The sequence below is a fragment of the Perognathus longimembris genome, chromosome 11 (assembly GCF_023159225.1).
Source record: "Perognathus longimembris pacificus isolate PPM17 chromosome 11, ASM2315922v1, whole genome shotgun sequence".
NCBI lineage: Eukaryota > Metazoa > Chordata > Mammalia > Rodentia > Heteromyidae > Perognathus > Perognathus longimembris.
This window is the reverse complement of record NC_063171.1, coordinates 36,462,686-36,519,855: the sequence shown is the minus strand read 5'-3', so window position 1 is coordinate 36,519,855 and position 57,170 is coordinate 36,462,686. Positions and strand designations below refer to the sequence as shown.

Below are 57,170 nucleotides of genomic sequence, written 5' to 3'. Positions count from 1 at the left end.
TACACACAAGAGTTTGTGACCACCTTGTGGTGTGTTTGAGGACTACTTAAAAGTAGGGAGCCCTTCTTTTTCCTTTTCATTGCTTTCTCAGGACAGCAATCAAGACAATCTAATGGGAATTAATTTCCTGCTACTATGAGATTATTAAAGAACAAGCTTATATTTTGGAGTTCAATTTCCAGTACTTCAAAAAGAAAACAAACAAGCAAAAACTCTTCAGACCCACCAAAAAAGATAGGAACTACTTCCCAGAAAAAGAAGGAATTAAAAAATCAAGCCAAGTCAAGAAATGATGTAGTGGAAGGACAAGCAGTACCTTTTTCTTTTCCTATTATGCTGAAAGTTTATGAGATTCTGTGAGTTCTGAGGAATGAAATTTAATAAGAACAATAGCATAAATAACAACATCAATGATGAGGATTGACATCGGTGATATCCAGGTGTTGTGATAAGGGCTAGTATAGTCATCCCTTGGAATCCCTTGGAGATTGATTCTAGGACACTCCCAATCTTTCACATGAGTTGTTTATGATGGCAATGTACCTTTGTATAACCTGAGTATAGCCTTATGTCTACTGTAAATATATATTATTCACAACTCTTAACACAGTGTAAACAGTTGCCATATTATGTTTGTTTAGGGAATAATGACAAGAAAAAAGAGAACATAGTATTGATATAATTTCCCCCCAAATATTTTCAGTCCAAGGTTGGTTGAAATACATGGGAGTATGCAGTTAGAGGGCCAAATCAAATATCTTATTTAATTCTCATACAAGCCAACAGGATATTCAGTTATTCAATAAGAACACTTGCAATGTAGATGTTAAGATTTCTGTCAAAATAGTTATCATCTGTACTTCTGAAGAGCTTATGATATAATCATCCAGAAGTGAGGAATATCTGGCCAGTGGGCAGTGTAAGGCCCTCAAAAATCACCTGGTACATGGCAAGACAGACAAGGATGCTTCTCATATGCCAAAGGCATATAAGATTTTATAAATATCCAAGTGGCCATTGGCAGAAGAAAAAAATCCTCACCTCTGGATGGGAGAAATATACCTAACCAAATAAAAATAAATATTTATGATGAATGATAAATGACATGAAAGTTGTAACAACAAAAGGGAATCTACTGAGAAGTTCTCTCATGGAACTGACATTTAAAGTGAGACCTAAAGTAGAGAAGGAACCCAGCAGACAGAAGAAGGACCTTGAGAAAGATGTAAAGAACTTTAACAGAGAGGACCTTTTCTTCTGTTCATGAAGCTGAAAGATCAGGAAGGGTAAATAGAGGGAACAGGGGAAGAGTGATGCTAGCTGAGTCTAAGCCAGACCATCCAGGACCATGGAGACTGGATTTCTTTTCAAGTGCAATGGGAAGCCTGTGAGGTTGTAAGCAGGCAAAGTAAAGATCTGATTTATGTTAAAAAAACCAAAAACAAACAGTATGCTAGCTGTCTTGTAGAGAATGGATAGGAAGGGACAAGAGCAAAATTAAGAGAGTTGTTCAGAGGTTATTGAAGTATTCCAGGTAGAGGTGGTGAAAGTTGATTATAGGATGGTCACTTGAGAAAAGTGAATGGGTTCAAGGGACATTTTGGAAGTAGATTTCTGTATTAGTGGAAATGGGTTTGTCCTGGATTGGATTGAAAAGCATTATTTGGATTATAAGCTGGAGATACTGTCATTCCTTAGGTGTATGACCTAGGTAAGCAGGATCAAGTCTGAAAGACTGGACACAAGAATCCCAGGTATTCAGATTCTATTTTCAGGCAGAAAACCAAAATCAAACTTTCCTTCTTTGGATCAGGACATGGGTCATTCCTGAAATTTGTTGAGGTCTTTTAGCAACTTACTTGATCATTAAGGCCAGTTGCCCTGGGAGAAATGGGCTTCCTCTATAGGAAAAAAGAGGAGAATGATACAGGTTAATAGACACCAGAACAGCAGCCCACCAGGCCAGACTTGACAGATAGATAGTAGGGAGACTGATGGCATGAACCAGGATTAAATGAACAAAAACAAAAACAGCCCCAAATTATTGAAAACTCAGTTATGTGTATTGAACTTAAATGCAAAATAACTTCACTTTGGTGATGTTCCAAGGATTTTGACAGACTGTGAGTATCTTTACATTTATAAAATGGCTCTTTTACATTTATTTTATTGTGAAAAATCAGAGGACTGATGAGAAGGGTAAGGATATGAAAAATAGGGATTGATTATGACTTTACCTCCCTGGAATGATTAATGATGGAGTAAATGGTTAATGAATCATCATTTTTCATAAGTGTTGGAATTTCCATTTCCTGTAAAAAGAAACATATTTACTTGGATCACACAGCAACAAAGAGATTCATGCATTTCGCACTCTTGAGAAAGTCAGTGTGACAAAAATATATCCAAGTGTCCTTGCAAGGAGGACCAAGAAGTGTTTTAGTAGTAGGACTAGCCAAGGGCTTGGGTCTGACTTAAATCACAGAGAGCCTGCCTAGCAAAAATGAGGCCCTGAGCTGGGTGCTGGTGGCTCACGCCTGTAATTCTAGCTGCTCAGGAGGCTGAGATTTGAGGATCGCAATTCAAAGCCAGGCTCAGTTGGAAAGTCCATACGACTTTTATCTTCAATTAACCACCAGAACACCAGAAATGGAGCTGTGGCTCAAAGTGATAGGGTGCTAGCCTTGAGCAGCAAAGCTCGGGGACTGTGCCTAGGCCATGAGTTCAAGAGAAGTAGAAGACCAATCATCAGCAGCTCAAACCTCTAAGGTTTTAGGGATATATTATGGGTCTCAAACAGAACAGCAGCACTCCAGCAAGGCTGTGTGAAAGGGGGAAGCATTCTTATCCTGCATCCAACATCCTTTCTTCCATTTTTAGGAACTCAATTGTGTACTGGATAATTATTGCATTATATCTTTTTTCTGGGGTTTTTGTTATCAATGACTGGCTCTGCATGCTTTGCCTTCCCTATTCCTGTCTTTCAGATGGCCTGGGCACCACAATGTCATGGTCTCCTAAGATATCAGGCAGACCAACAACACCTTGGTCTTGAGAATGGTTCTGTCTGGAATACATGTTGTAGTAGTAACAGCCCATGTCTCTTGTAGACTTCTTCACAATTTTGACATTTTGGAGGGCTTAGACAATTATTGAGACCTCCGGAACTCTCCAGAATACTTTTTTTCCTCCCCCTAAGGAGGCAGCTAATAAGTTGGCTGGAGATTAGCGTTTTGGGTTTGATGGAAACTGTTCTTTAGCTTGCCTTCAACAGGAATGACAACTGGGAAAGTACAAGTGGCCCTTCTCATCCCCTCTATTCAAGGATCTAACTTTACAAATACCTGAGATTTGCTTAGGAAATCCAAGACTTCTAACTTGACAATTGCTTTCATCAACTTCAGAATGCCAAGTTTATTTTTTTGGCCTATTTTTCAGAAGACATAGGACTGGCCCTCCGGAATGTACAGTGTTATTTAGAAACATGCCACCACAGATGCTTTGTGTGTGGTGGGGATAGAAAAGAGACAAGAATTTTTGATGCTTGGCCACAGCTATCCTATTATGGTGCTAGAGGAGAGGGGAAGAACAAGGGCTGCTCATCTAATTAAGATCTCTTACTGTGGAGGAATTGCAAATTCTTGCCTCTCCTCTCTTTGGGGATCACTTATGAACTCCCCTAATGTATCTACATCCAGGGCAAGGAACTTGTAATAGTTTGCTTTAGAAACCCTAGCTTAGTGAAATCCTGATCTCCTTAACAAGTTTATATATATGTGTGGATGGATATATGTATGTATGTATGTATGTATGTATTGTATTGGTATGGTACTGGGGCTTGAAGTCCTGAGCCTGGACACTGTCCTCTAGCTTTTGTGCTCAAGGTTGGTACTTTACCACTTGAACCACAGCTCTACTTCTAGCCTTTTACTGGATGATCAGTGACAAGAGTATAAGTGACTTTCCTGCCCAGGCTGGTTTCAAACTGTGACCCACAGATTTCAGTCTCCTGAGTAGCTAGGATTACAGTTATTAGCCACCAGCACAGGGTCAGCAAGCATTCACTGAATTTTCTAGGCTATAAGAGGAAGATCTAATTTGTACTTCACTTGTAATTACACCTAAGGAACAAGATCTACTAATGCACCAAACTGTTAGAAAGCAGTGGAAAACAAGGTAGGAAGTAACGTTCTTTTAGGGGAAAGTCTGGCAGACTCTGGAGTGGTTTTCATATAACTTTCTGTCCCTGCTGCTCTCTTCTTTTCCCCTCATTGGTAAATGCCATTTGGGTCAGTTATATAATTGGGGCGACAGTTTGTAGATGATCATTGTTAAATACAAACAAATGAAAAAAACAAAAAAATAAACCAACAACAAACAACCCCAAACCAGCCACAATGATGAAATACCAGTCTGAATGGACTCACCTGGCTTGGATGAGTGATCTGTGCATATACAGTACTCCCTGGAGAAACTGGGGTGTATGATGGATTCTGCAAGGACTGTACTGTCAAATACAAAAATGTCAACATCAGTGGTAGAAGGACTTGGCAGTTGGTCCCCCAGGACCTTGCTTTTCCCAGAGTATTTTCTATCTCCAAAGATAGTAGTTGTTCTAGGCCTTGTCCTTAGGGTTCATTCTTTTTTTTTTTTTTTTGGCCAGTCCTGGGCCGTGAACTCAGGGCCTGAGCACTGTTCCTGGCTTCTTTTTTGCTCAAGGCTAGCACTCTGCCACTTGAGCCACAGGGCCACTTCTGGCCATTTTCTGTATATGTGGTGCTGGGGAATCGAACCCAGGGCCTCATGTATACGAGGCAAGCACTCTTGCCACTAGGCCATATTCCCAGTCCCATGGGTTCATTCATTTTTTTACAGTCTGGATTTCTGGGGCAGAATCTTTTCAGTCATATGGTTTGTGTCTGTCTCATCTCTTGGGTGAGAGGTGGTCTTGTATCTTTGTGCTTCAGTGTCTCACTCAGATGCATAAAGGACTGAGTGACACTGCTGAGGGAAGAGCTGGAAATGCTGCCTTTCCAGGGTTTGCACTTGGATTTGATTGTTGTGGAGATGAAGAACTGTAAACTGACTTGTATAAAGTCACATAGATACTGGTTGATGAAACAAGAACTCAAATGTAGATCTTCTGACTCAGACCTTGTATTCCCTCCTCCTCAACAATATGTCTCCTATCTCTCTCTTAGGGGATGAGATTCAAAGCAAACCTGAGTCCAGAGTCTGCATTTGCATCTGTAAATCACATTTTCTTTTTCATCTGTGTCTGTCTACTATTCATGCTTTGGCTGAATAGAAATGAAACAATCATAGGCAGTCTGGTTTTTGTCATTTGAACCTCAAGCTCTGTCTCTGTGTTAGATTTCTTGAGGGACAATGGACAAGCCACAAATCATTTCACTGGCACTTATTTATCCTGGTGACCCTTACAGTGACCCTGCTCTTGCTCTAAGAAACCATGAAATCTTTTGCTTGCTTGTGAAGGACACTAGGGGTGTCTCATGTCTAATCATCTCTCCTTATACCATAGGTCTGTCTAAATAGTGATGTCCCGATTTCCTCCTCTTTCATTATTCAGCCTGCTGACTAGCTCTCTTCATGCATCACTTCCTGTCGATTTTATGATTAGCAGCTAACAGTCTGATTCTTACCAGGATGCTGAGTTTGCTCAGTAGAAAAATGAAAGGAATCTGAAAGACAAAATCAGGAAATTGAAACTAGTAACAGCAGTGAGAAAAGCTTTCTTACCCTCCTCCCAATTGGAGTCAGTAGATGTGTCCAAAAGATAGAGCAAGTGGGCAGATGGACTCTTGCTTTTCCCAATAGCACACCTCCTTCAGGATATTAGCAGGTGTGTAGTCATCTTAGTAGACTAGCTGAGCAAGGGTTCGCATCCCCTCTACACCCTATTCACCCATCCACCACAAGAGATCTTTGGAGAGAAAATGTGGAAGAAAACCTGCCTCTTTTTTTCTTCCAAACAAGTATGCACACAAGGATGATTATAAGTGTGGTAACAACAGATATAATTGGAATCAATTTACTGCTCTGGTGTAGATTTTCCTTAGATAAAACACCTGCAAAGAGAACAAAAAACACCATTCAAGTCTTGAGACACATTTAGTGGGGCCCAGAGTGTTGGTGTCAGTACCTCCCCTGCCTCTCTTCTAGGCTCTCTACAGGGGCTGGGTAGGTTCATCCACATGTAGAGCTCTGAAACTCTGGCAGGCCTCTGGGGAATGGGAGTCCATGTGACAGCAGGGAAGGAGGGGGCCTGGTGGAGAAGGAGGAGAAAGCAATCCTGCTTTTCTGAGACCTTTGTTCTTGGATGAGTGCTTGGGGAGGGATAGGAAGGAGCATGGGGTGAGAGGCATGTCCCCTTCCAGCGGCAGTTTGGCTGCTTCCCACTGCTACTGTCACGGAGATCATGCATTGTCTGAGGACATGCTACATGCTACAGCTGCTCAAGGCTCTCAGAGTGACCCCAGATAGACTGTTACCTTCGCAGAGACTCTGGGCAGAGACAGATTTTGATAATTTGGTGACAGGGTTCCTAGCTATGCAGGTATAGTTGTGTTCACTGGAATTCTTGGGGTCCCAGGAGGTAGTGAAGTTTGTTCCATTGAAGCAGATGTTTCGTGAGTCCTGCCACCTGAACCAGACAGTATCATCCTCATTTTCCACAGCACAGATCAGGTGGATGTCACAGGTCTTACTCTCTGACAGTTGAACATGGTTGGTAACTGTTAAGTTTCTCAATTGTCCTGTGAGCAGAGAAAAGACACAGGTTAAGGACAAATGGTGTAACTCAGTTCCCTGTGAAAGAGTCTTTACCTTTCTTTTTTTGTTGTTGTTGTTGGTTGTGGGGCTTGAACTCTGGGCCTGGGTGCTGTCCCTGAGCTCTTCAGCTCAAGGCTGGTGCACTACCACTTGAGTCACAGCATCACGTCTGGTTTTCTGTGGTTAATTGGAGATAAGAGTCTCACAGACATTCCTCCCTGAGCTGGCTTAGAATCTCGATCCTTAGATATCAGCCTCCTGAGTATCTAGGATTACAGATGTGAGCCACTGGCACCCAGCTACCTTGCTATTTTTATATCCCGTCTCTTCTGTATGCTATGGTTTGTTAAGTCTGTAAAAGATTCTCTTTGTGTTACCTAATTGATAATAGCAAGGTCTAGGATGATCAAATGAAAGGGACTAAATGACCAAAAGGAAGAATGGAAGGGAGACTAAGGTTGCTATCAACTAGCTGGGTAATTTGGGGCTGGTCATTTGAGTTGACTCCAGGTTATCTCTTGTGTTCTTCTAGGCCTTAGACTCTACCTTTTGTAAAGAATTTGGAGACTAAGTTCAGGGTCCTGAGGCAAGAGCAAGCAGGCAATTCCAGGGAGCACAGAATGCAATATTTTCAGTCATTTGAGGGGGTAGGAGATGCAGAAATTTCTGAGAACAAGGACTGGAAAATATTGTCTAGAAGAATGTCAGTAGCTATGAACCAATGGGGACAAGCCATGCCATGTCACAACAGAAAGACAAGGAAAGCTCTTGAAATAAAGGTGATTCAACAAAGAATGGAATGGTTTCATCTCTCTGACTAAAAGAAACTGAACAACCTTCATTCACTGAGTAGGAGTTGTGAGGATTCTATATGTGTGTTTATGGCTCTTCTTAGGATTGAGCTTTATGTATAGGAGGATTACTGGCTTTGGAATCAGGAAAATTTAGGGTAGTATCATGGCTTTATCATTTTTATCACTTACTGACTATACAACCATAGATACATTATATTTAATTAATAACTATAAGCCTTGTTTTTGTCATCTGGAAAATCAGGCAACAATACATATTTTTCAAGTAATTATGAGGATGAAATGGATCAGTGCCCAGCACAAGGATGGAAAATATTTGGCATGAATGTCACATCCCATCCCATGTCCGTAGATGATATCACAAATCCTTTTTATTATTACTTTTTTTTTTTGCTAGTGCCAGGGCTCAGGTTCTCAGAACCTGAGAACTGTCCCTGAGTCTCTTTGTGCTCAAGGCTGGCACTCTACCACTTGAACCAAAACAGCACTTTTGCCCTTTTCTGAGTAGTTTATTGGAAAGAGTTTCCTGGACTTTTCTGCCTCAGTTGGCTTTGAACCACGATCCTTACGTCTCAGCCTCCTGAGTAGTTAGGATTACAGGCATGAGCCACCAGTGCCCAGTTTATGTTATTACTTTTTACCCAAGCTTCTAGATTCTACTTCCAACATTGCTGGAAAAAAAATGATTCCTGCTCTCTGCTTCCTGGTACTTCTGTTATTCACTAGTTATCCAATCTTGTTCTTTTTTTGTTCTTAACACTCATAGCTTCCTTAGACAACACATTATTTGGTTATAGACAATGTGTATTATTACCGGCTTCCACTCTGGTTGGAACCAGAATGCCAGCTCCATGACATATTCTAGAAGAACACCTCATATTTTACCCCTGGCCAACAAATATTGTTGATGCAAGAAGTACGTATAACATTAATGTCTTCAAATTCTTCAAAGGTTTTCCTTAACACTGTGGTTTAGTCAGTTATTCCTAATGAATGGATAATTGGCTGATAAGATCAACCTTTGTCCATCTGTATCTTGGCACATACAGAATAATTGGCCAATGTTTGAAAACAAATCACATACATCCTTTGAAATTTCTTTGTACGGCTATGAAGCAAATTGGTAGATGTTATACATTATTTCTTTGCATGTTTACCTTTGAACGAGAGATGCTCCAAAATTCCTGAGCATAAATTGACTTTGAGCTCTAGGAACATGGTTGTTCTTGAAGCCATGGTTTGTTTTTTTAAATAGTGTCTGCAAAATATTGTCTCAGCAAATGTGATAAAGCCTGGTATGGCCTCTGTTTTCAGGCTTTCTGCTGCCTATGCTTCCCTTCTTCCTATGGGTCTAGCATTGTCTTGATGATCACTGATCACACAGGGTGATCCTGCTGGTATTGGTTTGAACAATGATCTCCCAAAGAAACATCAGTGTCCTACTTCCAAGAATCTGTGAATAATACATTATTGTGGATGAATGGTCTTTGCAAAAGGAATTAAATTAGATGAGAAGGTCATCCTGGATTATCTGTGTGGGCCCTAAAATTAAAGACCAATGTCCTTATAAAAGAAAAGAAGAGGAGAAAAAGCATAGAGAAGAGAATTGTGACCACAGAGGCAGGGATTGGAATTATGCAGCCCTAAGTCAAGGAACACTAAGGAATGCAGATAACAAGCAAAAACGGGGAGACATAAAGAATAGCTGGTCTTTCTGGGCCCTCCCAGAAGGAAGCTAGGAGATAGAAGAGGCAAGAATAGATGGTCTTCTGGGGCCGCCAAAAATAGCACACCCTTGTACATACCCTGATTTTGGACTTCCAGTCTCCAGAGCTTTGAAAGGATACATTCCTGTTGTTTCGACCATGAGCCTGTGGTATTTTGTTTGGTTTTGACAGCCCCAGGAAATGTCGCTGCTGCCTTGGGGCTGTTTCACCCCTTTATTTTGAATCTCCTGCTCAGAATTTCCCCAAATATTTTCTTTTCCTGTGATATTTGCCTAACTGTGTCACATTACTTCTTTCAAGGACATGATTTTGACTAATCTACAGTGGCACACTCATCAAATATTCAGGAGATACTAAAGATTATCAAGTAATTTACTTGTGCCTTAAAAAAAAATCTCTTGAAGGACTTCAAATGAATTCTAGGCCTGACGATCTCTAGTAGATAAGAATTTCAGGATCTCTGTGGTCTTTAAAATGGTCTAGCAGGAAAGTCTGTGACTCTTAGCTCTACCAGAAAGCTATCAAAAAGCCTGAAGTGGAGCTGTGGCTCAAGAAGTAGAGCATTAGCCATGAACACAGAAGCACCCAGGTCCAGAGTTCAAGCCAGAGGACCAGCATGAAAACAAGAGGTAAAGTTGTCTAGTCTGCTGACTAAGTTAATGCTTGAATATCCTATGAAACATTCCTGCCAGGTAATTATCATAAAGCCTTTTATGGCATCTCTGAGTTTTTAATGATATAGTTTCATAAATTCTCTCAGTATAGTTTTCGTAATTGTATACTGAGGAAATTTTCACCATTTTCATTCTTTAATCTTGGGAAGATAGTTCTTTTTTGTTTTTAGACCCAAGCTGGCCTTCCAAGTACCATCTTTCTGCCTCAATCCTCTAAGGGCTACCACATTTGGCTAGCTAGAGTAGGCAGACTTTTGAGTGATGACCAACACGAACCATCTGGGGAAATGATTGTTAGATATCAACATTGACAGAAGAATTTTCTCTCTATTGCCTCACCAGCACAGAACACTTTGCTATGTGCCCTGTGCTATACACAAGTTACACGGGAAGTGTAACCACTTGACAACTTTATGACTGTGATGGAGGCTGGGGCTAGGCATAAGACTGTACTTATCTCATGGAGCCTTGTGAGGATTGCATGACAGACACGTGTGATACACATGTTAACAGTCATTAATATTTCACTTCCACTAATTCTATTAGATTGTTGGTTGTAAGGGACTATTTTACTGGATGAGGTAGAGTGATTTAGGATTCTGTCTTCTGATTCTAGTAAGGTGACTACTGGATTCTAGATTGAGAACCACAAGACTTGGGTTCTATTCTCATCCCTGTCACCATTGGGCTGTGTCATATCATTGAATTGCTTTACTGTGGAACCTCATGGCAACTTTCAATGCCATCCACCTTATACTAGGTGCCAGTGTACACTTGTAATCATGTAGGATTAAAATATGCAATTAGTTTTCTTTCCCCTACGTAATAAAATCTCACATTTAGACTCACTGAAAATCCTCAGAGTGTAGCTAGACGTCTGTATAGCGTCTGTTGTCGTGGTGACCTGGATGCTGTAATGGCCTGTGTCTGCCATTGTCAGGTTGCTGAGATGCAAGGAGTACGTCTGGGTGAGGTTTAGCCGCTCTCCCCACCTTGGATTTAACACCAGATGTTTCGGGTTTGCAAGTTTATTTAGCTGTATGGTGACAACAGCTTTTCCATTGTAATGCCAGGTGATGGCCGTCATGTCCTTTTTCGCAGGAAGCTTCAGGTGGAAGGTTACTGACTCCCCTAGAATCCCATTTACCACCAGAGAGGTCGAGTTGCTTTGTGACACTGCGTTCCCTGGAAACACAGAAGGAAAAGGCTGTAAGATTGTAAGATTGTCCCTGACAATCACTCTAGCCACAGTTCTTTCACCATTTCCCCGAATTCTGCCAGTCTGCCAAGGCTCACTGAAACGGAAACCCAGAAGATGTGATGAAGAGAGAAATGGTTGGAAGTGTTGCAATGGATAACCACACATCCAGTGGCTCCATCTCCAACAAATTGTCCAGCATTCATGGCTAAATTGCATAGTGTGTCCAGATTACTCTGCCTCAGAGCTTACTTTTGTACTGGTGTAGTCACCTGGAGATCGTGATCCCCTACCCTTGGATTTCGTTGGGCAACCGGTGGTGAGGCACAAGGAACTACATCGACTTTTGACATAGATTCCCCAAACTGCGAGTCAAAAGACTTGCACTAAATGAAGGCATTTACTGATTACCCACTATGTGTCACAAAAGTAAGCCCTTGTGATTTAGAGGACTAATAACAGAGATTTACTGCCTACAAAATTCTTCTCATGCATTATTTTGGGTGTCACTGACAATAGTTCTTTGAGATAGATAGGATGGATATTATTATCCCCATTTATAGATCCTGAAAGAACAGAGATACAGATGTGAATTAACTTTCCCCAGGTCACATGGCTAAAGAACAGAAGAGTCACAAGTGGAACCTAGGACTTCTGACTCCAAATACTTTTTGCTCTTTTCTTGATGCCAGAAGATGTCTTTTCTGATCTCAGAAAGATGAATGTTCAAAGTAATACATAATGGCTGCATTGTCATGAGCCAATTTTAGAGCCTTCAGTGTCTGAGCAAAAAGGATAAAATGATCCCAGAAGATACTTCTGTGATCTTACAGAAGCATGCTGACAGAAGATGCTTCTTTAGTGTCTTTTGTCAAATTCTTAGCACTTGTACCATTTTCTAGTTCTCTGTTTACTCGGCCATCTGTCTGACCATATTTGTGTTATCCTTGCAAGTCAGCACTCTGTACCATGTCTGACACATGATAGGATGTGGAAATGTTTGAGTTGTCAATGAACAAATAACTATAACCATGATATAGATTTCCTTGGAACTTTTTTATTTCCCAGGCAAGAAAGCGTGTGTGTGTGTGTGTGTGTGTGTGTGTGTGTGTGTGTGTGTGTGTGTGTGTGTAGGGTCATATGTCTCCTGGTATCCTGATAATCCAGTCAGCATTAGGGATATTGTACTTCTTTCTTTCCCTTGAGGTCATATAGATTCCAGGCACATGACACTGTCATCCTCATTTCCTCTGGACTACATCTGCCCTATCAGCATTTTGATACACTGTTATTTGTGATCTTGACCCCTCTTCCCTCTCAGAATTAAATGGGTAAATATTACAAGTGAAATCTTGAGCCAAACTACAGACATAAAAAGAAATAATTTCACTTACTCAAAGTTAAAAGACAAAACACAACAGGCAACATAAATCTTTGCTGATAGAAGTCAGGGGAATGGTTATCTTCAAGAAGAAGGCAGGGATATGAACAGGAAGAGCCTTAAGTGGGGAATCTGGGAGTGCTGATGTCTATGTTCCATGTCTTGAACTGCATTTAGCTGCATAGATATTTATTATCTGATAATCTATGGAGCTAATACTTAAGATTTTGTACTTTTCTCTTTGTACTTAGTATAAAAATTAAAACAATAAGGCCAAAACAAAACAAAATCTTTATTATGTCCTATAAATACCAGAGTGATCTGACCTTAGTATTTTTTCATTCATCTCATTCCTAAATGTGTCCCCTTGTTCACTTTGCTCCAGCCCACATGGCTGTTCCATGAACAGACCAGGGCCTGTGCATTTGCCATTCTCACTCCCTATAGATAGTCCTGTGGCTCACACTTTTCTCTGTAAAGGACATGACAGTCTGGTAGCTCACTCTTTTTTTTTTTTTTTTTTTTTTTGCCAGTCCTGGGCCTTGGACTCAGGGCCTGAGCACTGTCCCTGGCTTCTTCCCACTCAAGGCTAGCACTCCGCCACTTGAGCCACAGCGCCGCTTCTGGCCGTTTTCTGTATATGTGGTGCTGGGGAATCGAACCTAGGGCCTCGTGTATCCGAGGCAGGCACTCTTGCCACTAGGCTATATCCCCAGCCCCAGGTAGCTCACTCTTGTAATCCTAGCTACTCAGGAGGTTGAGATCTAAAGATCAAGATTTGAAGCCAGGCCAGGCAGGAAAGTCCGTGAGACTCTTATCTCCATTTAATCACCAGAAAACTGGAAGTAGAGCTGTGCCTCCAAGTGGTAGAGTGCTAACCCTGAGCAAAAAAGCTCAGGGACAGCACTTAGAACCTGAGTTCAAGCCCCATAACCAACAGAAAAAAAAAAAAAGCAAACTTCTTCACTTTTTTGTCTACCTTATCTGCACCCACCCCTGTACATTCAGCTGCCTTTGGGTTTATTTTTCTTGGTACTGCTCTTCAATGGACACAATTTATAATTTATAACTTTGTTTTCTTGGGTCTTTCTCAGTTTCTCTTACCCAGTGGTTTAAGGATTTTCCAGATACTGTTCCTCTCTTGCTTAGCACTTTTTTTTATTTCCCTTGCTTTGATAAAATTGCAGTTTTTAGGGCTTTTTATGTTGTTTGTTTTGAGATAAGGTCTTGCTGTGTAGCCTAGGCTGCCTGGACTCACTATGTGGCCCTAGGTTGGCCTCAAATACATGATCCTCCTGTCTTGGCCTCTCAAGTGCTGGGATTATCATTATGTACCACCACTCCTGACTTATTAGTTTATTTAATAAATCATTTGTTTTATTACTTGTCCAGTCCATGTTGATTCAGAGAGTAAAAAATTAGAAACCAGCTGGGTACCAGTGGCTCATGCCTGTAATCCTAGCTACTCAGGAGGCTGAGATCTGAGGATCGTTGCTCAAAGCCAGCCTGGGCAGGAATGTCCGTGAGACTCTTATCTCCAGTTAATCATGAGAAAACCAGAAGTGGTGCTGTGGCTCAAATTGGTAGAGCACTGGATTTAAACTAAAGAGCTCAAGGACAGTGACTAAACCCAAAGGTTAAGCCCTATGACTTGAAAAAAAAAATAAAGGAAACCAGGGCATTTGGGATCTCCTTAAATACCACTTCTTGGACTGGATGCTGAGTATCAGATACAATTAAGATATTCCTATTTATCATCCCATGATCCTTGGGCATGCTACCTGGTAGAGGAACATAAAAAATAAGTGACTAGTTACTTATGTGATGGATTAGGCATTGATCTATGATAGGGGCTCAATTCTGCATTATCCTTATACTTATCCTTATACTACTACTGCACCATCAGTGCTAGGCACTTTATACTCTTTGTTGTAGATTATTTCCCTCCTCTTTCTAAACTTGAATGTAGGCATTATGACAATGTTTTTCTGTACTGCTATAACTTCACACAATTGTCAGCACACTAAATATTGAGATGAGGGAGGTATTGTGCTCTATGAAAACATATGTAGGTAGAATGTTAGACAGGGCAGTTGGGTATAGTCAAGAAGCACTTCACAAGAGATGACGTTACAGGAGAATTCTGAATAATAAGTAGTAAGTCTCCATTGCTCAGTTATTACCTTTCAACAATGTCCTCATTTTTTAACTACTGCTTTAACTACTGTTCTATCTGCCTAAAATGCTCTTCCTTACCTTTTCTATTTGACAAGCTCCTATTTACCCTTTAAAGATTAGCTTGCCTCTGCTCATATTTGTGTGAGTGTTGGAAAAAGCAAAAAAGTCAGTCCTCAAATTCAAAATTGCAAAAAGTTCTAAAAAGCCAAAATACAATTGCCTGAAAAAGAGGACTCATGTTCCTCAATTTCAAAATGTATACAACCATAATAAACAAAAGGTTGTTGACACAGGATAGACATTTGTATATCTATATGGAATTGAATTGAAAGTCCAGAAATAAGAGTGCCAATACCATTCAATAGAGAAAGGATATTCTCTTCTATGAATGATGCTAGGCAACTACATATCCTTGTGTGAAGGAATAAAGTTGGGCCCTTATCTCTTACCACATACAAAAATTAACTCAAACTAAACATAAGAGTGAAAACCATAAAACTCTTAGAAGAAAACCTCTTAGAAGGTAAATAAACAAGCTCTTGTACTTGACAGAAAATTCTTAGATGTGATACCATAAGCACAAGCAACATAAGAAAACAGATAAGCTCTACTTGATCAAAATAAAAACTTTCTTTTTACATCAGAGGACATTGGATCACAATCTCATCAGCAGAGTCCTAACATTCTGTTAAGTTAGGTACAAAATATCATGTGTTGTGTGATTTCATTTAAATGAAATACTTGGACGGGGCAACTCCATGGAAATAGAAAGCAAATTGGTGTTTGCTAGGAGCCTGGGAGGAGAGGGGGAGAAATGGGAGGTGATTAGGCATAGGGCATTCTTGAGTGATGAATGGTTTCAGAATCATGCAGGTGATGATTATACAATATTATAAATGTGTAAAATGTCATGGAACTGTACACTTTAAAAAGTATTTTGCCATATGGGAATTTCACTTTAATAATAGTGTGGGCAGAGATACAACTGAAGCTAGTCTGGAATGAAGACCCCCAAACTGAAAGGCATGGAAGGCTAGAGAGAGCCTGGGGGTGGGGGGATGAACCATGGATTCTGAGAGGTAGAGAGACACAAGCACATTCATACATAATAACACCCTGTAAAATGGCTTTCTTCCTGTGATGAGCAAAAATAACCATCTGAAGGTGTGAATGGCTGGTAAAAAGTAGACAGCAAAGCTCAAGGGGAGAGAGAAGCTATCAGCTTTCAATCTTTTAACTTCAGAGCCCTGTACAGTTTTGACTCAGAATCTCAGAACTGGGGCTGAAGATAAGAGCTCGGTGGGAAAGTACTTACTTGTCCTTTAGCACCGCAAAAATAAATAAAATCTCAGAAGTAGACCACTTTACATTTCTAACCAGTATTCTTTCCTGAATCTCAAAACACCCAGATCTGCTTATTTCCTAATCATTAGTCCCCGTATAACTAGAACTTCGAACCTTGCAACTTAAAGTGGCTCATGGACAAGTAGCTTTGGTGTCATCTTAACCCTCAACCCAGAATAAACATTCTAGTAAAATTGTCAACTCAGTTATATGCACATTAACATCTGGCAAGTTCCCATCTACAAAGAACAAAATGGAGAAATAAATGATCAGGTTGGTTGATTTTGTTCCTAACAACTAAGGTATCTTTCTTAAAAATTTTAGTCAAAGGCTGGGAATATGGCCTAGTGGCAAGAGTGCTCGCCTCCTATACATGAAGCCCTGGGTTCAATTCCCCAGCACCACATATATAGAAAACAGCCAGAAGTGGCGCTGTGGCTCAAGTGACAGAGTGCTAGCCTTGAACAAAAAGAAGCCAAGGACAGTGCTTAGGCCCTGAGTTCAAGCCCCAGGACTGGCAAAAAAAAAAAAAAAATTATCAAAAAGGTTTTTTTAATGAGGTACTGGTGGCTCATGACTGTAATCCTAGCTACTCAGGAGCCTGAGATCTGAGGATGGTGGTTCAAATCCAACTGGGACAGAAAAGTCTGTGTGACTCCAATAATTCAGAAAAAGCTGGAAGTGGCACTGTGGCTCAAGTGGTAGAGCACTAGTCTTGAGCAAAAGAAGCTCAGAGACAGCACGGAGGCCTAAGTTCAAGCTCCAGGACAGGCACAGAAACATTTTATTTGGAGACAGGATCCCAACCTATAGCTTAGGCTAGCCTGAAACTACAGATCCTCATGCTTCTGCCTTTAAGTGTTGGGAGTGCTGGAGGTAGCACCACACCTGGCTTTTCTGTTCATGTTGCCAAGGCTTGAGTTAAAGGAACTGAGATTATTTCTCGATATAGTTTGTATTGTCATTTGGCTACATTTCCTTCTTGAGACCATGAAACGAGTAATTTCCCTTCAAGCTTCTTCCAGAGAAAGATTTAATTTTCCCCACACTCCTGCCACTGCGATTCTTTCCTGTCCTCAGTCTCTCCAAACTCTTCTAGATCTTTACATGTACAATTCTCCCCTGCCTCACCAGACTCCTCTCTTTTTTAACCCCTTAAGTCTCAGATAAGATACTGCTTTTCCAGAAAGTCGATTCCTTACCACCTATCCAGAGCGGGTCCCTTGTCTTTTCTCTATCCTAGTAGCTGGCTTCCTTTTTTCCTAGTAACACACTGTAGTAGTATTAGGGGTGTGTGTGTGTATGTGCGTGTGTGTATGAAACTGTGTTTCAGCTAAGCATCATAGTGAAGAGGCCCTGCACATGGAGCACAGAGGTAGGATCCCTCATTTCAGCACTGGAAATCCCTGCTCTGCGGCTGGGCTATGGAACCTCTATCTTCTCAGACACAGTCAAATGTGTTTCTCCTCCTACCCACCTCCCACCCCCACCACAACCATGTAGCTATCATTAAGCTGGTTGCTTATGCTTTTTGTTCCTGTTTTTCCCTCCTTTTTGAAGTTGGGACTGGAACAGTACATATTCTCTAGGATTACAAGAAAAAGTTCCACAACAATGGGGAGAAGGAGAGAAATTTCAACACGAAGACATTCAGAATAATTATAGAGGAGGGTTTAGTTTTATAAGGAGGTAAAAACTCAAGCCACTGGTCTCAGGAGAGTTGCAAAATGGCTCTGGAATGAATGGAAGAAGTCCTTCCTCTTTGTGCGTTTTATTTATACCATACTTCCCAAGCTTCTGTCCTCATGCTATTTCCTCCTTAGCTTCATTGATTGTCTCTATGCCATCGACTCTGGAGTCTCCAGCCACAGCCTCAGTCCTGCTTTCCGGACATCTTGTGAGTATTGGAGGAGACTCCGTACCATAGTAAACATCTTCTTAGAGGACACCACCAGACCCAGCTCTGGGATCTCTTTCTCTAGGAAGACTTGGTACTCTACATTTACTTTCAAATAAACTTCCTAGGTCTGCTTAAAACTAAAAAGAAATATCCTTGTGAATGTCAGCCTGACATCTTAAAATGAACAGGTCCCAATCCAAACCTGCCTTCTTCCCATGTCTGCTCCCCTACCTCACTGCTGCCTGTGACAGCCTTCTCTGAGATGTGGCTGCCCTTCCTACCACATCCACATTCATTTCCCCTGAAAATATTCTTCTCATGTTCTGTCACTACCTAACACACAATTTTACCTGCTTATTGCTGTAACTCCTGCTAAAATCTTAATTTCCCAAGAATATAACCTTGGTTGGCATTGCTTATGATATATTCCCCCAGACGACTACAATGCCACATCTTTAGTAGGCATTTGATGATTATTTATGGAGTAACTTAATGAAACCCTACTTTCCTCTAAGTCCCACTGAAACCATATAGCTAATCTGGCGACACGAGTATCTCTGTTTTCTCTTGTGCAGTTTAGCAGGCTTGTTCCACTGGCATTGTTTCACAGAACTCTTCAAGAGTTTGTCACATGTTGGCTAATGCAATTTGAGTAAGTTAGTTAAAAATCTTAGCCTCAGTTCTTCCTTTTTAAAGTGAACCAATTCATAGTTTAAATTCAAAGAATTGTCAAGAGACTTCTGAACATAATGTATGTGTAGCACCTGGCTCAGAATCCGAAATAGATAAACATTCAATAAATGCTAGTTATTTTTTAAAATAGCAACTTTCCCTAGGTGAGTTCTGAGCTACTTTTGTTGTTCAGGACTCCTCTCCCAAATGGTCAAGTTTTGGTTTCTCAAACAAGACATAAACCTTTGTATTCTCCATGTAACAGGCAGCTGGGAATAAGAAGTAAGTTACCTCAGTCAGTTCCCTTTTGATTGCTGTATAAAGCATAGCTGGATTAAGCATTTGGTTTGTATCAAAGCCAGGGGGAGCTGGAGACTTCTTTTTTTACACTTGGCAAAAGACAACAGAACTATTTATTTCCGGTGTTTTTGTTTGGCCCCAGAAAGTTAGGCTAAACTGAACCATAGACTTTCCTTCCCACCCACCATATACTTTCATTATAATTTAGATTATCATCAGGAAGTCCAGAAAGGATAATTAACCTACTGAAGAAGTCTTATAGAAGCCATTTTACTTAAACTGAGTTCTCTTTACACAACCATCTTCTGGTTATAAACCACAAATCATCATGACTTACACAAGTTCATTTCCTATATCCCAGAAAACATGTGCTTCACAGGCAAATCCAGTTAAAGTAGTCATCCTCAAACCACCTCAGGCAGAAGCATTCAAAGTGGAAGAAGGGTGGCAGTTTATCAGGCACCATTTTTACCCCTACCAGGTCCCTGAGCAGAGAACCAGCCAGTCAGCTGTGATAGGTGATTTAGACTGAGCTGGCTGCATAAAAAAGGGAGTCCCCCAGCAACCATGTTGGTTTGGATATTCATTTACCTGAGCCAAGGCAGAAGACAAGTGGGAGAGATGGAAGCAGCCAGAACATCCTCTGAGAAGTAGAGATGGCTGTTGGTGATCTTGAGGCACTCAAAACTTGTTGCTATTCTGTCATAAATTGAAAGTGCTTCTTACAGAGACTTCCTCTTCCTCTGAGGTGTGTTGGTGAGACCTCTTCCCCGCCCCCCACACTAAAACTCCTTTTGCTACCAATTTTGAATTTCATTAATAAATGGGTCATGAAAATAATTTTGATTTAAAAAATTTATGAAGTCGGGGCTGGGAATATGGCCTAGTGGCAAGAGTGCTTGACTCATATACATGAAGCCCTGGGTTCAATTCCCCAGCACCACATATATAGAAAACGGCCAGAAGTGACACTGTGGCTCAAATGGCAGAGTGCTATCCTTGAGCAAAAAGCCAGGGACAGTGCTCAGGGCCTGAGTCTAAGGCCCAGGCCAAAAAAAAAAAATTTTATGAAGTCTAACAATGCCCTTAGGTTGTTGGGTGGAGTTTATCTGCACATGTCTGTTAGGCCTGATTATTTGTAGGTTGTTCAATTCCTCAATTTCTGGAGTTTCTTTTAATTCTTTGTCTTCCTTTCAGCATATTTAATAGTATAGCTTCAAAACCTTTGTCTGATGATTTAGATGTCTGGGCTTTTGGAGGATAACTTTTTTTTTTTTTTTTTTTTTTTTGCCAGTCCTGGGCCTTGGACTCAGGGCCTGAGCACTGTCCCTGGCTTCCTTTTGCTCAAGGCTAGCACTCTGCCACTTGAGCCACAGCGCACTTCTGGCCATTTTCTGTATATGTGGTGCTGGGGAATCGAACCAAGGGCTTCATGTATAAGAGGCAAGCGCTCTTGCCACTAGGCCATATCCCCAGCCCCTGGAGGATAACTTCTGTTCATTTATTTTGTTCCTTTGAGGGCACCATATTCTTCAATTTTGTATTGTCGGGATCTGAACATCCCTTTCTCCCCAAATTCTCGGGGAGAATGGTCCAAACCCCAAAAAACTAGGAGAGAGCACTCGGCCTTATCTTCTGCCCGCAGAAGGTGAAGGCGTGCTCTCGTTGGGCTGCGTTTAGCCAAGGAGAGTGAACTACTGAAATCTCCCGCCCCTGCCCCTTCTCACCTGTCCGCGATCGGCGCAGAGAAAGAAGACTCCAGGGAGACGGCCTGAGGTTATAAACTGAACTCACCGCCCAAGGGGCGGGGGAAGGTTTTTATTATGGTGGGGAAGGCGGGAAGGTAGGCTTCGCTAATTGGCTGAGCCGGGCTGTCTCGGCCAGAGTGGCATCTTGGGACTCCCCCCATGGGCTGACATCACGCCCCCATAGGATCGCCCCTGGGCACCGGCGGCGCCATCTTGGAGGCAATCACGTGGACCTGATATCGAGATGGGAGGCAGGCCAAGCCAGAACTACTCCTTCTGGTTCCAGACCCGGGAGGCATAGGAGTGGCTTCCGGCCATTAGGTCCCAGGGCGGGAGGAAGGGTGGTCGATCGGGGATCGCCCCTCTACGTATCCGGCCAGCATCCCCACACTGTATGCTCTGTAATTTTTTTAAAAATCTGTAGATTGGAAGATTTACAATGTAAAAAAATTAGCTAGCATCCCCACTGTTCATAAACTGGTTCTGTAATGGAACTGTCCCTTGTGTATTATCTGGTCTTTCTTTGGTTGTAGGCGCCACTCTGCTAGAATTTGGGTATGGCTGGGCTGTGCCCCTGGCGAGGTTCATATGCTGGAATCCTTGTCTCCAGTGTGGTGATGTGGAGAGGATGTGGTCCCTGTAGGTCACGAGGCCAAGTGAGAGCTAAGGAAGCCATTGAAAAGGTTAATTGTATCCTGAAGGATTCCAGTTCATTCCCACAAAAGTGGGTTGGCCCCTCCTGGGTCTCCCTCATTCCCTGTTTCACCAGAAAATTACCTTTCACTCACCATTCCCACCTTGTGACACCATCTGTTAATAAGACCCTCATCTAAGACCAAGATGAGATTGTCCAAGCTTCAGCTTCCAGTGCTGAGAGATTACTAGAAGTCTTTTGAGATAGGGATGTAGCTTTAACTTAGTAATAGAGCACTTGTCTAGCACGTATGAGGCCCCGTGTCTGATCTCCAACATTGAAAAACATAGAAACAAGCAAGCAAGAAAACAAACAAAAATTTCTTTTCTTAATAAAGTACCCAGGTATACTGTTACAGTATCAAGAAATGGATTAATGCACAGCCTACTGTGGAGTTTAAGGTCTTCTCATTTCTTTTCTGAGTGTGCCCCTTGCATGGGCTCAGGTGCAGCTTCTCAATTTCCCCCCTACAGACAAGCTGCTTTTAAATGTCTAAATTTAAACATTTATTTCTCTTAAGGAAATAGATGGTCTGTGGTATGTGGCTACTCAGAACCCCTTTATGGCTCCACAGTCTTTCTGTAGCTCTCACAGCAATGTCTGCCTGTTTCCCGCCTTACATCTGTATTGGGCCAAATGGAGATCAGCTCTTATGTAGCTCTGTGGCAGATTAAAACTGCAAATGTCTGAAGGAAAACCTCAAAGAAACGGAACCTTTTTTGGGGGGAGGGAGGGTGCTAGTTTTGGGGCAGGACCTGGGTGTTGTCCTTGAGCCACAGCTCTATTTCCGGCTTCTTTGGTGATTAATTGGTGGTAAGAGTCTCATGGACTTGCCTTCCCCAGATGGCTTCAAATCATGATCCTCAGATTTCAGCCTCCTGAGTAGCTAAGATTACAAGTGTGAGCTGAGTCTTATAAAATTTAGCTCAGAAAAGAATGATTCATAAATTTGGCAGCACCCATAATCAGCAAAAGTTCAGAGAGCCAAGTGCTGGTTGGCTCAGGCTTGTAATCCTAGCTGCTGAGGAGGCTGAGATCTGAGGATTGGGGTTCAAAGCTAGCCCAGGGCAGAAATGTCCCCTGGAGACTCTTTATCTCCAGTTAACCTCTCAAAAACCAGAGCTGTGGCCCAGAATGATAGAGCACTAGTCTTGAGCAAAAGTTCTCAGGGACAGTGCCTGGGCCCTGAGTTCAAGTCACACCTCTGAACAACAGACAAAAAGGTTCAGTGATCTGGGTGTCACAATGTAGTTAGGGTTGCAGGAACAGAGGAAATGCTGTGCAGAAACAGCTAGATTGGCCACAGCTTGTCATTTGCCTTTTCTGAACTGCTGTGATCAACTAGCAGCCTGTGACAGGCTGAAGCTCTGTGGTTATGACTGGCTGTGACTCCCGTATTTGTTACAAAAATACACTCCTAGATTAAGGTATCAGTTTGTTTATATAAACTGTTAGACTGCAGTTCCTTACATAGGCGCAGAGGCAGCCTTAGGACAAAATTAAATTAATTTAACACAAAGGAAGTCTTTTCTGTTTCTTCCAGTTCAAGAGAGGGTGTCCTGGAAACAGTCCCCCTCTTCTCTAAGCCAAGTTTACCGCCTCACTAGAGAGAGCTTGTGATAGAGGTGACTAAAAATGCCAGGATATGTTTCTTACTGTCTGGAAGTTGGATTTTCCTTGATTGGGCACTTGGTTGGTTCTTATAAACCTCTCATTATTTTAAAGAGTCTCCAAATTTAGTCAGCCTCTGTGTATGTGCATGCATGCATGAGTGTGTGCATGTGTGCGTGTGTGTGTGTGTGTGTGTGTGTGTTTTGTTTAATGCTCTGGGGATGAATGAGAACTTGGAATTTTGTTGTCTACAATTTTGTTGACAGCTCCCTCTCATTATTTCTGTATTGGCACATTGCCTTAAAAAATGTTATAAGCATGGCATCAGTGGTGCATGCTTTTGTAATCCTAGCTACTCAGGAGGCTGAGATCTGAGGATCATGGTTCAAAGCCAGCTAGCTGGGGCAGGAAAGTCTGTGAAAGTCTTATCTCCAATTAACCACCAAAAAAGAGAAAAAAAATTTAGAAATGGAACTGTGTTTAGAAGTGGTAGAGTGGTAGCCTTGAAAAGCACAGAGACAGTGCCCAGACCCTGAGTTCAAGCCCCAGGACTGGCACCAAAAATCCCCCAAAGCAAAAAAAAAAATGCATTTACATATTACCTAAGTAATTGTGAATTAATAGTATTACCCTAGATCTTGATGGAATTCCCCACTAATGTATATTTATGCCCATCGCAGAAATGACTGATCTGGGACAACCTCTTACATGTTTTTCTTGACTCATTTTGTTCAAAAGACTTTCCAGCCCAGTGTCAAAGAGTAGCAATGACTGCATACATGCTTGTTTTCTGAATATTTCTAATGTTTCTATCAAATGTTTATGATATATATAATGTCAAGTTGCAAATGTTTAATCCAACCCAGATACTTGTCTGTTCCCACTTTTCTGTGGCTGTCTTCATTTTTCAGAGGATTGGAAGCCTGAAAATTACATTTATCTTTTCCTTTGCAAGATCTTTTCCAATTATACTTTACCATTAGAGGTCCTGGCAAAAGCTGGGAAGAGGGAGGACATCAACTATCTATCTATCTATCTATCTATCTATCTATCTATCTATCTATCTATCTATCTTCTATCTACTGATATATCTTCCCTCTTACATACATACACACACACACACACACACACACACACACACACACACACAATTTTTCCCCCTAGGGCTCAGTTTCTAGTGATGTCTCTAGTAGTGGCAAATAATAGCAGAAAATGAGCATAGCTCCAAGGTTCCCAGGTTAGCAATGCAGTTCCAAGTAAACATTTCAGAAGTCTCACAGTATGGCTTAATCTTTTTTGATGAGAGTATGGGTTTTAGGAGATAGTGGCAGTACTAGTTCAAAAGGCAAAATTTCCATAGAAGTATCAGCAGCTTTCTGTATTTATTTATCTATTCTCTGTGTGTGTGTGTGCGCACGCGCATGTGCATGCATGTGCATGTGTGTGCCAGTATTGGGGCTTGAACTCAGATCCTGGGTACTATTCCTTAGTTTTTAGACTCAAGGCTGATGCTCTACTTACTAGAGCCACAGCCCCATTTTTGGCTTTTTTCTGGTTGATAGGAGACAAGTCTCATGGATTTGTCTGCCCAGGCTGGCTTCAAACCAAGATCCTCAGATCTCAGCTATCTGAATAGGTGGGATTATGGGAGGGAGCCACCAGCTCCCTGTGAGCTTCCTGGAATTATTTATTGCTTGATAAGCTTGGCTGTCTTCCTTTCCCCCTCAATCTCTTGTATCCCATTTGTAACTAATTTCCTATATTCAGCTCGCTGAATTGTCAATATTCACCTCCAACTTTTTTTTTTCTGAATGGACATTGACTGAAACACCTTGTTTATAGCTTACTAAGAAATTAATTTTCTTTTTTTTTTTCAAATTTTTATTATCAAACTGATGTACAGAGAGGTTACAGTTTCATACGTTAGGCATTGAATACATTTCTTGTACTGTTTGTTAAGAAATTAATTTTCTTAAATCAATCATGATTTTTGACTTTTTTTTTTTTTTTTGGCCAGTCCTGGGCCTTGGACTCAGGGCCTGAGCACTGTCCCTGGCTTCTTCCCGCTCAAGGCTAGCTAGCACTCTGCCACTTGAGCCACAGCGCCGCTTCTGGCCGTTTTCTGCATATGTGGTGCTGGGGAATCGAACCTAGGGCCTCGTGTATCCGAGGCAGGCACTCTTGCCACTAGGCTATATCCCCAGCCCTTTTGACTTTTTTAAAATTAAATTTTATTGACAAGGTGTTGTGCAAAGGGGGTACAGCTATATAAAGGTAGTGAGTACATTTCTTGTCATATCTGTTACACCCTCATTTTTCTTTTCCTTCCCTAGTTCAGGTGGGCATATATACAATATCCAGTGTACCAAAATCATATACAGTAACCACGTAGGGTACGCCAAAGGAAATTCACCTAGAACATTAAATGTAATGACAACAATAGAATCCTCCTGTGTCCTTCTCTTGGAGTTGTTTTTGCTTATTCTCGTCTTAGATGATCATGTATACATAGCTATTGAGCTATTGTGATCCACTGATAGGTCTATTCTAGACCTTTTTATGTTTAGTAGTTGTTTGGTTTTAGATACATAATGTAAAGTCACTGACCTAAACATGTGGAAATACCATTTGAAAAGAAGTTTATTATTTTGCAGACCTGGTCTCTACTGTTCTCCCCACCCCTAATAGTCATGTATCAAGGAGACCATGCCCCTTTGTTCTCTGTGTTCTAGGCTTGTCTTGCTCAACATTATTTGTTCAAGCTCTGACCATTTCCTTGTGAATACCAATATTTTATAATTTCTAATCGCTATGTAGCATTCCATTGTGTACAGGTACCACATTTTTTGTATCCATTCATCTGTAGTGGGACATCTGGGTTGTTCCCATATTTTGGCTATTGTGAATTGTGCAGTGATAAACATGGATGTGCAGATGTCTTTATGGTATCCTGAGACCTGTTGTTCAGGATGGATGCCTAGGAGTGGTATGGCTGAGTCATAGGGTATGTCTATGCTGAGCTTTTTGAAGAACCTCTATACTGTTCTCTAGTTTGCACTCCCCATCATTTGTGACATTTATCAATTTGTCTTATGGAATCTGTTAGGATAGTTATGTTTTTGATTCTCCTTTAATCTGTTTAAATAGTGAGTAACAGTAGAAGAGTCTCACAGAATTCTTCCTTGAATCCCGAGAATAAATCCTTAGCTGCATTTTTCTTTTTAATTCATCAGTTGATACAGTGTGCTAAAGTGCAAACTAAGTTGCTAACATTTATAAGTGATATTGGTCTGTCTCAAGATGTCACAAACTTTTTTTCTGTGGAGGCTCAGATAATGAATATTCTAGATTTTATGACCCTATCTCCTTTGCTACTCTTCAGCTCATCTGTTGTAGATGGCAAGCACACCTAATTACTACTTATGCAAATGAGTGTTGACTAAGTCCTAACAAAACCTTATTTAGGGACACAGAAATTTGAATTTCATTTGATTTTTATACATTACAAAATACTATGTTGTTTTGAAATTTTTCCAGTCATTAAGACATTTAAAAACTAATCTTCACTCTTGAGTCATGTAAAACTAGGTTGAAGCCCGGATTGAATAGTAGATTGTATGTATATGTGTATGTATTGACTACAAATCACGTGTGTGTGCGTGTGTGTGTTATTTTCATCTGGCTTTGAGATCAGCATTAGATTAACTTGGAAGCTTTCTACTGTGTTCCAAACTTCAATTCAAATTGCATGGGAATAATTCCAGGGTGGGATTAGATCGCTCCATACTGCTTAGGCTTGATGGACTTGTGGGAAATTAGGTTACTGAGTATCTTTTCCATTTTATACTCTAATTCAGGGAGTTCTCCTAGTGATGAACTTACAGTTTATGAATTAGCACAGAGATAAAGTCCTACTCCTGAGCAGTCTATTGATTCCACCAGCAGATGATCTGACCACATCTGTATTTTGGAGAAGTCACTGTCTTCTGGGGTTGACTGGGTGGGACTGACTGCGCAAGTGTGACTGAGGTGGCCAAGTGCTATTTTCTGAGTGGGAGATGATGATGACTTAAGTACTGGGAGGGATCATGAAAGAAGAGCAATAGATAGGTAGTAGAAATATTTTGGAAAGCAGCTAGGTATTTGTAGAGCTACCCATAAGTTTGGTGATTCAGTCAAGGGAATCAGAGCTCAGCATACAAACATCGTTATGATTTATTGCAGTGATTGGATACAAGCAAACTCAGTAAAGGGGAAAGAGGAAATCATGTACAAGTTTCCAATAGTCTTCCTTTAGTACAGTCACTCAGAATGTGCTAAATTCCTTCCATAACACGTTGGGAAGCATATTTGAAATGTCATCTGCCAGGCAAGTTTGCTTGAGCATAAGGGTCCAGGGATTTATCTAGTCATGCAAGTGGGCATCTTCTGCATAGTGGATACCCAAATTCCAGGATCCGAGAAGGAAGCCAATGTTCTGTGCAAACCAAGCAGTTGTACAGTTTATGCACAGTGTAAGCCATTTTCAAGGAATGGATGGCATAAAACTTTCCAAGTTCAAGTTCCCAAATGTTAGTCAAGAATCAACCTTTATTGGGCTGGGGATATAGCCTAGTGGCAAGAGTGCCTGCCTCGGATACACGAGGCCCTAGGTTCGATTCCCCAGCACCACATATACAGAAAATGGCCAGAAGCGGCGCTGTGGCTCAAGTGGCAGAGTGCTAGCCTTGAGCGGGAAGAAGCCAGGGACAGTGCTTAGGCCCTGAGTCCAAGGCCCAGGACTGGCCAAAAAAAAAAAAAAAAAAAAGAATCAACCTTTATGGACATCTGTTTCAAAGGAAAACACTCCATCACTCTCTTGCTGTGGGGATTAGTGTGTCCGCCTCATACACAAAGGATAACACTCTTGAACCTACTAGTTAACTCTGTTTTCTAATGCAACTATGTTTCTGCACAGGTGATAAAGTTAATATGTTTTGACAACATTTCCAACCAAAAGTTTTGTAGAATCGATTAAGGGAGTATTTTTAGGCATACATAGGATGGTATCTATCTTTGATGTTGAGACAAAGATTGATAATCCAAGTCTTACATACAGGCGTTTCCTCTGAAGCATGTCTAAGCTTAGGCATTGGTTCTAAGTAGTAAGATAACCAGACATGGGTTATAGCCTGACTGAGCTCACAGTCTAGGGGAGAAGAAGACATTAACAAAATAGACAATCTGAGGATCACAGTTCAAAGCCAGCCTGGGCAGGAAACTCTGTGAGACTCTTATCTCCAGAAAACCAGAGGTGGCACTGTGGCTCAAGTGGTAGAGCCCAAGCCTTGAGCTGAAGAGCTCAGGGACAGCTCCCAGGCCCAGCGTTCAAGCCCCATGACTGACAAAAACAAAGAAAGAAAAGGAAATAGTGAAAGGCAAAGATTGGAAGCTGCTTTGAAAGTAAAGAAACATAGTACAATGAGTTCAAAATTTGGACACTGAATATGCTGTGGAGAAAGAGAAGGAACATTTGAGTTGAGCTCAGAAGAATGAATGGACAGACAACATTAACAGAGTGAGTTGTACATTAGAGGTGGTGAGGTAAGGAGCGGCAGTAAACATTTCCAGAGAGAGAGAGAGAGAGAGAGAGAGAGAGAGAGAGAGAGAGAGAGAGAGAGAGAGAGAGAATCTTAGGGTTAAAGGAAATCAAATGAGCCAGACCTTAGAATAGCAACAAAATTTGTAACCCTTTGGAAGCGGTGCTTTATCGGCAAGATTTCTATACTGGAGTTCTGAAATTTGGGGAGATACGCCTCCATTTCAGCTCTAAAAGAGAGTGTGGAAACCGAGTTGGGGATGCTGAGAAAGCAAGCCCATCTGCCAAGAGGAGCTCAGTACAGAGAGGGTCTGGGCTTCTGTGTTCATAAGCAGAGTGGAAGGAAGTGTTTTTCTCAGACTTGTGAGTTACCATTTGTTGTTGCATACGTTACTTTCCACAAGTGACTTCTGGTTTGAGTGTTAGAAAACATCCTGAGGCCCCGAACCTCTGCTTTTGTCAGCATCACACTTCTGATTCCAGATGCCTAATTTGAAAGCCTAGTGTCTCGCTCTCTCTCTGTATGTTGGTACTGGTGCTTTAACTCAGGGCTGGAGTTGCTGTTCCTTAGCTATGTGCTCAAAGCTGGCATTCTGTCACTTGAGCTACAGTGCTACTTCTAGTTTTTCAGTGATTCATTGGAGATGAGTTTCACAGACTTTGCTAACTTTGAAGCACAACCCTTAGAGCTCAGCCTCCTGAGTAGCTAGGATTACAGACATGTGCCACCAGCATCTGACTAACCCAGTCCTTTTTCTCTCTGCCAGGTGGCACTATGGGTGATGACTCAGTCTTCTAGTATCAGATTTTAAAAACATTGTCCTAAGGTCTGAGCCCCTCAATCGAAACTCAGCCCCACAGTTATTTATTAAGCTCCACAAGGCACAGACTTTTGCCATGCTGCACTGTGAGTGAAAGCAGAGTAAGGTTGTGAAAACACAGGGCTGAAGTACAACCTCCCTGGAAGGCTGGTCATGACAGAACCCTTTTCACATCTACTCATATACCTCCATGGCACTCTGACTTCTTTGTAGTATTAGTCTTCCACATTTGAAGCTTTCCCCTCTCCCCTCACAGGTCTCATCTCAGACATCTTATGCCCCATTCTGTCTTATGATCTTGAGCACTTGGCCTCTGTATATGTACAGGGCCTGGATACTTGAGGTGGTATCATGTTGACTGTTTCCTTTGTTGTTTTACCAGTTGCTTAATTTCTTCTTCTCATACAAAGCAACATATAGTAGGATAAAAAGCAAAGACACATTTAAAAGCGATGATTATCATGGTTACTGGGTGAAATGGAGCCTGTCAAACCATCTCTTCAGCACTTGTAAAGACTTATAGGCAATGTTTTGTTTACAGCAGTTTACAAATGTATGAAGTAAAAGTTGATGTGTAGAGGCTAAAATCTCCTGTGATAGGCCTGGGGTGTGGCTCAGTGGGAGAGAACCTGCTCAGTCAGTACAAAGCCCTGAGTTCAAACTCTAGTACTACAGAGAAATGTTCTCCTCCAAAATATCCTATTACAAACATGAGATCTGACTTCTGAAACAGATTTAGTAGCCTTTGTTATTATTCATCATAATCTTTGTTATTAATAAATAAATCCAATAAACTTTCTTTTGAGGATCTAAGGTTCATTAAACACAGGGAACTGGGAAAAAACCCTAAAATAACCCAATGAGCAGTTCACATGGCTCTAAAATGACTACATCAATAGGCTAGTGAACTCTTACATACTGAATGCTGGAGGAGTGTAAGTAGAGAGCTATGCATTCAGAAAGCTACATAAGAGAGACTACTTGGTCTAACCTTTGTGGTAAGAAACAGCCAGGGAAGATGGGAGATGGGGGCTTCTAGGTAAAGGACATGATGTGGGCAGATGTGTGGGGGATGGAGAGAATTGAATGGATTCATGAACCCATGATTATTCCACATGGCTGGTGCCTAGAGAACAGAGGATAAGATAGGGTCCAGGAAGACCTGGTGGGTTAAATTGCTAAGAACTCTCATCCAGTCTCAACCTATGGGAAAAATTCTTTCCAGTAAGATGATAAGAGTGACATGCTCTGTGTTTTCTGTGATAGTGTTGTGCCAAGTCGCAAGACCACCCCCAAGAAGACCACCGAGATTCAGACACTCCGAAATGCAAAAGCAAGGCAAGGCTTTATTTAACGAGCTGCCAACTCGGGCCTTGTCCTACCCACCGACACAGCGGAGGTTAGGAGGGAGCCCGGAGCCGTGATTACATAGGGCTTATAAAGGCAAAGAACAAGGTTACAACAATCAGCTGTGCAAGCAAGATTAGAACAGAGGTACAAATCTGATTGGCTTAGGGTTCGATTCTAAAATGGGGTTCACGTGGTGGGGCCTGACTTCAAAGTCTGGCACCTCAATAGCAGCCCATGTGGACATACAAGGAGAAGGTGTGCTAGAGAGCTAGGCAGACTGAGGGACTGTGGTTGAGAGAAGATATACAGAGGAGCAGAGATTGGCAAAATCTGGATGTAGAGAACCATGGGAGTGACAGGAAAAAAGGAGGGGTCAGGAGTCGACTAGTTAGACCAGCTACTTAGCCTTCCTGCGACTCAGTTTCTAAATTTGCAAATGGAATGACAATCATATTTCCTTCAGAAAGATGAATTTTGATGCTTCTTAGGAACTTTTAGAGTTGGTATGCATAAATGTTCCAGGGAATGTTCCATAGCATACACCGAATAAATGTTACTTATTACTATGGTAGAGAATTAATTACAGTACTATATAAGGGAAACAGAAAGCAAATTGGGAGAAGGGGGTGAGTAAGATAAAGCCACACATTCAAGTTAGGTCCAACTCTGAATTTGAAATGACTTCTGACCTCTATAAGGCCTTGAAAACAGTGGGAAGTACAGGTTATAAATGAAAGGACTGAGATTGGTATGGATTAAACATTTCTTTAACATAACTTACATAATTATTTCCTTACAACAAAACCTCACAAAAAGGATCTTAACTTTTCATTTGCAAAGATATGGCCATTTTCACAACCAAGACTTGTGGAAGGATCTTCATAACTGACTGTACCATCATCCAGTAAGAGTTAATATTTATCTTCCATCTCTTTATGAGTTGTCAAAGTACATTTCTCAGGGTCTGAAAGTCTCTAGAAAGTATACTCAGGTCAGAATTCAGGACTTTTATTGATGGTGCTTTGCTAGAATCTCTTGAAAAACTACAGGGGTCCCTCATAATTGAAGCCACATTAAAATAGAAATGTGCCAAGCTGCTATTTAGTAGCCACTAAATAGTGCTGTACAATTATGTTTTTTTTTTTTTTTCCCAGTCCTGGGGCTTGAACTGGGGCCTGGGCACTGTCCCTGGCTTTTTTGCTCAAGGCTAGCACTCTACCACTTGAGCCACAACGCCACTTTGGCTTTTTCTATATATGTGGGTGCTGAGGAATCAAACCCAGGGCTTCATGTCACAAGGCAAGTACTCTACCACTAGGCCATATTCCCAGCCTGCGCTGTACAATTCTTTTTTGTTGTTGTTGTTGTTGTTTTTTGGCCAGTCCTAGGCCATGAACTCAGGGCCTGAGCACTGTCCCTGGCTTCTTTTTTGCTCAAGGCTAGCACTCTGCCACTTGAGCCACAGCACCACTTCTGGCCATTTTCTGTATATGTGGTGCTGAGGAATTGAACCCAGGGCCTCATGTATACGAGGCAAGCACTCTTGCCACTACGCCATATTCCCAGCCCCTTTTGTGTTTATTTTTGAGGTGGTTCTAGTCCTGCGTTGCTGTCCCTGAGCTTTTTTCCTCAAGGCTAGCACTCTACCACTTGAACTACAGCTCCACTTCTGGCTTTTTGGTGGTTAGTCAGAGATAAGAGTGCCATAGACTTTCTTGCTTGGGCTGGCCATGATCCTCAGATCTTAGCCTCCTGCGTAGCCAGGATAACAGACATGAGCCATTGGCACACAGCTTATAGTTTAGATTTGTATGTCCAGCTTCAGTGCAGAAGTATTAGATAGAAAAGTCTAGAAAGAACTCATTAGTTTTCAAGTTGTGTGCTTTTCTGAGTAGACATGTCTAGGACATGAATCATCTCTTTGTGTAGTGTATCTAAGCTGTATATACTACTCCATTAGTCACTTAGTAGTAATCTGGCTTATCAGATGACTTGTAATGGAGAGAAACAAAAGGAAAGCTGAACCATAAAGAAAATCCTATAGTAGACCACCCTATAGTAGATTCTATAGTAGAGCACAAAGAAAAGTATTCTTCAGGCTAGTCCCTACAGAAAGAGCTTAAAAAAACAAACAAACAAACAGAAAGAGCAAACAGCCTGGTGCTGGTGGCTCATTCTTGTAATTCTAGCTGAGATCTGGAGATAGTAGTTTGAAGCCAGCTTTAGCAATAATGTCTCTTATCTCCAATTAACCACCAGAAAACCAGAAGTGGAGCTGTGGCTCAAAGTGGTACAGTATTAGCCTTGAGCAAGAGAGCTCAGGGACAGCTCACAGGCTCTGAGTTCAAGCCCCATGACCAAAAAAAACCAATCAATCAGTTAAACAAACAAAAATCTTACTCCATTTGGAGAGAGTGTCTGCATGGCTGAGTGCTACAACTTACAGCTTCCCATGCAGCGGCAGCTACTATATTTGGGCAAATGGAAACAGTGAGGTCCTGAACAAAGGTTCTCCATCACAAGAACTTGCTGCTCACCAAATCTTGCATTCAAGGAAAAGGATGTATCCACCCAAGGGCAGGGTCTCTTTTCCTAATTTGCTCAAGGTGCTGTAGGAAGTGGTAGAGGCCATGCACCCGGATTCCATATATATATATATATATATAGAATGTAAGCAGAGCATCCTAGCTGCCACATCATGGCATGGTAAACGTGTACAGAATATTGATCTTCTCTTCTCATAGCTGCTGGACATTGGATTGTCATCTTCAAACATCAGAGTCCTCCAGCTATTATGTGCAGCCTCCAGAAGAGGAATAACCTTACTTGCTTGCCCAAGTATACTATTAAAAAAATACTACTTTCTACAGGTGCTTTGATGTGAGGACACTTTGAGAGGCACCCTACTGTGGAAACCTGCCTTTTCATTCATCCAGAAGGGAGCCAGTCAGAAAGGTCAAGTATATTCTGTGTCTCTGGGACCAAGTGGTGCCCAGCAGCAGAGAGCGGCCTACTTTGCTTACATGTTAGAATGTAGTGATTCACAATCTCCCAGTAAGAGTTGTATGTGGAAGGCCTATATGCAGGACCATCTGCCACTACTAATGGCTGTATCTAACTTCCTAGACGGAGACAACTGCTTGCCAGCTTAGACAACAACTTCACAGCCTGAAGTCCTGGGAGATTTGCTCTTCTGTGTGAGGATTTCCCCCACCTGTGCACAAGAGAAAAGGTGAGAACACATTAATGGAAAGGTGTCCCTGGGAACTCCAGTCCCATGAGGTACTCAGGAGAGGTAAGCATATGACCCAAGGAGATATCTTAGAGTTTTGCCATGCTGGGGAAATATGGGGACTTTTTCTTTACTGAGGCCTTTGCTTAGGTAGGGCTCCAGAAATCATTCCCCTAGAAACTACTTAGCCCAGAAAAGAGCAAGCAGCTGGGGCATTGGTGGCTCATGCTTATGACCTAGCTACTCAGGAGGCTGAGATCTGAGGACTGCTGTTCAAAGCCAGCCCAGGCCAGAATTAAGTCCATGAGATTCTTATCTCCCAATTAACCACTGGAAAAGAAGGGGTGCTGGGGCAAAAACACTCAGGGACAATGCCCAGGGCCCAACTTCAAGGCCCACAACTGACCAAAAAACAAAACAAAACAAAACAAAAAAGCAAGCAATAGGAAGGAGTAGGGGTATTTGGTACCAATCATGATTATAGGCTTGAGACAACATCCAGCCTATACTCTTTGTTCCAAGTTGAATTCTAGTCTCCCCCACCTCTATTCCTTAATAATTTCACTTTCACCTATACTCAGCCTCTAGTCACCACGAATGTCTCATATGGTCTAATCATTTAGTATCATGAACAGACGTCTCATACCATGGATGGGCCCAGCAGATAGAAGAAGGATTAAAAGAAACGGAGAAGATTTACCTTCTCGGGGTGCTGCACTGCAGAGTAAATTGTGTTCACTGGCCCTTCCTTGCAGGGGAACATCTGGAAAACACACACCTTCCCCTTAGTGAGGGTGCAGAGGCCAAACTTTACATGTCTCCCTTCCTATCTGACTCTGCCTCCAGCCCTCCGTGTCCCACATTTACTGTGTGGCTTTCTCTCCTGGCCTCAGCTCTGCTTCCATGCAACTTTGTAGGGGATCAGCATTAAGGGTGACAGGGAATTGGGTGGCAGTCAGACAAAGCCTTGGGGCAGAAAAATCTCAGAAGCCAAGAGGAAGAGTTTGCCTGATTCAGACAGAGTTGTGCTCCCTAAGGACCTTTGCTTCTATGGGCTTTTGGGATCTCCCATCTCTGTGAGTCCAAACACAGCCTAGAATGACCAACAATATCTGTCTCCTCTCTCACTCCTTCAGTTTAAGGGTAGAGGTGAGAGACCAGCAGATAGGTAAAAGGCAAGGAGGAGAAGCAGGTCTGTGATAGAGTCTGAGGAAAGCAAGCCACCACCACTGCTTAACCAACAGTCCAAGAGAGTCTTCCTGTTGGTTCTATACCCCTGGAATCAACCATGTGAGGGGCTCCAAGTTCTCACCTCACGTGAGCTCCTCTAAGTGGTGGTTCTTAGTCACAACTCACATCTAACTCAGAGCCAGGCCTCCATACAGAAGCTCATGGTTTCAAATCATAGGAGGTTACCATGGGGTGGTAGTTGCTGACCTTCTTTCCCTCATGGAGAAAGACTCCTGCTATCATTGTCTGATTTAGTGTTTCCCAGTGGGGCCCTCTAGACTCTATGAATGTGTTCTAGGTGACAGCAAGCAAGAGCAATGTTTGGCCGTGACTCCTGTCCTTGTGGTGGGGGGTGGCAATAGAAGTATTCATGAGCAACATCAGTTTACCTTGGACTGGCGGATTTCATCATAGATCCTGACCTCTGCTGGCTGGGTATCTCCTGAAGGTGTGATGCATGCATATATTGTTTTCTTTGAGGCATCATCTGTGTCACAAATAAACATAGAAACATACTCTGTGAACGTTTGTTGTGTCTATAGAGATGATCAAGTCTTCTGTTCTCCTTTTATGATGAAGAAATAAAGTCCTAAGAATTAATACATCACTAGTTCAATTTTTATAGCAGTGTCTTAATTGTTTTTTTTTTTTTTTTTTTTTTTTTTTTTGCCAATCCTGGGTCTTGGACTCAGGGCCTGAGCCCTGTCCCTGGCATCTTTTTGCTCAAGGCTAGCACTCTGCCTCTTGAGCCACAGCGCCACTTCTGGCCGTTTTCTATATATGTGGTGCTGGGGAATCAAACCCAGGGCCTCATGTATATGAGGCAAGCACTCTTGCCACTAGGCCATATTCCCAGCCCGTGTTAGTTGTTTGATTGATTCTCTCTGATTATATGCTGTTACATTATTGTGGTTCATACTTTACTGGAGTGCTAGGCACACATCAGAGATGTCACAAACATTCTCTTTTTCTTTGATATCAACATAGAAGCTTTTAGGATAAGTTGTAAAGAGCCAGAATTTTGGGCCTTCATATTTCAGGGCACCAACATATATTCACAAATAATGGGTCTAATCTGCGCAGTATCACAGGGCTCTAATATTTCAAAGTTTAATCACCCAGGGCCTGAGAGGCTCTGACTTTTCTTTGTGAGGACAGTTGAGTTTTGCTGCATGTCACAAACCCTCATCCTAGAATCCTTCCTTGGTATCATGCTCAGACTTGTCAAATATAAGCACAGTAGTTACCGTTTACTAAATACTCACTAGGTACCAGGAACCAGGCCAAGTATCCAATGTGTTCAATTCCATTTACTCCACTTAATAAGCATGTGCAGCAAACTCTATTATAATGGATATTGTACAACTGAGAAAACTAAAGTTTATGGTGACAAAAATCACTGGCAACTGATTAATGGTCAAGATGAGACTGCACCTGCAGTGAAGTGCTCTGGAACACATGCTTAGTCTGAACTACTCTGCTGAGGACTCCTGTCCCTCCCAGTTTGTTTATTCAGGGAACCTGCGGCTGAGGACATACCAGAACTCTTAGTGAAGGCCTTCAAGTGGGAACCTGAGGAAGCAGAACCAAAGAAAAGTTAGGGACATAGAAATTCCATGTTGTTTGTTGTCATGAGTGGGGAGAGGGAATCTTGGGTAGACACAAAGTTAAGGGAATTGGTCTAAGATTGTCTCCTCCCTCCCTCCCTTCCTGATGAGGTCTGAAACTACAGGATCAAGCTAGCTTCAGACTCCTGGGATCAAGTGATTCTCCTGCTTCAGTCTTTTGGGTAGCTTAATCTGTAGGAGTTCCCCACCGTGCCTAGATGATTAGGCTTTTTGAATTGAGATGGACACAATTACAGAAAGGTCCAGAAAGAGACACAGGGATCTTGTGATAACCAGACCTATCAGTACATCCCGCTCGAGGACTCTCCAAAGGTTATTGTTAAAATGCAATGAAGTTGGGAGCAATCTTGGAGACTCCACAAACTAATTACAACTTGTCAGTAGCAGTGCTGAACTTGAACCCTCAAGGTAATGGTGACCCCAGGAAGAAATTCTGAAGACCAGAGTAACGTTGTACAATGTTCAGGGTCATTATCCTGGCAGTTGGTAAGGTGGTGGGGATTATAGAAAGGCTGAACAAACGACCTCACTACTCTACCTTGGACAAATGGCTTTATTCCCTGGGAGAAAAAGAGGTACATTCTCATATTTAGCCCTCTGAGAAAATCCTACCTTGCCTTCTCTTGCATAAACGGAGCAGAAACACTGAACTCAGAATGAGGACAGCCAGAATTAGCACGGCCAGCACACTCAGCAACCCAGTATGGCGAATTTGCGAGCCCTGGGTGATTCCTGGAAACAGAAGCTGCAATGAGTCTTGACTCTCAGGAAACAGTCCTGGGAGGTAGGCCAGGCTTGCCCACATTCAGGACCACTATCAAATAGGGCACCCCCCCCCCCCCCCCCGCTCCAACCAAAATGCCAAAGCTCCTAAGGAAACTACTTCCTGAGATTCAAAGTCAGGAATGAAGTCAGTGAGTCGAGCATAGGCTGCTTCAAACACCTTGAGAGATGTGAAAGCTTTGACCTTTCCCAGTGGCTCTCTGGGAAGGAGATGCTCCCAGGACCAGGTTCAGTGAAAAGGAGGCACACTGCTGGAAACAGGGCCAAAGTTTAGGCCCTGAAGCTCTTTGGAGTGGTTTTTTGAGACTTCTGGGGAGAGATGGAGAGAGCTGCTCACCTGCACAGAGCTGCTGGACAGAGATGGAGTCAGAATTGTTGCTGACTGGGTTCCAGGCTGTACAAGTATAAGTCAGTTCTTTGTCGGCAGGAGTCTGAAAGACTTGAAGGACATTGCCTTTTTCTCCCAGGGGGCTCCAACTGTATGTCACATTCTCTTGTCCTTGCTCTACAGAGCATATCAGGGTGACATTACAGGTATTATTCATAGATGTCATTAAACTCTGAGTAATTTTTGGTTTTCCAAGTCGACCTAAGAGAGGAAAATGGCGGGGGGGGGCAGGGCTTGTGAAAACCAATTATTAAATTAGCAGAAAAATTTTACCACATGGATGTTAAATGCAGGGACCATTAAACATTAATTTTTGAAAATTTACAGCCAAAACAAACAGCAAGAGCTGGAATCATGCCTCAAGTGGTAGAGTATCTGCTTAGTCCCAGTAAAGCCCACCCAAAAAACAGGATAAAAATAACTTGGTATTAGTTAATATAGAGTTTAACATTAAAATTAAATAAGGGGGGGTAGGGGGCTGGGGATATAGCCTAGTGGCAAGAGTGCCTGCCTCGGATACACGAGGTTCGATTCCCCAGCACCACATATACAGAAAACAGCCAGAAGCGGCGCTGTGGCTCAAGTGGCAGAGTGCTAGCCTTGAGCGGGAAGAAGCCAGGGACAGTGCTCAGGCCCTGAGTCCAAGGCCCAGGACTGGCCAAAAAAAAAAAAAAAAATTAAATAAGGGCTGGGAATGTGGCCTAGCAGTAGAGTGCTCGTTTAGCATGTATGAGGCCCTGGGTTTGATTCCTCAGCACCACATAAACAGAAAAGGCCAGAAGGGGTGCTATAGCTCAAGAGGTAGATAGAGTGCTAGCCTTGAGCACTTGAGCCCAGGCCCTGAGTTGAAGCTCCAGGACTGGCAAAAAAAATTAAATAAGTTATCACTATTCATGGTCCAAAACGACACAAAAAATTCACATTGGTAACTGTCTCCCTCACTAGAAAATGAAGGGGAATTGACCTCAATTTTAATGTCCCTTGTTGTTGTAATTGGGATAATAGCTTCCATTAGGTATTGTGGGACTAATTCATACTGAGACTAATTTATAGATTAATAGAGATCACCCTATCCAAACTTCTATGTTGTAGTAATTGTTAAATGCAGCTGAGGTGGAGAATCAAATAATGGCGAAAGCATTTGAAGGAAAGAATAGAAAATAAAATGAGTGTGTCAGGGGGGTGGTGGTGGTGCAGGATTGTGGGTTGCCCAAAAGTTCCTGTCTGGCCTGGTGGCTTGGCTCTTGTTGGTTATTTTACTAGGACAACAGCAGCCATTGAAGAAAGGGAAACAGGAAATGCTTTGGGATAAAGAAGTACATTTGAAATATAAGGCTTTGACTTAAGTGGCAGATTGTGAACCTGAGTGTGGCCAATTTGAGCAGAGAGGCAGGGCCTGCTGTGTTAGGGATAAATTAGGAGCAGCCTGCTTGCTCTATGTGCTAGCGTGCCAGAATTTTTGGCTGATGGTGCACCCTTCTGCAGAAGTAAACTTTGCCTTGCACAGAAAAAAAAAAATCCTCACCAAATACCAGTGAAGATACAGAGAAACTGTTCACTCATATATCCCTGGTGGGAATGTAAAATATGAAATTGTTTGACAGTTTCTTTTTAAAGTAGAAATAGATTTGCCATCTGATTTCATTTTGGGGCATTCAGAGAAATGATAATGTATCTTATGCAGGCACTTGTACACGAATAGTCATATTTATTACAGTACTTATTTGTTGTAGTCTCCAAGTAGAAAGAATTGAAATGTCCTTCAATAGAAGGATGGATAAATGAGCTAGTGCATTTACACCATGGAAGATTATCCAGGAATTAAACAAAATGTAACTGTTGATACATGTTATAGTTTGGATGAGTCTCAAAGAAATTATGCTAAGTGGAAAAAAAACTCCAATCTTTAAAGGAGATATATATATATATATATATATATATATATATATATATATATATATATATGGCATGGTTCTATCTACATGACATTTGTGAAGTAATATAATTATAGACAGGAGCAGATTCGTAACTTGAAGGGCTGGCAGGGGTGAGGGAGCAGTTGGCCTTGAAGGGATAGCATGAGGGAATCTAGAAATGCTATCTATAGTTAGTTTTCTTGATTGGGGTAGAATTTACATGTGATTAAATCCCGCAATACTACATGCATGCCAACACATATAAATGAGTGCAGGTATAGCTGGTGAATTCTACATAAGTTACCGAGATTGTATCAGTGTCTGTTTCTTGTTTTTGAGACAGCATGCGGAGTTATAGTTAGGTAAGGTGGTAACACAGAGGGTACAGGGAGCCCAGCTGTGCATATCTTTGCACTTTCCTATGTATCTGTCATTATTTCAAAATAGAAAATTCTGTAAAAAATTACATTGTGATTGCTGTGTCTCTGGATTGTTCCTGAGTTGTATACTGGTTGGTGTTTTATAAAAAAGGAAAAAAAGGATAGGTGAGGCTAGGACAGACGAGGAAGAACACTGTGCTCTGTAAACTGACATGTTCAACTGAAACTCCTTTGTACAATGCTTAAAGATAATTTCCAATAAAAGAAAGAGAAACACAATGTTCAGAGGACAAAGTGCTGATAGAAAATAGCATAGCTAAAATCTGATGAGCTTAAGACTATAATTACATACATCCTTTAAGTATTGATATACTTATAGAATTATAAGTATAAAAAGGTTTAGGAAACCCAGTTGTCAGAAATACAGGGGTTCTTTAGATATTAACTTCAAAGCAAAGGTAAGAACTCTGTCCTCTCATGCCTTACGGTAGACTTGCAGGTGGTAGTGCTGGGTGGTGGTGGCTTTTTCTGTCCTTATGTCTGCTTTGTAGTCTCCTGCATCTTCCATCTTCAGATCACTAATAATCAGGTTGTAGTTCTGAGCTATGACTTCTATTCGGTTGTCATAATCATTGTGGGTCACTCTAACCACAGGTGCTTTTCCTGAGTCTCCTGGTTCTATGAAAGCAACAGATGTTTTAGCAGTCCAAACAATGCTTCTCAATTGCTGCGATTCCTGGATATTTAAGGGGAAAGTAATGGATTCTCCAAGGATCCCATCCATCATGTGCACATCTGTGTCTCTTCCAGCTACTTCTGGCCCTGAAAACATAAATAGAAAACTGTAACCATCTGACTGTGCCACCATTTAGGGTTCCTTGCTTTCTGCCTCTGTCTCTCTGGGAACTTTCCAAGGATGTAGCTCATCCAGTTTCTGGAGGATGTATTTTATTTTTTTCCTCTCTTCATTCTGTTCTCAGTATATTTAGTACTTTATGATAATAAAATTTTCTAAAGGATTCTCACTCAAAAACTGAATACCTCTATGAGTTTCTAGGGATCCATATAATTAAAACATGTTTACCGAGGTGTACAGATTCTGAAAGCCAGAAAGCATGTAGGAGATGAAGACTACAAACCTCTATGAGGTACAAGACAGCTAGCACATTCCTTTTCCAAGATCCTCCTGCCAAGTGGTTGAAGAGCTTGACAAGAGGCTTGAACATCTAGGCTGCTGTAGTCTGATATGTACTGGCTGCATGTAAGTCCCGAAGCCCTGGACACATTTTCTACATAAGAAGGTCTATACTGACCCTAATGATTATACCAGGGCTTGGCATACAGAGAGCAAGAATAAGGACCATTGAGAATACACATCATCTTAAAGGGTCAAAAGATATGAAGGGATTTTTTTTTTTTACCTAATGCTGCTGTCTTCCTATGCCTACCCTCACTTACCCTTCTGCTCAGAAACTACTGCAGGAAACTCAGAACTGCTGATATTAAATTCTTTATTTTCAGATCAATGGAGATTTTCCCTCAGATCCCAGGGGCAGACAAGCTAAGATGTCACAGGCCCCTAAAGGGGAAAGGAAGGGTTGAGAGAAAGTAGAGATACCTATCTATAAACATTTGTTAAGTGCTAAGTATACTCCAGATATGTCATATGACACCACTGCAGCTCAGGGAACAAGACAAATATGCATACAAAAAACAATCTATGGATATAATTGTTGAACAATAATTCAATGGAAAATGTAATTGGAGGAGCCAGAGTACAAGGCTACTGTGGCCATTGGTGGTAGCAATCATACATTACAAAATCCTTAAAGATTTATTGCCCCCAGATAAGCCATTCTACTGGGACTGCTGAGGTTTGGCAGAGGGCACAGGAATTCCTGATGTACCAGTTGTGAATAGCACAAAGCTGTGTGATTGTACAAAGCCTTAGCTCAGAAGGAACTTGATCTTGGTCTATTGCTACTAGTCCACCTCAAAACTCAATACTTTTTGGAGAAAGCAAACCATATTTGCATTTTGTAGAGCCCTGAAAAATTTATAGCCAGCCCTGGTCCCAGGTCTCCCAATATCTCAAGGTATTTCCAACATTAGACCCTAGTACCTGATAGTCATTCTGCTTTCTGGATATGGGTTAGGGATGAGAAGATGAACAGGGTACAGATCTTATAATTCTGGTAGATTCTCTTGCCACATCCCAGCTTGATAAAGCTGAGAGCTTCTTCGGGTGAGAGCATGGTGAAGGACAAGTGGCTGGCGTGTGGTGGATTTAAATGTGTCTCATGTCCTATAGCTTGTCACTCAGTGATGCTGTGCTATCCAAGGGACATCAGGAAGTGGGGGTGGTGGGAGGCAAAGCTGGGGATGTCCTGCAGCTTTTTGCATTGCTGGTATTGTTGAGGAGAACCCAGAGCTTGCTGAGAAAAGGCAAAAGGGTTTGTATGCACTCTACCACTTTTAAACTCTCCCAGCTGTTTCGGAGAGAGGCAGCTGCAAGCCATGGCATGGACTAGAAAGATGGAGATGCCTGGCGCATCTACTTGCAAACTGAGCAACCTTACTTAAGACATAAAACCTTTCTGAGTCTAATAACTATAATATTGGCTCTATCTCCTTAGTGGCTAGGAAATGATGTGATATGTGTGGATGTGCTTTGTTGATTATCAAACAGAACTAACTCAGTTATTTGGAGAATTGATAATGATCAATTGGCAATGTCCTTTACAGTTTCTATTGGCTATGCCTATGGTGGCTTTGGTAATGCTAGGACCACAGTTTTAAAGTCACTTTTTCCCCTTTATTGTCAAAGTGAAGTACAGAGTGGTTACAGTTTCATATGTAAGGCAGTGAGTACATTCTTCCCTCATTTTTCTTCCGCCCCCTTTTCTCTCTCTCCCCCATGAGTTGTACAGTTGGTTTACACCAAATGTTTTTTTTTAAGTATTGTAAAGCCACTTTTTTTTTTTTTTTTGGCCAGTCCTGGGCCTTGGACTCAGGGCCTGAGCACTGTCCCTGGCTTCTTCCCGCTCAAGGCTAGCACTCCGCCACTTGAGCCACAGCGCCGCTTCTGGCCGTTTTCTGTATATGTGGTGCTGGGGAATCGAACCTAGGGCCTCGTGTATCCGAGGCAGGCACTCTTGCCACTAGGCTATATCCCCAGCCCCTGTAAAGCCACTTTTAATGGGCTGATTCAAGTAGGTCCTAGAGAGGATTCAGGTACATTTTGGTGGTTGTTGTTGGCAGTAAAATACTGCCAACTTTGAACTTAGGGCAATGTGATTGTCTAGCAGGCACTCTACCAGAGCCATGCTCCTAGGCCCTTCTTTGCTTTAGTTACTTTCTTCAACAGGGTCTCATGTTTCTGTCAGGACCAGCCTCTGTCAGACCGCAATCTTCCTAGCATGGCTTCCTGTGAAGTTAGAATGACAAGTATATACCACCAAACCCAGTTTGTTTGTTGAGATGTAGTCTTGCTAGCTTCTTTGCCTAGGCTGTCTTCAAATTGCTATCCTTTTGATCTCCACCTCCACCTGAATAGCTAGGATTACAGGTATGAATCACTATGCCTGGCCTTTAGATACTCTTTGTAGGCTTTATTCTGCTCCTAAAACACTTCAGGTTTAAAAATAATCTCCGTATCAATCAACTCCAATATTTATTTTTCCCATGTGTTAAAGGGACTCAACAATTATATCTTTACTGGAAGAAACCTTGGAAGAATCCAACTTCAGAGATAATTGTGACACAAAAATGCCTTGAGAGGGGGATGAGGGTGAAATGCAGTGGTAGAGCATATGCTTATTCAGGTACAAGGCCCTGGATTAGATCCCTAGCATGCATGCACGAATGCACACACACACACACATACACACGCACACACAGAGAAATGTCTTCAGGATTTATCATGAATTGTACTATACTAGTCATGTCTTTGGGGAATAATTTAATACCTGGTTAGGTATTACGTTATTAGGTATTACATATGCACATAACTGTCCTTTGCAATATGAAATGGTAAATGATAAATTAAAAAATAGTATAGATAGAGCTAAGTAAGAATTCAAAGAAGAGTGAAATCATATGAACTGTAGTGGTTAAAGAAAACTTGGAAAGAGTAATTTGAGAATAATCCCAAAATAGATTTTTTTTTGCCAGTTCTGGGGCTTGGACTCAGGGCCTGAGCACTGTCCCTGGCTTCTTTTTGCTCAAGGTTAGGACTCTACCTCTTGAGCCACAGTGCCACTTCTAGCTTTTTCTTTTTTCTTTTTTTTTGGCCAGTCCTGGGCCTTGGACTCAGGGCCTGAGCACTATCCCTGGCTTCTTCCCGCTCAAGGCTAGCACTTTGCCACTTGAGCCACAGCGCCGCTTCTGGCCATTTTCTGTATATGTGGCACTGGGGAATCGAACCTAGGGCCTCGTGTATCCGAGGCAGGCACTCTTGCCACTAGGCTATATCCCCAGCCCATCTCTAGCTTTTTCTATTGATGTGGTGCTGAGGAATTGAACCCAGGGCTTCGTGTATGCTAGCCAAGCACTCTATGCAGCTCCCTGAAATAGATTTTTATTAGATGGAAGAGAAAGAAAGATCTCTCTTATCCTCAAATTCTAAATGAAAGCTAGAAACAGAAATTTTAGTGTCTGATGGATGGGTATAGGTTTGCAGAACAGATTAGTGAGAGGTAAAGCTGGAAAGACTGGATGTAGATTTGTAACAGCTTCAAATTTGAGGGCTACCCCATAAGCTGAGGATATTTTTTAAGGACAAAGATTAAAATAATGTTTAATTATGTTTTAGGTTTTTAATGTATAAAGATTGAAATAATGTTTTAGTATCATTATGCTGTAGTGGTGATGTATAGGAGGAATAAGAGGACAGAAGAAATCCTGGAGAGCAAAGTTAGAAGGCTACTGTGCCTATCTGGACATAGAACAGGCAGAGATAATGGGGTGGAAAGGAAGGGCTGGTTTTGAGATAGGGAAAAGAGGCAGGCAAGAAATTATTCTATTAGTTTTGTTACAGTTTCACAACAAAATATCTTGAGGTTCTATTTTGTTCAGGGAAAAACTAATAGTAGAAAATGGGTAACGTGTATGGTGGAAAAGAGTCGAAGGGGAAAGACAAGCTTGGTGTTAGAAATATTGAACTTGAGATGGCAGTGGGCCATCCAAGCAAGCAGCTGGTAACATGGAAGCTAAGGAGAAAGGATGCATTTCATGTATTGCTGGAGCAGGGGAGAGCTACAGGAGAGTCTGCTGTTTTCCAATGTTGGTTCTCTCTTTCATCTTAGGGATAACCACCCAGAATAAAGACTACATTGCCCTGCTGTCTGCTAGCTAAGCATGATCATGGTACTACATAAAATTATCACTCATTGTCTTCCTTAATGGACATTTTTTTTTTTTTTTGGCCAGTCCTGGGCCTTGGACTCAGGGCCTGAGCACTGTCCCTGGCTTCCTTTTGCTCAAGGCTAGCACTCTGCCACTTGAGACACAGCGCCACTTCTGGCCGTTTTCTGTATATGTGGTGCTGGGGAATCGAACCCAGGGCCTCATGTATACGAGGCAAGCTCTCTTGCCACTAAGCCATATCCCCAGCCCCCTTAGTGAACATTTTTCTTTCTTCATTTGTCCCTTATTTCTTTTAGGCAGGAATGATGTGACAACTAAATCCCAGGCAGATGTTAGAGACCCAAAGGAGAAAACGAAGTACTGAGGTTGGTGGAGCAAACAGACAGTGGAAATCTGGGTTCCTGATGACCTTGCAAACTACTCTACCAACCTTGAGCAGCCAACTCTGGACTTTACATGTGAACCAGAAATAATCTTCCTTCTTCTTCAAGCCATTCTCACCTCATAGGCCTCATTACTTATTGTCAAACGGAAACTCAAATGGTTTAGGAATCATCCACAGACAAAGGGTGACTTAAAGAAAGGAGAGTTGTTCAGGAAGAATGAGACTGAAGTTCAAGGCTGATCCTTGTGAGCAGCCCTCACATTGATGAAAGAGGAACTACCAAAAGAAAGCCAATAGATCAAGAGTCACACTGTGTGGTAGATAGTATCATAGAACCCAAAAGAGTCTCATGACAGGATTGTCACTGCTTTCTAATGACTCAGTATATTCAGGTTGGATGAAAATTGAAAATGTCTTCTGTATTTGTGTCCTAGGAGGTTAATTATGGAACAACAGAGCAAGTATAACAATTCATCTCGAGGCCAGAGTACAGGAGGTTGAGGACAGGGTAGGTGGTAAGAGAGCAGAAGCTTGGCAGTGGAAAAGGAGATAAACTATAACAGTAGCTTGAAGGCCAAGCAAAACTAATTTATCTGATTTTGGTTTCAAATAGAAGAGACTGGTGTAGGTGAACAGAGTGAGATTTCTTGGATGGGCCTGCTCTGTTAGATGCTCTTACACATAGGCTTTTGGGAGCTTGATATTCCCTTCATAATGCTTACCACTTGTGTATGCTCATGGATCCATGAATCTGTGTTCTGGATACTGAAAGACCTATGTCTGGGGACCTTGCCAACAAATCTCTAGTACCAAACACAGTAAAAGATATGCCTCTAATGCTTGTCATGTAAGAAAGGCTAGAAGGAAAAAGGCAACAGAAATGAACCATTTTCACTCTAAGTAGGACCATACCTTCATCTGAAGTAAGGAGAAAAGGAAAAGGCTACCTGAAAGACAAGGGTATTTTGAGGTGTTAGAATTTGGCATATATGAACATGGCTGTATTATTTTGAGAAAATTATTGAAATGCACCAATTTTTAGTTCTTTGTCTCTAAAAAGTACATAATTATTAAATAATTTTTTAAGTTAAAAACTTGATGCATGATGGGTGTCACATATAGTTCTCTTATTATTTTGATGAGTGCAAAAAAATTTGAGAAATGCTATTGTAAGTCAACAAGAGATTGTTGAGGGAGATAAAATGATTTCTGGATGAACTTGTGAGTCCAGTTAATAAGAAAGAGGAAGCTCATGCTTATAGCTTCTGCCTAAAAGTGTGACTTTCTGGCTTCCACATGCCACACCACAGACAGGAAGGCTGAGAGGGAGGCAATACTTCCGGAGAGAAGCAAAGACAAGAGAAGAGATGAGTTGGCAAATTACCATTGCAATGACAAAATAACTGATAGAGATAACTTAAAGAGGGAAAGATTTATTTTGATTCATGATTTCAGAGGTTTCAATCCATAGTCACTTGGTTCCATTGCTATAGGCCTGAGGTGAGGTAGAATATTATGGCAGGGAGCATGAGGCAGAGCAGAGCTCCTCCCCTTCTGGTAGCCAAGGATCAGAGAGAGCAAAGGAAGACAGGGGCAAAATATACCTGTCTAGCACATAGCCTTTCACCCCTCCTGCTTCCAGAGACCTACTGTCTCCCAGCTAGACCCTACCTCCTAGTTTGCATCACTTCCCAAGTTGTGGACCCACCAGTGGATTAACCCATCAAGGAGGTTAGAGCTCTTATATTCCCCAAAGTCCCTTATCTAGCAACCACATATTGAACACCTAAGTCTTCTGGAGGGACAATTCATACCTAAATTATAACAGATGGAAACATCTGTTCGCTGTGATCCTTAGGTATCTCTGATGAAGAAAGAGCTCAGAGGACAGGATGACACCCTTTTTGAAGAGAGAGCACTCTGGGTAGGCTGTCTATTGGGGGTAGCGTATCCCTCGTGGTTTAGGCCATGGTACTTTTCCTAGCTCAATATATCTTGCCATGTATTAGGTGTTAACCTCTGTTCTAGATCACTCCCATCTATGTGAATGGACTTTACAAAATACACAACTCGCGATTAAATGGCTGCCAAAAGCCACTGACTAGAAGAAGGAAACGAGAATGGAAAGAAACAGATATTGGTGGAAAACCAAAACCAAAACCCAAACTGGATCACAAACTCCATCTAGGTTGGAGAACTTGATGGATAGGAGGCCTGTAAGTAAATAGAGGAAATGTCTGCATTGAAAAAAAGAGAAACTAGTGTTGGGTGGATCCCACCATGATTTTGAAATATCATTGTTGATGACTACGGAAAAGGCATTTAGTCTTAAAGTCTTTGTTGTCTCCTTTGAGCCTATTAAGACACTGAGAATTGTTGGGGAGGGGTGTGCCTTAGTCTTCTTCCTTTTTTTTTGTCCTGGACTCAGGGTGTGGGCACTGTCTCTGAGCTTCTTTTGCTCAGGGCTAGCACTTTATCTCTTGAGCTACAGTGCCACTCTGGCCTTTTCTGTTTATGTGGTAATGAGGAATCGAACCCAGGGCTTCATGCATGCTAGACAAGCATTTTACCATTAAGCCACATTCCCAGCCCTGCCTTAGTCTTCTTTCAAGCATTTTACCATCGACTGCTGGATCTGACCCCTCTTCTGCTTTGCCTTCTATCCTGCCTGTATCATTCGTGCCACAAGTCAGGGACCCTTTGCCCCAAAGCTGTGTACTTATTCTTTCCATTCTCTTTCCAGCACACACACACACACACACACACACACACACACACACACACGTGTGGATGCTTTAATACTGTACCATCAGAAAGAGATTTCCTGATCACCACGCTAACATGATGGGCTGGCCCCACTGTCACTCTCCATTGCCTTGCTCTGCTTTCCTTTTCTTAATGGAAGTTACTACTACTGCCCCTCACTATTGCACATTGAGTTAGCATTCTCTACACTCCTCCATCCCAACTCAACCCTACTCTCATTACCAAGAATGAAGTCTTTGTTTCAGTCACCACCATGTATCCAACAGCTAGTGAATGTTATTGAATATTCATTAAAATGAATAAACAATGAGCACTTTTTTGTAATAGACCCAATTATCCTTCATCCAGAAACTAAAAATAAACCAAAACCAAACAACAAAAAGAAAAGCAAGGCAGAAAAATCTAAAGCAAAGCAAAGAGTATGAGCCAGAGAAAACTTTTCACTAGTAACTCTAGGTCTTAGTATGAAAATTCAGGGATTTAAACTGATAAATAACAAACAACAGTTGGCTGTTTTTATGCTCACCTTTTGGGTACCAGGTTTTGAACTCAAGGCTTTGTGTTGGTTCAACCTACTTACCTTGCTGGTGCTCTACCACCTGAGCCACACCCCCTGCCTGGATTTTTGCTGGTTAATTAGAGATGGAGTTTTATGTTGTTTTTTTTTTTTCCTGCCTGAGCTATCTTTGAACCATTATACTTCCAAGCAGCTAGGACTATAGGTGTGAACTCACCAGTGCCAGGTATGTAACATCTTTCGATTTCAATATTCTACACTGTTTGTAAAGAAAATTTCTATAGATATATAGGTTGGAGATCTACAACACCTTGAAAGTAATTTGAACTAGGGATCAAAAAATATATTCTATTCCAAAGAATGCTTCCAATTAGCTACATGTCTGTGAATGTCACTTATCTCCTAAGTCTCAGGATGCTAGTTACTACATGTAATTAAACAGAGCTGTCCTGCCAACTGGGCAACATTGTGAGGATTCAATGGCATGAGAATTCTCTCAAATGTGTATAAAAAAGGCATCAAGTCTAGAGATCCTTAGACTCTTGCTTTGAGGCTCTTCGGCCTGTCCCTGTGTAACTATAATTTAGTAATTAAGGACTCAAGAATCTGCACATGGATCTTGGTTTTGTCAAGGATCTGGCCATCATCCCTGAGGAAGGTTAGTCATCTCTCTATGCCTCAGTTTCCTCAGCTTCAAAATGGAAATTGTAGTGATACTGGACTCACAGAAGTGTTATGAGGGTTAAAGAAGTTTGCACATGGCATATGCTGAACACTATGTGTTTATTCTATAAAACAAGTAAGTTTTGTTGCAGAGACTAAATCCAACTATATCCAACTTTGAAGGAAAAAAGAACGTTTGGGGTGTTAGGGGGATACTGGACAAAGTCTATTAGTAAAAAAAAATGAACTGGGGAAAATTGTGTTGTTGCTTAATAGACCCTTTGCTTCTTCAGTATCATTTAGACAAACATTTCTTACTCTCCTTGCAGTAATTCAACTTCCTCCTTTCTTCTCCATTCTCTGTCTCTCAGAGTCAACAATAATGGCTCCCTGTATACTACAGGGAGGGTGATAAGAGACAGTTTGATCACATGGCATCCCAAAATAGTTAAAACTGGCCAAAAAATACAAGAGAGGGAAAGAGGAAGCCAAGAGTTGGGCAGCAGAAATAGGGTGTCACTAACTATAAGGATGGGAAGTTCTTGGTCACAAGATAGGAAGAAAAAGGAAACTTCTATCTCCCACACAAAGGCATACTGTTTTTCCACTGGGATATTTTTGTACTTAGTATCATCCTCCTTAAGATTTTGGACAATTTGAATCAGTTTCTTCAAAGACAAAAATACACACACACACTATAAATCTCAAAAATAATATAAAATATTATAATAAAATATATAAAATAAAAATATAATATATTAATATATAATATAATATATAAAACATAAAATTATATATCATATAATATATATATATATAAAATAATATAAAATCTCAAAAATCTCCACTCATTGATTCAGTGCTCCCTCTAATAACTTGAACATTAAATGAAACAAAGGAAATATGGGTGCGGGGACAGTTCCTCCAACTTCAGTCCTCCCAATGGATTGCTCATATCTCCTTTTCACCCTCTAGTTCCAAATGAATTTGTATAGTTTGTGTCAAACTCTCAGATTCATTCTTCTCCAAGGTTGTGGGCTGTGAACATGGCCTAGTGGCAAGAGTGCTTGCCTTGCATACATGATACCCTGGGTTCGATTCTTCAGCACTACATATACAGAAAATGGCCAGGGGTGGCGCTGTGGCTCAAGTGGCAGAGTGCTAGCCTTTACCAAAAAGCTGGCAAACAAACAAACAAACAAAACACACACACACACACAAAACAAGTAATCTATCTTCTCCAAGGTTGAAGACTAAAAGGTTTGATTCAGGACTACTTAAGTAGCCTGAATGGCCTGGCATTGACCACGTGGCCCCTCTTGTGAAGGACCCCAAATACCTTATTGGCTACCACATTGATACCCAGGGTTGCTACAGAAGATCTGGCAGAAAAAAATGAGCCTCTATTTCTCCCCACTGGAGTCTTGTGTTATCATGAGGACACAGCTTCCAGTCTAATTTGGAAACTGGGTTTCCAAAGTCTGGTACTTCATTTTCTTCATCTACATATATTTTATTTTCTACAATTGACCTTCTGCTTTTGAACCCTTTTTGAGTGTCTGAAGTACATATCTGCTCAAATCTTGGTCTAGAACTGAGGTCTTGTCTTTGTCTTGAAAGCCCCTCTTTGCAAGGACTTCAGCCCAGGACAGACTGGTTCTTGTTAGGCCTTCATCCTGCCTCTGATTCTCCTGTACCAAAGGATGGTTGGGGTCTAGTGAACCCTGGACAGATATTCATGTGGGCCCTGTACTTTTGGGCTTTTAAGTTTCGGCTGGCATAACTCATGATGTGCTTTAGACTCAATGGGGGCATCAAGACCAGGTGAGATCTGAACTTTTGTTTATTTTGAAGAAGCTAATTCAAGTTAACTCAAATCATATTGAAGTGAAAGGTCTTTGATCAGTATCTGGAAAATTGCTGTTTGCTCAGACATTTGGCTTTGCTGACCTACCTAAACTTCCATTATTGGCAAGCTTCTACCCATCCTCTACCTACTCCTCTCTACAGTATGGGTACAGATCTAAATAATTCCACAAATAGGAATGAATTAATCTTCACTCTTCTCTGAGATATATCCAAACCTGACAACCATTCAAAGTGGGGACGATATTTTGCTTCCCTTTGATGTCAAGATAGCTGGAGGCAACATAACTCAGCTGTTAAGTCTAAGGGCATTGGGGGTTTTAATTCCCCTGCATTTTGACTAGATGAACCTTGGCTTTCTGTGTAGCAACATTTTCAACTGTAAATTAGTCTATTAATAGTATTCATCTCATAGGGTATTGTAAGTGAGGATTAAACAAAATAGTAACTGTAGACTGCTTAGAGTAGTGTCAGACATGCGATGGCTTTATATGTGTTTAGTTTTCCTTATTATTAATGGGAGACAGGAGACAGGAACAAGGAGCGGGGCAGAAGAAGTAGATGCAGGAAATGGGAGGAAAAAAAGAAGACTTTAAGAGAGAACATTTTGAAGGGGTGGGCAGAGAGCAGAAGTGGTGGGCTTTTCTGTTTTCTACTCCTAGAGAGTGGTTGGAAAGTACGAGGCATGGAAGGATGGAGTCACCATGCTCCCAAAGTCAATGATGACTTTGAGAAAGTCAAGATCAGAGTGTAAAACTGGGAATCTTGATTAATGGAGAAAAATTTTTTTCCAGATGAAGCAGTTATGAGTTCCCCAACTTCCCTCTTGTTAGTGATTTCAGGGGAAAATTAGGAATTTCTACCTTCATCTCACCCTAGCTTCTCAGCTGTTTCAGTAACTCTGAATTCTGGAAAATGCATCAATAATAACAGCTATGCCCAATATTGAATAAAGGGATCAACTACACCAGAAATAAATTATATATTTTGTATTCAGGAAATATTTGTGGAATAATCCTGAAGAAATAAACATGCATGAAAGTACTTCTGGTTTTACTTCTATGAAAACAGGTTTCCATCTGTTTTTTTTCTTTTTGGGTGGTGGTGGTGGTGGTAAGAGTTCCTTAAAAAATGAGTATCTCACCCTTGATTTCTTTTTCCATAACCCTGACAGCACATACCTAAGCTCATACTCTTTTTTGCCTGTTCATGTTTCTTTGAACCATCCTAAACAGAGGAGATGTTGTTTTCCCTTTCCAGGAAGGAAGGCAGGACCCTTCCTAATGAAGCATGAAAAGCATGTGTAAAGAGCTGTAATAGCACTAGCTAACATTGGAGAAATACTTAACCTGTAGTCAGGTACTATGTCAAGTGTTGTATTTAAATTATTATTTTTAATTCTCTTTTTTTGTTGTTTTTTTTGCCAGTCCTGGTGCTTGAACTTAGGGCCTGAGCACTGTCCCTGGCTTCTTTTTGCTCAAGGTTAGCACTCTGCCACTTGAGCCACAGTGCCACTTCTGGCTTTTTTCTATATATGTGGTACTGAGGAATCAAACCCAGGGCTTCATATATAGGAGACAAGCATTCTTCCACTAGGCCATATTCCCAGCCCTATTATTTTTAATTCTCAAAAAGCATTCTATTGTATTAAGTTTCCTCATTTTGAAGCCAAAACATCAAAGTCAACTTAAATAACTGTCTTAAGATAACAAAGCTACTGGGAGAATGATTTGCTGTGACCAACAGACTTGACATCTTAAATTTCAGTTTGATGAGTTAGATGAGAAGTATATCTTAGACCTGTTATCCTAGTGTTTTCCGCACTGAAGACCATCAAAGTTTTGCAAACTTAATAAATGAGGAGATGAGAGAGAGCAAAGGTAGTTTTTTTTTTTTTTTTTTTTGGGGGGGGGGCAGTCCTGGGCCTTGGACTCAGGGCCTGAGCACTGTCCCTGGCTTCTTCCCGCTCAAGGCTAGCACTCTGCCACTTGAGCCACAGCGCCGCTTCTGGCCGTTTTCTGTATATGTGGTGCTGGGGAATCGAACCTAGGGCCTCGTGTATCCGAGGCAGGCACTCTTGCCACTAGGCTATATCCCCAGCCCAAAGGTAGTTTTTTGATTAGAATTAATGTGAATTTCCAGCTCTACCAATTTCTGACAGCAGAACTTCAGGTGAATTGTTTAACCTTTGAATTTTGGTTTAATCTTTCTTTTGTGCAGAATAGAACTAATAATATGAGTCTCATCTATTTAAACAGTTTAGGCACAGATAACATAAAAAGTAGACAAAAGAAGTGGAGTGGTGGCTCAAGTGGTAGAGTGCCAGCCTTCAGTGAAAAAGTTAAGGGACAGAAACTAGCTCCTAAGTTTAAGCCTCAGTACTAGCACACATACACACACCAAAAAAAGTAGGCAGAAAAAATTGCAGAATGCTTTTAAAATTAAGTAATATTTTCTGTGGAAGATTAAGTACATCCCTAATCTTTCCATCTATTTGTATTTTTGGTCTTTGTGTTAGGGTGACCAGCAGAGGCTACAAGAGCTTGACCAACTTAATGGCTATCATCTCTTTATATAAAGCTCAACTTAAAACATCCTCAGGGCCGGAAATGTGGCTTAGTGGTAGAATGAATGCCTAGCATGCACGAAGCCCTGGGTTCTATTCCTCAGCACCACATAAACAGAAAAAGCCAGAAGTGCTGGGGCTCAAGAGGTAGAGTGCTAGCCTTGAGCAAAAAGAAGCCAGGGACAGTGCTCAGGCCCTGAGTCCAAGCCCCAGAACTGGCAAAGAAACAGAAACAAAACAAAATAGAGATCCTCAGCTTTCAATATTCAAGTGAGCCAGAGAGCATAAGGCACTCATGTTGCCTTTCCAGAAAGTTATAATCCACTAGCTTCTTTAGATTCTAACTAGGGACAGAAATTACTAATGGGTCTTTGAAGCTGGTAAGAGCTGCTAGAAATAGACTTAAAAATTCTAAACATAAATAATTTCTATAAGGAAACAGCAGTTGTTTGGATTTGAAACAAAAATACGATCAATGACAAGTCACTTCGATGCCTATTTTAACATCACCGAGTTTTCTTGATTCAAATAACTGATATTCATTGTTTGTAGTTTTCTATCAAGCCACAGTAAGAAATAAACAAGGTTTTTAATTCAAGTTCTCCATCTCTATTTTGATATTTATTTGTTAAAAATGGATAATCAAAAATTTCCCTTATTGGGCTGGGAATATGGCCTAGTGGCAAGAGTGCTTGCCTCCTACACATGAAGCTCTCGGTTCGATTCCCCAGCACCACATATATGGAAAACGGCCAGAAGGGGCGCTGTGGTTCAGGTGGCAGAGTGCTGGCCTTGAGCAGGAAGAAGCCAGGGATAGTGCTCGGGTCCTGAGTCCAAGGCCCAGGACTGGCCAAAAAAAAAAAAAAAAAAAAAAAAAAAAATTCCCTTATTGATTGTAATGGCGTGGGGGGGGGGGGGAATCCTCCATCCCTCCAAAAGCCCACCACTCAAGAGACAGTCTCAAGTAAAAAGATGGATTTATTGGGGAAGTTCTGGAGGGACCCCTCCCAGGTTTCAGAAAAACACATAAAATAGAACAGGACAATGGCAGAGACTTACTTCTGGAAGATTTCCAAGTACCAACAAACCAATTAAGCTCCAATGGAGAGCTGAATTGGGACACCATGGGGACGTCAGATACAAGACTCGAACTTGTGGCATGGTGTAATGATGCCTGAGCTGGCCTGCCCCTAAATAGGGTCAGGTCAGGGAGCAGGGTCACAGGAAGCTCCCAGTACCAAGCACTTGACAGGTTCAGTAACCTATAGCCCATGTGCCCACCCCTGTCTCCTAGGGTTCAGGAACTCCCACTACCTGGGGAGGGGGCTTCCCTTCCTGTAGGAATCCAGGCACGCCCATCAAGAACTGGAGCGCGGATTGGGGGGGGGGGTGTCACTATTGTTTACAGGGAGAGGTAATCTTCCCAGACCTCTGAACAGAGGGGTTGGGGAGATAGTGGAGATGGAGTCAGCTTCTGCCCTTTCGCTGGCCAGATCTGACCTCCATATTACATTTATTTTAGAGTTTGGGAGAGGAAAAAAAGTCATCTCTTTTAAAATTAAAAGAGCTTACAGAGATGAGATTTTTTTTAAATCATGATAACAAGGAGCCCCACATCATTCTAACTTTATAGAGCAAAGAATTAGTAAAATCATATATCTCTTTAAAACTACAGAACATATTCCAATGCCCAAAGGACATTGCTTTTTAATTCATTCAAGGTTTTGGACGACTTAATCTTTTGCTGGGCTTTGTGAGTCTACCAAGTGCTTTTGAGAGACAGATATTTTTGTTCAGATCCTTTGGAGTCAGGTCAGATATAATTGAGAAATATTAACTCCAAAGCATAGAAGCAAACAGGTTGACACCTTAAGTCTTTCTCCTGCCGGTTGGATCCCTTTCAAATACAGCATATACTGAGACTCAGGGTGATCTGTTGAAAACAGGTCAAAGGGACACATCAATATCTTCCTAAAAAGCAATTTTTAAATTTTATAGAAAGTAGGGTGGAAGTTCAGAGAGAGTCAGAACTCACAAGTTTGCTGGCAAAGGAGTAAGATCCACAGGTAAGACAAAGCCATCTTCTTCCAGCTGTAATCTTCCACAGGACAACACTGTCCTAGCAGACAGAGTCTGTTTCACTTGAGTTTTCTTGCTTCTTTTTATAGTCACATTTTAAGAGAGGAAGTAGGAGGCACCTGATTTAGGAAGCATTGGCCTTTGAATTACTTGCTAGTAGTTTCCAGTTGTATGGCATTTGTTAGGTTTTTAAAGTAGGTAGCTGGTAAAGGCGAGCACCACGTGGCATTCAGGCAGCAGAGACCCGAACCGCTGACCTGTGGCCCAGAAGAAGCACAGCTAGAGAGAAGGGAGAGAAGGAGCGAGCCCCACCCAGCCCTGCCTTATCTAGGGCAGGGGGGTGTGGCCAGGTGGATTAGGATGTGACATCAGGGAAAGGGGAGGTAACTGCCTCCAGGTCTGCTGGTTACCCAGGTAACTGGGTGGACACTTAATGAGGTAGGGGCAGCTGCATGGAGCCCTCTGGGGATGGACCTAACAGCATTGTAATATGGAGGTCAGATCTGGCCAGTGAAAGAGGGCAGAAGCTGACTCCAACTCTACTATCTCCCCAGCCCCTCTGCTCAGAGGCCTAGGAAGATTCCCTCTCTTGTAATCAATAGTGCCCCCTGCTGATGGGCTTGC

At 41.7% G+C, this 57,170-nt stretch overlaps 2 protein-coding genes across 6 annotated transcripts; both read right to left on the bottom strand.

Moving 5' to 3' along the window:
* Positions 1–1,621: 1,621 nt before the first annotated feature.
* Positions 1,622–19,727, bottom strand: Slamf6 (SLAM family member 6). 3 transcript variants are annotated; one of them, XM_048357215.1, is made up of 8 exons: positions 19,570–19,727; positions 10,855–11,190; positions 6,513–6,776; positions 5,976–6,089; positions 5,664–5,702; positions 4,428–4,507; positions 2,238–2,312; positions 1,622–1,901 (listed from the first exon to the last, which is right to left on the bottom strand). In XM_048357215.1, exons 1-8 carry the CDS (start codon positions 19,616–19,618, stop codon positions 1,848–1,850), a joined length of 1,011 nt encoding a protein of 336 aa, XP_048213172.1. In that variant the 5' UTR covers positions 19,619–19,727; the 3' UTR covers positions 1,622–1,847. The 3 variants fall into 3 exon arrangements, with proteins under 3 accessions (XP_048213172.1, XP_048213173.1, XP_048213174.1); XM_048357216.1 differs by lacking the exon at positions 2,238–2,312; XM_048357217.1 differs by lacking the exons at positions 1,622–1,901; positions 2,238–2,312; positions 4,428–4,507 and adding an exon at positions 4,862–5,300.
* A 13,531-nt stretch (positions 19,728–33,258) lies between these two features.
* Positions 33,259–56,643, bottom strand: Cd84 (CD84 molecule). Of its 3 annotated transcripts, XM_048357212.1 has the most exons (8): positions 56,503–56,641; positions 40,824–41,159; positions 37,991–38,242; positions 37,483–37,602; positions 36,782–36,814; positions 35,632–35,729; positions 34,713–34,775; positions 33,259–33,994 (listed from the first exon to the last, which is right to left on the bottom strand). In XM_048357212.1, the coding sequence occupies exons 1-8, from the start codon at positions 56,546–56,548 to the stop codon at positions 33,929–33,931; spliced, it is 1,014 nt and encodes a 337-aa protein (XP_048213169.1). In that variant the 5' UTR covers positions 56,549–56,641; the 3' UTR covers positions 33,259–33,928. The 3 variants fall into 3 exon arrangements, with proteins under 3 accessions (XP_048213169.1, XP_048213171.1, XP_048213170.1); XM_048357214.1 differs by lacking the exon at positions 40,824–41,159 and having other exon boundaries at positions 56,503–56,643; XM_048357213.1 differs by lacking the exon at positions 34,713–34,775 and having other exon boundaries at positions 56,503–56,640.
* Positions 56,644–57,170: the final 527 nt, after the last annotated feature.

What these genes read in the sequence shown, in the direction of transcription:
- Slamf6 (XM_048357215.1), bottom strand. Translation starts at nt 19,618, where the DNA reads ATGTTCTGGCTGCTTCCATCTCTCCCACTTGTCTTCTGCCTTGGCTCA. An exon ending in CTACACTCTGAGGATTTTCA is followed by an intron (nt 6,777 to 10,854) that starts GTGAGTCTAAAT and finishes CTCTGCTCACAG; the next exon opens with GACAATTGAGAAACTTAACA. An exon ending in AGATCACTCATCCAAGCCAG is followed by an intron (nt 2,313 to 4,427) that starts GTGAGTCCATTC and finishes TTCTTTTTACAG; the next exon opens with GAAATGGAAATTCCAACACT.
- Cd84 (XM_048357212.1), bottom strand. Translation starts at nt 56,548, where the DNA reads ATGGCTTTGTCTTACCTGTGGATCTTACTCCTTTGCCAGCAAACTT. An exon ending in ACTCCTTTGCCAGCAAACTT is followed by an intron (nt 41,160 to 56,502) that starts GTGAGTTCTGAC and finishes TTATGTTTTCAG; the next exon opens with GGCCAGAAGTAGCTGGAAGA. An exon ending in TTTATGCAAGAGAAGGCAAG is followed by an intron (nt 36,815 to 37,482) that starts GTAGGATTTTCT and finishes CTGCTTCCTCAG; the next exon opens with GTTCCCACTTGAAGGCCTTC.